Source organism: Cuculus canorus, chromosome 5 (assembly GCF_017976375.1).
Source record: "Cuculus canorus isolate bCucCan1 chromosome 5, bCucCan1.pri, whole genome shotgun sequence".
NCBI classification, from domain to species: Eukaryota; Metazoa; Chordata; class Aves; order Cuculiformes; family Cuculidae; genus Cuculus; species Cuculus canorus.
The window spans coordinates 44,809,243-44,881,162 of record NC_071405.1 but is presented as its reverse complement, the minus strand read 5'-3'; the positions used below and the strand labels follow the sequence as shown (position 1 = coordinate 44,881,162).

Here is a 71,920-nt window from a genome sequence, read left to right as displayed (position 1 = left end):
GGAGCCTGAAACACTGGCCACAGCCACAGCAGCAGAGATGGCAGTCTCTAGATGAAAGGAGCAGTTTGTTTGAGTGCTTGGGAATAGGGCTGCTTGGTTGCTTTGGTTAGGGAAGGCTGCAATGGGTATTATTTTTTATGGTTGCAATGGGTATTTTTTTATGGTCTTGAACTTTTCCACTTTATATTTATTACTTCTCCTGTACATGTGTGTCCTTCACACTTGTCTTACACGTCACTGAAGCATTTGAAGCCTGGCTCCTGATGTGTGTCCTGTCTGTAAAATAGGGAAGATACTACCTGTCACCTAACAAAGCTATAAGCCTAAGAAAGCCTGTAAGTCTAATAAAACTATAAACTCCTCAGGACAAGGACAAGGACTTTTCCTAGTTATGCAAACTTTTATGTATGCAATATGAGTCTTCAATTAGATAGCCTTAACTCCCATAGTTAGAACAGTAAAATAATTAGAAAGCAGGCATGGAGGGCTGCTGCACTTGACAGCAAAATGGCATAAGAAGGAGTCTTGGCTCTGGAATGTGGCTGCAAAGCCCAAAGGAATGACTTTGTGTCTCGTGACCTTTGCTGATTGCGTACCCAACGTGGTATCATATGATGACTCTCATAGACTATTAAGAACCAAGTGAGGCTTGTTTTTTTCATCCTTGCATCATCAGGATGAAAGTTTCCACAAAGCTGGCATAAGCACATGCAACTAGACAAGGTGGATAACTTTGATCAAACTTCAGGAATGTGGAAAGCATTAGGTATTTTTCACTGCCCTGCCACTGCTTCCTGCTTACAGGCAAACCTGCCCTCTTTTTCCCTTCTGTAAAATGGAAATAATTATCCTCTCATATTGTGTGTGTTACAACTTTTCTGCAACAGAGATCAGCAACTAGGTGAGAATTCAGAAGAAAGAGGCTAAAGAGACATTAGTCGTACACTGGTATCAGCCAGTGTGGTATATGCTCATGAGCTGTTAAACTCAGGAGAGCCTTTCACCTCTTCAGGGCTGCTTCATATGGATATTTACTGGCTGCTGTAACCTGCCATTTTTTGACAGCTGGTTTTAATCTTATTGCAAGATCTTCTAAGCTAGCTTCTTTGCAAAGATTTTAACTGGACTTTGGAATCCTAAAGGAGTAAAAAGTAGGTAGGTTGTGAATATTTCTCATGACAAGAGTACGTTTCAAGATCATCCTTCCTCCTCCTTGCTCACAGACCCTGTAATTTATTTCTATGGCTAAAAATGTCAGTCCTTACCAGCAGTCATGACTGGAACTGTCCAGTTCCCAGAAAAGAGGCATTTTTGCTCCAGCATTCATTCTGAAAAGTGCTTGCAAGCACTGTTTCCTGGATCCTAGCCTGTTGCGCCACTGGGCAACTTCACTGTCTTGAGAGTGGAGGATGGTCTGAGTGGTGCTTGGCAGCAGTACCTTGGCTGTTGTCTGTGCAGGCTGGAACAGTGCATTGGAGTCTGGAGGTTACAGCTTGCTTGATCACCCTGAGCTCCTCTAGCTGTGACAGAGCTACACATTGGGAAGGGTAGCATGGGGGTCTTGCACCCTGCCGTCTCCAGCCTGAACTTGCAAGCACAGAGACTGTCTGCCTGTAAGCTCTGTGGGTTCATTGTCTGCTTGAAAAAACGGTGTGGGCTTTGGGTTTGGGTTTTTTTGGCAAGATTTTCCCAGGAGAGGGAGCCGTCCACACAAATGATGTCAAAGGAAATGAATCAGCTTATTCCAGTTACAGCTAAACTGCTTTTGCTGCTTGTTGTGAATCCCTTCTTCCCTTCAAGCTCCTCATTTTCAACTCCTCTTCCTTCACCTCTTGACTCCTCTCATAACACTACCTTTGTCTGTGCTAGCCCTTTGAGGCTGGTATTCATGCAGATGCTTGCACCTCTTCTCTTTCTAAACCGCCTTTCCCACAAATGTGCATCCCAAGGCTGCTTCAAACGCCCCATCCCACAGCCCACATCTCCATCACTGGCCCCTGAGTTCAAGTCATTTCCTTCCCAGTGCTGCATCCCTTTCATCCTTGACCCAAGCCACACAGCCTCGTGCAGTCACTATAGTGATAATGATCATGCAAAACAGGGCATTGGCTAACTCGGGAATTTGGGGGTGATTTGGTGAAAATCTTCTTTTGATTCTAGCAACTTCCAGAGGCTTGCTGCCGCTTAGATATCTACTTGGAGGTTGACTTTTTCCTCTAGCAGTCAATTATATTTCCAGTGATGCATAGAAAACCAGAGGAAAATCAGAGGTTGTGGAATTCAAAACCACTGCTGCCAAAGTTCCTGTCTTCATGGTATCTTTTGTTATATCAGGAAAATTCCCAAAAAAACAGTATCCTGGCTGCAGTTAAGGAAGGGTTTGCAGTTTCTTGCTGATTTCTTCTTTCTTTTTTTTCTTTCTTTTTTTTTTTTTTTTTTCTTTTTTTATTCCTTTTTTTTTTTAAATAGCCAAGAGAGAATGTAACAGAACTAACCTTGTGATAATTAAGCCTCTGATTCATTGTATCTCCATACATCTGATACAAAAACATCACTGACAATAGCTGCGTTTCTTACGGCTGCTGTAATCTGAACCTCTCTGGGAAAATTTCCAAGAAATAATGTGCAGGATTCTCAAGGACAAGACAAGGAGGAGAGTGCAAGGTATGTGTTCAGTACCAGTCCTGGGAAAACTCATCTGGCAGACAGGCTCTTGTAGGGTGACTGGCATTAATAATAGTGTTACTTTTTATTTTGATGTTCCAGCAGAAAGATTTAGGAGGTTTTGTGGCTGGATGACCCTCAAATGAAGGGCAAAACTCCAGCAGTAGATTTTGTAGCAAAGACTTGAAGTTACACAGCTGTTCAGGGGAATGAACTGTTTTCAATGGAGTGAGATCTGCAGCTGTCTGCTTGGAGGTGGTCATCTGTGGTAAGGACATACTCTGAGTCAGAATCTGTCTTTTAAGAGCATAGTGGCGACAACTACATCTCTGCTGTGTACTAGCTCTGATCATTTGATACAAAGAAGTATACAGACACGTGGTGTGATTTTTAATGTTATTGTCAGCTGAACCACTATGGGAAATTTTCCAGGGAGCATCGGGCAGAGTTCTGAAGGACAGACTGAGAGCAGTGCAAGTTATCAGTGTTAACAAGAGTCCTAGGAGACTATTGTTCTGGACACATAGCTTGAAATGGGGTAAAGTTTTAACTGCGTAGCTTCTTTCGCGTTAGTCCAAGCAGGCATGATCAAGTGCTTGCAAACAGCTTGTGTTACTAGCTTGCGTACTAGTGAAGTATGATTTCAGTTGTAAAGCTGTGTGTGTCCTTTCTTTGGGTAGAGGAGTGTACTGCACCTGAATGGTGTTGCAATTCACAAAGCAGCAGATGGAGTATAGTTTACTTCTTTAGCATTGCTCTCTCTGCTGTTAGTGAATGTTATCTAAGCTCATCAGATCGTGTAGTTCATGTTGATTTTGGAGCTTGGTGGGCGATACTACTCAATGGCTAGGGTAAACAGTTCACATTGCAGCCAAAGTTCAGTCTAGCAGATCTGAGTTGTCATATCTGCTTCCAGTTTGCATTGACAAAATGGTATCAAACAAGGAGGGGGGTAGTGGAAGTGGGTGAGGCAGTTTAACATTGTTGATGTGTCAATTCAAAGGGCAACATCAGAGTCAGCTGAGCATGAGTAAAATCCCATTTATGAGGGCCTGGCCTTAGACTCTGGACCTCCACAGTTGAAGTGATCACTAAAGGGGCACCAGAATTACGTCCACTGACACAAGGATGACTTGAACTTCAATATAAATTCGATTTCAGCTTTGTAACATGCTCTAAGATAATGGCACACATAACTTCAGAGGAATGAATTTTGACGTCTCACCATAGAACTGTTGGCTGGTACCATCGAAGGGCCAATGCTCTTACAGAGCTTATCATCTTCAGAACTTTTTGTTCAGAATATACTTCTAGACAAGAAATTCCTGCTTCCTGTTAAGGCTGGGTGTGCAGCGGATTTTGTATATTGACATTAGCAAGTCTCTTCAGGCTTCATTTTAGTGGCTTTCTAGCTCTTTGCTCGGGTGTTTCATTACTGCAATTTTGTGTCTTAAGTTTTAAGATTCTTTTTAGATGGCCTTTCTACCTGCTGGCACTGCACTGCCTAGATATGACTGTACCTGAAATCACAACAGCAATGCTTAAACTGTGATAATCATACATAGTAGGTCTCCCAGGGTTTTGATTTCATCACATTTTGCTTGAATCTGGGCACCTGTTTAAACAAGAAGAAAAACTACAAAACAGAATGAGCTGTTGAAAGAAGCTAAGTTGAAGCTAAGTTGTTGAAAAGATTTAAAAATCTGATATTCTAGACAGAGTACTTTTGATGCTGGTTTATTTTACCTTATTAGAAAGATCCTTTCCCCTAAAAAGTTTTGGATGGTTTCTGACAACTAGTAGGCTCTCTGACTTCTACTTGCATGCAAATACAAGAGAAAAAGTTTCTATTTAAAGGGTTGTGATATTGTCCCTTTGTGGAGGAGTCTGGTTAGAGGGCAGATCTCGAAGTGCTGATAGAAAGAAAAAGATGTTTGTCTGGATAGTACTATTCCACTGCCCATCCTCTCCACTGGGCTGTGGATGAAAGTAGTTTTCAATTCTGCTGTGGGAGAGACAAAGCAGCCCAAGTTAACAGAGCCCAGGGATGGCATTTTTTGATAGTACCAGCTGCTACATAAGCCAATGGCAGATTGATCCCTGACATCCATGGTAGTGGCATGAAGACATCATTGTATGCTCCAGCAAATCATTCCCTCAGGCTCTGTAAATACTGTGCTGTTGTCCTGCTTCAGGGGCAGTAAAAGAACACTCTGTGACACTCGTGCTCTGAGAGCAAACTGTGCAGCAAAGGTGGCGATAGTGCTTTAAGCTGCTGAACTCACTGTGCAAGGATGGAGCTGAATACCTAATCGAGAAATATCAATGGATAGACCACTGCCAGTGAGGGAGCGCCACTTGTTCATTTTGGTATTTGCAGAAATGGGTGCACTCTAGCTGCAGAACACAAGGCTGTCAAGAATGGAAGTTTCTTGACTTGTTAATCAGAAGGAGAAACACAGCAGCTGACACTATGCACTACCCTTATTCTTGGTTGGAAATACCACTGGCTGCGGTTCAAGCTGAACACAGACTCCCAGTCCTTCCTGCTCTGTTTCTCATCTGCTATTCTATTCAGTGTGCACAAGCCTTTTTGTTATGAACTGAGACACTATGTGAGAAACCAACTTATTCATACAGAGCAGAAAGGTAACAAGTCTCATTGCAATTACTTCTGCTTATGAGGGACAGCAAATACATTGGTCCTGTAGCCAGGCTTCGATTTCTCTGCATTCTACCAATTTCCTCTCTTTCAGATGCCCTGGAAATGGATCAAGACTGGATGAGTTAGCAAGTGAGACAACAGAGAAGCTGAGTGGCATTTGCATGCAAGATGGCAACAGGAGAAGGGGGGGATGCAGAAAGAACAGGATGAGAATAGAGGTAAAAGTGACCTTGACAGGAGAGAATAACAGGCAGTGATGGTCCAGAAAATGGAACTGCAGTAGGCAGTGGAAGGGGAGACCTTGGAAAGATTAACAACAACAACAAACTGTACTGAGGAGGAGGGACCTTGCACTGAGATTTCCAGGCAGCTCTGTAACCATTTCCTCATGCAATGAAGGAGAGAAACATACACGCTGTGTGATAAAAAGCAGAAATACAAGAGTAAGGGATTTTTCTGTTTCATTCCCCAGTTTTGTGAAAAATTTGCCCTTTCTCTAGAGTTGCTGACTTTTCTTCTACAAGCTACTTCTTCAAAAGGCATGGTCAATTTTGTTGTTCCCCAAAGTGTGGCTTTTAATTACAGGTGTCAGTATAATGCCTTTATTTGAAGAAGAGTTGTGCAAAATGGAAATCTGAGTTTTTACAGCGAGTGGAGCAATAATGATATAAAGGAAATTCCTCTCTGTACAGGTCAAGGTATGCTACATTCACCTGAAGCTTGTGTTTTCATCTATGCAAGCAAGGCAACCAGTCAGAGCAGGTGACATTTCTGATCTGTTTTGAAGTTCCAGTCAGTGGCAGATCAGAACCACTGAGAGACTGAGTGAAACCTGTCCTGCCACCTCTACCACTTGCTTAGAAAGCCACAGAAGACTGTAGCGTGGATGTCACTGCACTGTTGAGTTAGTAAAACCTTGAAACTGTCCTAGTTTTGCTGATTTCATTCTGTCTTAGGCCCTATAAATGGCATGCAAGAGCTCAGGTGGCTGTTCTTACCTTTTTCCTTAAGTTCATGCTGGTGCATATAGAGGACTGGCCTTACTTTCTCTTTGGCAATCTAAGAAATGCCCCATTACTCAGCATCGCTTTAGGGAAGAGTTGAGGATGGTTTCTTGCACCTGAAGGAGCATAAAAGGAACATGAAGCACCTGATTTGGATGCTGCCAACCCTCCATATCCAATACCATCTTCCTTGGTATTTCCAGACAGTCTCTATATAGAGGAAGCTTTGGGGTAGGTTGATACAGCCAGAAGAAAGGTGGGGCTCATTCTAGCCAGTACTGACAGGCAATGCTTTCCTACAGAATGTGTCCTATGTGAGTAATGGCAGCAGCTCTCAGCTTGCTCTGGTCTTTATGACAGCTGGCACAAGTTCAATCCAAGAACTGAAGCTTTTGGGCTGCCTTTAGCCAGATGCTTCTCAAAAACAAGATTCTGAGGCTTTAGTTGGACCAGTGACCTCAATGAAGGCCTCTTAGCATTCAGAACAGACGGTCCCATTGGCTTAAAAGCTTTGGCAGATGTTCCTGCTTTCATGTTCACTTGCTTGCATAATAGGGTTGTTGAAAAGATTTAAAAATCTGACATTCTAGACAGAGTACTTTTGATGCTGGTTTATTTTACCTTATTAGAAAGATCCTTTCCCCTAAATCATACAGGACTACCCCTCACTTTTTAATCCACTTTGCTGAGATTTTTGGGGTTACTTCCAAACTTGGAAGTCAATGGGAAGACTCCTGACAATTTGAATGATTGCTAGCTCAGGGCTTTTGCTACTACAACTTAATCTACCAAAAGAGAACCACTGGTGGAGGAAGAACCTGATCCAAGAGGGCTGAAGATCTGGAGCCTAGGCCTTACCAATCACCGTTTGCTCCAAGAGAATTTGGGTGTGAATTGTCAAGGGTTTTGCACAAGTTGTGAGCATGAAAGAATAACATTGGCCTTATCTGCTAAATAAAAACCTTGGTCAAGTATTATAGAGACACCCAGGACCTGATAAGACCCTGAGCAGAGCATTGGCTGTAGGTAAAACAGTAATGCACAGCATGACTGAGGTGCAGATAGGAGTTCTTATGCTGAATTGCACAAGAGTAAGTTGGCTCGTTGGTACAAGATGTAAGAGCCCTGGGATACTTAGGGAAATAGCAAAGGAAAGGATGGACTTAAATAGTCTTCAAAGAGAATATAAAATATCGAAGGGGCAGACCTGCTCTAAGGTACAGAGAGATCTGTAAGGTGTCTGCTGATAGCAATAGACAAGCTATGCTGTTTTGGGTGAGAGGAATTGCCTCACTGGTCTCAGCTGAGACCATGGAAGTAAAACAGCAACAGAGCTGAGTGAAGAATGGGACACTATGAGACAAGAAAGTAGGGAAGCAATGGAATTACTATAGGGCTGTGTCATAGAGTCAAGTGGGATATAGTAGCAGTGTATGGTCACAGCTAAGCTGCTTTCATCAAGCAGATCATCTGTCTTCAGCCCGCTTTTGTTTTTCATCTCACTAATTTCCTCCTCCTCCAGCTCTTCTCCTGGAGTCATGAAGTGGAGTTACTGTTTACAGAAGTGGACATTTCCTCAATATAAAGTGCTAAAGCTGCACATCACTTCTCCTGGGTGCCCCCCTCTCCTTGTGTGTTTGTTTAACAGCAGCAAACACTAGTCAGCTAGAGATGCTGCTGTAGTTCAGAGTTTCTCTGGATGTGTCCTGGGCAGGTGGATTCCCCATTTGCTCAGGACTTCTGTATGACATTGGGCCCCAGAGGAATAGCTACCACACAACTGTAGTCTTGTGCATGCCTCTGTGCAGGGCATGGTCTATCTCTGAGTATGCAGCATTCGAGAAACCTGGCCAAGGTATCTTGGCTGGCACAGTACAGTCCTAGATTTTCCAGTCCATTGCTGGGTCTGCAGCCTTGGTATGCAGATTCTTAGGCTGAGGACTCGAGCTTTTTCTGTGTAACTAACACTGCCACTCTTGAAGACCTTTGATCCAATTTCTTTGTCAAAGCCCCTTTCCTTCTGAGCTCCAAGCAGTAGCAGCTTGTCTCAGAATGTGTTTCATCATACTGAAATGGAGGTATCCTATCCAAATAGCCTTCCTGTGCTCCACACACCTGGGATTGATTGAGCTGCCATCTGTCAGTGCCACAGACTGATGGTGAAGATGAATGAGTTGAACATTGGAGGAATCTCTCCTTTGGACATCGAGATGACTAGCTTTTAGTAGATTCCCAACACAGAGAAATCCTGCATTAAGTAAATCTATTTCTTCCTTCCTTTCATATTTATGTATTGAATTCATATTTTCTATTCAACAAGTCAATCAGCTATGTCTGCCACTGTACGAGAAACACTAGAGTTTAGCTTAATTCTTCTTTAAGAAAGTTCTGCTTATCCTGCCTGTACTCAAGATATCTGCCTACAGCTCACTTAGGAGACCTCTATTTGCATCCAGTGACTACAGTGTATTTTGAAATACCTAACTTGATCATCCCTGGTAGTGTGTTCCTAACACAAACTTCATGAATGGGGCAGACAGTGGGCATAAAAACTCACACAGAACTTGCAAATGTGTGGATTGGTTGATAGCATTTTGTCTTACGTGATACAGGTGAACTTGAGACAAGAAAGGAGATGTTATTGACTAGTGTGTTTCCAGAGGTTTATACTGCTGAGTTGGCAATTAGCGCTGCTTTTACTTCCCCCTCAACTGACACATCTACATATCATGTCAAATTTAGTGCTAGCTACAGTGATTTACAATTTTCCCTGCAACAAATGAAGTTTCTTAAGCAATTATAAATAAGCAAAAGATATTTCTTGCCAGTCATTTTATCTGTCCAGAAGGGATAAGCATTAATCCAATGGACAGAGGTATTTCACACTCAGAACAGTTTAGGAATCTTGCAAGGAGGTGTTTTCTGAAGAAAATATATGTCTTTAGGATATGATAACAAAAAGAGCTCCATACTGTATCTTCTTTTCCAGAATAGTCCTAGACACTGGAGTGCAAGTACTTGCTATTCTTGGTGGTGCTGGTAGTGAGCGCAGGGCTCGTGGTTGGTGTGGTAGGGACAAACATCTTTTACCAAGCATTGCTTTGTAAAGGTGGTAATTTTAAAAGACATGGAAAACTGGAAAAGGACTTCTCAAAAAATTTTACTTACAACATCTCCAAGGTGTTTCAGTGTTGGAGAGGCAGAGGAAGATGAGGACAGCACAGGAAAGATTATTACAAAAGCAGAGATGGTCTTCTTTAAAACTATGGTAGCTATGCCTGTCTCAAACAGGCAGATCAGCAACTTCTTTTTCAGGCTATTGGAAACTGTTGAATTGATGAGCTGGAGGAGACCATTCTCTAAAAGCACCCTGCCTTCCATGTCCATATCCAGACCCACAGCATGTTTGGAAAAGCACCGGTATGTTGCTGGTTTGTGGGATTTGCATTTCCCATGACGATTTTGCCTCAGAAAGGGGAGCTGAGGTTAAGAGTGGAGCTGGAGAGGTTTTGATTCTTTTGGGGCTTGGAAGGGAGAAGAGAGAGGCCACTGTTACTGTGGGGCAATGGGCAGGGGGACCCTTTCTGTGAGAAGTGCAGACATCTCCTAGAGCGGGATCTCTGAAGTACCGGCTGGCTGAAGCATTCCAGTCATTCCTGCACTGTGCTGCTAAGCTCACACAGCAGCAGCTAATATCACCCAGGCAGCAGCTAATATCACCCAGGCTGCAGCAGCTTGGCCTTGGCAAGTGGCTCTTAGTCACAGACTCTCAGATCCACCACTCTAATTAGTAAATTTGCTACGTAGAGTAGCACTGCAAGCTGTGAATTTGCAGCTGAAACTGCAAGAGAAGAAAGATTTGATTTTAGTGTGTTGCTGTCCTGAACAGACCTGCCAGAAGCCAGTGGAAGGACTTGCAGTGGGCTATCCACCACACTGTTTCCTTCTAAGGCTTCCTGGGTGCACTGTCCAGAGACTGTAGTTTTCTGTAGCCTTTACCCCTCCCATAGCTGCTGTGCAAAGTTGTGCTTACACCTACTGGAAGAGGCAGAGATCCACACATCTCAGTGTTAACAAACTTGTAAATCATCTAGTTAATAGTCACAGGTAAGATAACATACTAAAGGCACTAAGAAATCCTTCCTCCCTTGCTCCCCGACCCCACCAAGTACTGAATCTTGTCCAAAGCTGCACAAACAGGATTCTAAGATAAAGACCTTGGGTAAGAGTTACTAAAACAAACAGAGCATGGAGTGATTTGTTAAGAGGCTGGCCTTCTCAAGGCCAAAGGGTGGGTGTGGAAGAGCACATCTTACTGAAAGGAAAAAAAAAAATACATATTGGAACAAAGCCCTGCCCAGAAGTCTGTAATACTGTCATCACATTGATGTAGCGTGGGAGGAGAATCATACAAGTACTGTGTGCTCTGTGCAAAGTATATTGCTTGGTATTTCAGTAACTGGTAGCATAAAAACTTCCTAGAGGCGGAGGGGTCCTATTCTGCATAGCATGATGCAGCACAGCAGAATTATCCAGAGTTGATGCAGCTCTAACAAGGAATGCTACATTTCCATCTTTCCTTTTTTTTCCTTTTAAATGCTGTAAGAGAATTTATCAGTCATCTGCAAACTGCCTAACTGTCAACACAGAGAAAAGAGCAGGAATTTCCCAGTCTAATTAGCTCTTCCCTTCTTTGCCATATGCAACAAACCCTTCTGTATAGTTCCTGGGGTCACATTAGTTCAGTCATCATGTGGTGCCTGTCTGTTGTTGATTGGCTTGATGTTGGGGGAGGGAGGGTGTCCTATTTTTTTTGTCACATGGATGAAATTCACTCTTACAGCATTATCTGCTATTGATGGGGGGGTACATTCCAAATAAAGTTAAAAAAACTCCAAATCTGTGATTCGCTAGCCTGAGATCAGGACCTGGGGGAGATGTCTGTAGGTGAACATGATGGAGTACAGAACTATAGTTTTAGGTCAGTAACACCTCAAATACTGTTCCCTTTACAGATTTTTCTCCAGAAGAGTATGTTATCTATAGCTTTAGTCAATGCATAGGATTGCAATGACAGCTACATCTACTTAGGGCTTGTTTAACTTTCCATGCTGCTGCAGAGCTATTGTTAGTTTGCAGATAAGGCATGTGTTATCATTTTAGCACAGTCTAAAAGAAAAGGATCGAAAGGAGCTATTAGATTCTCCTCTGTGTTACTCTCTACCTGGTGGCAGGGTTTGTCCCTTCACGCTGGCCTCAAATGAGGTAATAAACAGTTGAAGTTTTGATTTTTACTGATTATCAGCCAAAAGCACCAGCTAGGCCGATAACCAGAAAATAGTATCCCTTCTGCCTTTGCAGCATGTGTGTTAGAAACTGTGCTGCTGCTTTGCTACTTCTCTAGGTCTTTACTGAGGAGACAAGAGGACACAGAGACCTAACAGAGACTGTCTCACCCAAGGTGTTGAGGACTATACTGAATTTAAGAGGATTCTAATCTCATTTGTTTACAGTGTGCATTTAAGGAAAAAGATCTTGCTGAAAAGGTTACAAATCAAAAGGAAGTCTGCCCCTCCTGCTGAAGACAAGAGTATGCTCCTGGCATGTTGACACTGCATAGCTTAGCTTTCCCTTCACTCCTGTGAACAGTGGGAAAATAATCAGGAGGTAAATCCTATTCAGACAGAATTCGGAGTCACTTTGAATGGTGTTCATCTTCATTCTAGATATCTGCAAGGTAGATATGTACACCCAAGCTACCTGGTCTGGTTGCCTTTAATAGCCAAAGGAAAGAAATAGCCACTAGTTTGAAATTTTCAGGGGTAAGTGAACTTTGCCCTTGGGCTGTTGACTGTACACAAGAGTCTGGGCTGAGATGCAGGTGTCTGTGGTGAAATCCCACCCTCATTGTAATAAAATCTTGGAGGAGATCCTGGGTCCCGAGTTGTGCTGCACTGTAAAATGAAGATGTGGAGTACAGGAAAACTGTGAATGAACAGTCTGTTAAGAACACGAAATGTCCAATTAAGGGTTGTGACACCAAGTTTACAGGGGGAGGGATGAGTTTTGAATATGGAAAAATAGATGTAAAAGACAATGGTTAGAACTTCAATATGGGGGACAAAACACTGCAGACAGCTCATCATTCATTTCAGGGCTAGCTTGGTTGACTGTTTAGCCTTGAGACACTGATAGAAAGACCCTGTAGGGCTTGCCAGTAGCTGCAAATGATGGAAATAGGATTTTCTAGGAAGGCAGGTGGTGATTGAGTAGCACTTTTTTTTTTTTTTTTTTGAGGTCACTCTATTTGTTTTGAAGTCATTCTAATTCAGAGCTGGAAGGAACAGGAGTGGATTTTGGGCTACAACTTGGTTTGAACTTTAATTGAGCACCGTCTTTCTGTGGCAATTAGCCATGCAGTCACGAGTAAGGATTTCACAGAGCAGGAAGAGGACAGCATTGGCAATGTCCCTCAGACTACACTGACAGACCGGTCATGCACAAGTTACCAGAATGGGCTGACCCAGGCCAGGGCCACCAGTTGCTGGGCCTCCGCCTCTGACCTCCTCGGGACAACAAGACTGCCGGGGCTGTGCCAGGAAACACAAACTGCCAGGCAGGTACAGGGACACTGGTTGTGCTCTAAGGGCAAATATGCGAAGTTCCAAGCCAAAGAGGTAATGGCAAGCAAGAGATGGCCTGGCTCTGCTCTTCTGTTAACATGCTATGGAGGCTATGCTCTTGTCTGTCAGGTCATTGATAGTGGACCTCCAGGAGGAGAGGAATGGTAAGCCACAAGAAAAGAGGACAGCTGCACGCTACAAAACATCTGAGTGTAGAGCATTTTACCAAGATCTGCACACTCTGTTTGTCAGTGTGCTAAGCAAGTTTATCCACTCTTGAGTCAAAACCTTTTTTTTCAGCACTGGCCTTGGCAGCTGTAGCCTTGGCAGGCACAAGTGAAAGAACCGCTTACAAAGGGTTAACTAGGCTTTTACATCCATTCCCAAAGAAAAAATTCTGTCCACTAGCTCCTTGCTTGGCAGAATGCTTTTTTTCAAAAAGCCTCACAAAACAATGTTCTGGCAAAATCTGCAACACAGGAGTAAGAAAACAAATTAACTACTTATGTTTGGAAGAACATATTCTTGTTTGAAAGCTTGTTTGAATGTCTTACAGAAAGACAATCCCCTGAAGACCTCAGAGTGACAGTAATCTTACAGATACTATACTTGGCATCAGAATTAAGTAAGATTTTTTAATGTTAATATGGAGGCCTCTAATCACAATAGTTTTTGTTTTACATCGTTGATGAGCTAGAATTATTTCTTGTAGCAGAGCCAATTGCTGAGATAGGGATTATTTTTGATAATCTTACATCTCAAGCATGTCCAGAAACCATGTCTTAACTCTTATACGTTGTTTAGAAGCTGGAAGAAAATCTTCTAAACGTAGTAATACTATGTTACCACTACAAAAGTGCCCCCTTTCCCTGAAGCCAGCACAAGAGAAGGGCTGAGAGGGAATTACACAGTAATTGACCAAACCTTCCTTACTCTCTCTGCTCCAGTGCTGCAGATTTTTCTTTCTGAGCAGGAAAGGTTGCACATCGCTTCCAGAGCAGCACTTGTTGAAGTTAGTTTCTAAATTAGTCAGTTCATCCTATGTCTGATATAGCTGTTGTTCTGCTGGGTCCCACACAGCTCTGGTTTGTCAAGCTGATGTTAACTGCTGCTGAATTTGCTGCTGGTATTTTTCCAAATGGCAGTACAAGCTTTCCTGAGCAACCAGGGTGCAAATCTTATAGTAATATGCAGAGGAATAATGTTACTGTGGTCAATCTCATCCCCATGCCCAGATGTAGCAAGGAATTACTGTGTGCATTATATGGTGACTAACTATGAGGCGTGCCATGCTTTGGTGAGGTGGATAGCTGAGATCACTCACATCTGACTGGAAGCCACATCAGAGAGGTCCTATATGCTGCCGGAGGTCCTACGCTCTTTCAAGGCGGGTAGATTTGCCAGGCGCATGTCAGGCAGAAGCTGAGGCAGACCTCCATCTGGCCAAATCCTGTCCAAAAAGGAGGCTCATTTTGAAGAGGACTGGCAACTGAATTCTTGTGGCAGATAAGGCAGCTTCTGCAGGACAAAAAAAATACGGCTAGAGACCTGTATGGGAACCAACAGAGTTTGTTTTCAGCTGCATCAACTAGATTGTAATAGCAAAAAGGTCGTGAAATACTAACTAGATTGTCAACAAGTGGACAAAAGGATTTCTTACTCAATACAGAGCAATATGCTTACTAAACTACATAGTAAGGGAAAGGGTATAAAATTGCACAATGTGCTGAGGAATGATACAAGTGGGGATTTTGTCTCACATCTACTGGAAATCAGAAGAAACAGAGAGAGAACTGGATTCACTCTGCTCTTCGTTCTATGGAGCAAGATAGGCTCAACCACAGCAGACACTGCAGGCCAGAAGTGTCAGTTGTGCATGCATAGAATGTGTCCGTGGCAAGGAGAGTGTGTGCAGAGAGCAGTTCAAAGAATGGTGATTTTCTGCATGTGATGTAGCACAGTGGAAAGCATATCATAGCAAAGGTGTCACTTGGAGAATATTTTGTTGAGCTAATCAAATATTAGGAAAAAGTTCTTCACTGAGGGGGTGGTCAAGCACCAGAACAAGCTCTCTGGGGAAGTGGTTACGGTACCAAGCCTGTCAGCATTCAAGAAGCATCTGGATAATGCTCTTAGACGTATGGTTTAATTTTGAGGTTGCCCTGTGTGCAGTCGTAAGTTGGACTCTGTGATCCTCGTGGATCCCTTCCAACTGAGGATATTCTATGATTCTAATTACTCTGAACTTCAGTGATAGTTAGGTATTGGTTATTTACTTCCAAACTATCGTGATTTATAGTTGTGTCCTCATTCGATGTGATGCCCTAAGCTTTGATTCCAACCACTCCTCTTACAAATATTAAGAAAACAGTGTTACTGTGAAAGCTAAGATAATGCAAAGGTTCTATTTTCCCATGCCTTAAAAGAAAAGCAATGAAGTAATCTAACAGATAAAGGCATGCCAGACTTCCTACATTTAAAAGTTGAGCTCTTTTGATGTAAACATACTTATCTTTGGTTGCTCAAAACAGGAACTTCATTTCTGTGATATGTAAACTCTTTCTTAAAAATTTGTTAGTGAATACAGCATTACAGAGCCACTCTTAAAAGGGAATATCCACAAGACTTAGAGTTAGAGCAGCTGAGTTGTCTTGTTCACAGTCCACTTATTCAGACTGGTTTGGAATGGAGCATACGTGCTCTTTTCTTTAGTTGCTAGCTTTAGGATTTGCTAAGATAGAAGTGCCCAGGAGATGGGGAAACTCATCCTTGGAACATTTTGCAGTTTAGAGATCTAAACAAAAGGATCTGTGTTCATCCTGCTCAGAAGAACAATTAGGATTCAAGGCTAAGCAAAGGATATCTCTATATTGCACAGAAAAGAGATTGCTAATTGCAGATTGTGCCTTACAACACCTTTTGTTAGCGTAAAAACAAATGGGATGGGGCACTTATTTGCCCCTTGAGCTTCCTCCAACTGATGAGAAACTCCTCCTATTTTCTGAAGTGTGGAAGATATTTGTCTTCAGATGTTTCCTTCACCTCAAATTCCTTCTTCTGGATTTTTTTGGGCAGCAGTTATTATAGCACCTATATGTCAGGAAGAAACTGTGTCCCCCCCTCTCCTGCTTCAGTGCCACACAAAAAATAACTTCTTGTGTCTCACTTCTCTCTTCCAGATGTAACATTATCTGGAGCATAAATAACTGAATAACTTAGTACTTGCATGTGATATGATACCCTGTGATTTTAGAGCATCAAAAATAGGTTCTGACAAAGAGTGGTCAATATCAAAAGTGAAGGAATGCTCTGCTGCCATGAATTTCAAAGTGAAGTAAGCATTTTTCCATGAATCCTCAACTGAACGTGGAGGGTGTGGTCCTCTTTGAAGCAGTCAGCTGGCAGCCATAACGTCTTAAAACAGCAGTCATATCTCTCATGTGAATCAATATTTAACCAATATTATTTAAGACTCAATTTATATGGGAGTCTTGGTATTGCCACAACTTCTACGTTACTCAATTGGGTTCCCAGATGACTGGTTAATACATAACAAGCCAGATTTGTAAATTCAGTTGGCACAAGTTGTCATCCATATGGAAGGGAGAAATTCATTATATCATATCTTATTTAATTCATAAATCTATTAAATACCTTTAATAGGGTATAACTTGCTCTGGTTAAAGAGGCAATGGGTTTCATTATGTTTTCAGAGAGGTTTCTAATCTGGATTAATTGCTTAGTAAAGATTTTCTAGTTGTCATGAGTAATTGTACTATTCCTCTGTGTCAAAATGAAAACAAAGTAAGATTAAATTAGCTAATTACAAAATGCCACAGTAAAAAACTTCTATAGACTGCAACACTATTCCAGTAACAAATAATAGTGACCTTAATTCTGGGGTCAAAAAACAGTCCACACACCTTTGTAGTTTAGGTATATCACAAAATCACTTTGGCTGTATATAAAACTACCTTCACCTACCAGGCATTATCAGTCACTGTTTCTTAATGATTGGCTATTGTCTGGATGATTGTGGAGCATTTCGTAGAAAAACTTCCACTCCACTCATTTCTACACCACATGCATATAAAAAGATTACTGAAATTCTAAGACCTGTACAGTAACTAGATATTGCTAGTCAAAAAGACTAGGGCAAAGGACTGACTTTGTAAATGCTGTTTGATCTTTTGGAAAAGAGATTTAAAACAAACAAAAAGTCAGTCAGTACAAGAAATTTAGAGTTATTTATTTCCTCCTGTAAATGGAAATATTGGGTTAAAACTTCAGACAGGCTAAGAAATCCTCAGTGTCTGTGTAAAACAGACAAGACCTATTGGTTTCAATGTTTCAGGCCAGAACACTTGAAAACCAATGTCTGTGTGTGTGTGTGTGTGTGACAGAGAGAGAGAGAGAGAGAGAGAGAGAGAGAGAGAGAGAGAGAACACAGCCAGCTCCCTGAAATGGTTTAACTTTGCTCTGCTGATCTTCCAGTATTTACACTGTCTGCTCTTCAGCACATGTATGCCTTAAGTCCCCTGAACACTTCTTTGGCAGGCAGTTCCCCATAAACAAGCATACTGCTGCATATTTGGAAACATTTTCTAACTCAATGACCTTTCTTTAACCTCAGACTGCTAGTTGTTGTCACTGTGAAGGAACAAACGTGTCTGAGGTGGATGGCTGAAGCTATTGGTGAGAACGTGTATTTTGCCCTGGGCTCTGCCAGCAGAGTCCCATTGCTGCCATTGCTGCAGGCTCAAACTGCCATTGCTGCTTCTCAAACTTCACTCTGCCACAAACTCTTCTTTGGCTTAGATGATAAACTGTGCCAGGATGCCATAAAAACTGTGTCAATTACTTAAGTACAATCAGTGCCCGAGTTGAAACCAAAGTTTCTGGAATCCACCCTTTTATATCCTAACACAGGAAAAAAAGCCCTGCAGCATGCTTTATTCTACCAGCAGTACTGGAGCTGCAAGTTCCATCACAAATCAGTTTTTTCAGCTTAGTCCATTGCTATGCATGCTTAACATAGCAAATTGTTGTGTAATGAGCAAAAGGGGAGGCAAAAAAATATGGTATTTTAGAAGTCCAAGTCATTTTAATATTAGTCTGTGATCTATCTCATTATTTGGGTCAATAATAGATTTTTAAATGTTTTTGAAATGTATGCATATTTTCATATTACTACTGGCTGTTGTTCAAGCAACATATTGATGTGGCTGTGCTCTTGGATCTTTTTAATGTGTTGTATTTAAATATTCTATATTTACTATCAGTTTAATGGCAGCTACATGAACATAAGAAGGAAGTCTTCTAATTGGCTTTGTTCCCGCTCTGTTCATGCAAGCATCCAGTGAATGCTCTCAGATTCTTCACAGCACACAGGCTCTGAACATTGAAACAAGCTGCAAGAGTGCCTGATGCTTCGTTATAGTGCATCTTTCTCCTCTGTGAATCTCTGCAGTCTTTTATCAGTGGCCATTATTGCATCCATGGTAATTAATTCTGTGACTTTTTTCTCCCACTCCTTAGTCACTATATCATACCCACCTAACACTAGTCCACTTGCTGTGAGGGGAACATGCTCCAGCTTGTGCAGGTGATTTGCCTGTGTTGCACACCTGAAACAGCTAGAAGTGGATCTGGCACATTCCTCCTTAGAGCAGGTTTCTTTGGCTCCCAGCTAAACGCTTCCATGCTGACTTCATAATCCAGAAAACTATTAGTCCAAGGCCTGGCCGCAGTAGACATATTGAAAAATTGCAGTTAAGCACAGTTTAGAGCTTTCTGGGTATTTTTCAGTTAATTACCTCTGGTCACCTGTAACCCTAGAAAGAGTTGCAAATATGTGCTATCATACAAAGAGACTGTATACAGTTTCTTTTTCCACTACCACGCTGAAAACTATATCAGTGAGGCTGAAAAGGCTCTGTGAAAGCATCCTATGGACCCATGATGGCAAGTCTGTTCTCAGACAACATATTGGTAGGGCTCCACCACAAGCCAGGGACAAGAAGGGGAAGCAAAATGTCTGTTTCTCCATGGCTTGGGTGGCTCTGTCACAAAATGACAGTGGTGGCAACCCTTACACAGGACATCCTCTAGCAGGTGAGGCAAGCAAGCAAGGACCACCCAATGGGTCAGGTGCCTCAGAGCCTTCCACATGCTCCTCCATCCCTCAGAACCAAGTACAACCCTTGCCTGAGGAGCTGCTTCTCACTCAGAACTAATAGAACCAGAGGAGATTAAGAGGGGAGACAGAGCCGATTCAGAGCAGGTAGAGAACTAGTTACTATAGCAACTGCTTTCTTCTTTGAGCATAGCTTGGGGGTACTCCTTTGCAAAGGCTGCCTGGCTACACTCTTGAACTCTAGTGGGCATGGAGAGGAGGAGGGAACAGAGCTGTGATAGGTTTGCAGAAGGGTTTGACATTTGTACAAAAGTAAAACAGGTGTTGAAGTGTCTGAACTAATGGGAGAGACTACTAAACTGGGACTGTGTTAACAGTGATACTCACCTCATGGTGTATTTTCTGAGGGTTGAAGTTACGTCTGAAGCTGTTACTGTACCACAATACCCTGCTGAACCAGGAGTTTCAAAGATGGAGTTTTTAAAAGAAGGAAGAGAATATCTGGCTAATTTTTACTGGATTTTTAAATCTCTCTTGGGTTCTGAGAAAGTTCCCCAGGTGGGGTTCTTCAATGAGATGAAATTGGTACAGAGTAAGAGATTAAGTAACTTGTAATATAATAAAGGCTTGGTCAATCTGACTCCAGAAAAGTCATTCTCTGGGACTTGAGCCAGGTAATGTTATCTCAGCATACTGCTTGGAGTACCTGGCACTATACAAGCTCTATGCCTTTGTGATTATCTTAGACCAACATAGCAAATGAATGAGCATATTATCCTTTCAGTAGGGCTCCTTTCTGGAGTAACACTTCCCTTGCATTCAAAGGAGACATACAAAAACCAAGTCAGTGCCTAGGGCAAATTCCTCATCTTTTTAGCCCTTGTTAACCCTGTGTGCTCTAGCAGGTATATTTAAGGGGTCGAAGTTTTACCTTGGTTTTTTTTTGCTGGTATTTTGTGCTGGAAACTAAAGAGATGCAGAAGGAAAATAAAACAACCTATAATAATTTCAGATTTAGTCCTGAAATTCTCTCTCTCTCTCAGTGCCAAAACACAGAAGATGTTGTAAATTCTCTTGATAAAGAATTAACAAAGCGGGCTTTGGCTCACCTGTTCTCTCTACGCTGCTATCTATTTTTCCATGTAATATTTATTGCTGCTGGAGACACGAATCCAGGGGAATGCTGTCTGCCATGATCCCACTACCCTCCCTGTCACTGAGGAAGGGGAGGATAGCTGTACAGCCTCTCTCTTGCAGCTGCATCTTTTCTAGATGGCTAATGCAACTTCAAATCTCCATAATCCCTGGCTTTCAGAGTAGCATGTTTTGGCCATTGGTGCAGAAAATAAGAAACAGCAGCCTTAATATCTGTCTAAAATTCAACAAAGGTCTTACCAGACATAGAACCAAAGAGTCAAAATATGAAAGCAGACTCCCTGCTCGAAGTACAACCTGAAACACAGACATGGGCTGATAGTATTTTGCTATCACGTTTTGCTATCACAAAGTGCTCCTCTGTGAGCAGCACACTGAGGAGGCGACACAAGAGGCTGAGGGACTCAAGGCCAGCCCTGAACTCTCACCCGCACTTGCAATGGCTGCACAAGTTCCCATGACAAAATCCCTAGCCCCAGCTTAGTTTCAGAAATTAGAGTCACAAACTCAATAGCAATCTGCTACTGGTCCATAAAGAAAGTTTGTCGGCAAGTGTTATTAGGAAGTCTGCAAGGTATTCAGCTGAATTAAGTATCTGCATCCTTCTACAAAAGTGTCATTCTCTCTGTGCCATGTGGTAGATCTGGCCTCAGCTGGTGTTTGATCTTGCCAGTAAAATCTGTTGCTGCTTGGTATAATAGCAAGAAAGATTTCTGAGAGAAAATTAGGTGCGTTATGAGTCAGAATTCTAGACTTAGCTCTTTTGTGAGCAATAAGAAATTTCTATTGCACCAATGCAAATGGGGTATATAAAACCTTGCATCAATGCAGCTGCAATTCCCTTTTCTGTAGATATCCAAGTGTTACAGAAAAATTGGAAAAATACTCTTAATAAGCTTTAGTAAATCAAACAAATTAATAAAACACATGGTTCACGTTATACTGTCATTCATATGAGGCCTGACATGAACAAAAATTAGACTTACCCTACAGCTCAGGAACCAGGAGTGGGAGGGGAGACAGATGATTATAGAAGATGTTCTAACCTGTCACAGTGAGACAAGACTCAGCTTGATTACTTCACTCATACTGAGTGAATGTGTGTCAAATACAGATGTTTTCTTACCCTCGGTTGGGAAATGCTGGTGTGTGCCAGCCCACGATGCTTTTTCTGTGAAGCAGTTTTAGCTGATACCACCACCACTGTGCTTGAGCATCCATCCTGTTTGCCAAACCTGGCTCCCTGCAGTTTCTGCCTTTTCCCAAAGATCAACTCGGTGCTCAAAGGAACCATTTTTTGTCCATAAAAGCTGTGAAAGCAAAAGCAATGGAGATCCTCAACAGCCTTTCAGAAACTGATGAGTGGAATTGCTTTGAATGTTGGTAGCAACGTATGCAGCTGTGTGTCAACTCAGAAGGGAACTATTTTGAAGTAAATTTTCTTAATTTGTTAAATAAAAAGAGTTATAGGCACAGTCTTGAGTTTTTGTGTGTCAGAACTCGTATGCCCTCTTCTGATTGAAAATGTGATTAAGACTGCATTCAGAATGCGTGGAAAGTATAAATTTTTAATCACGATTCAGTGAAGAAGTGTCCCCACTACTTCAAAGGAAGTAGTGGACTTGCTGACCATTATATTGTGTTCAGCCATTGAAGTAACAGGTTACACGGTCATAGTATGGTGTTGAAGGAAATGTAAATTACAGAGAACAAGTTGGTTTTTTTTTTTACTGGCTGATGGGGAAGAGATTTGTGCAATGAGTAGTTTTGTCCTCCTCTATGCTGACAGCAGAGATCGTACAAACTCTCAAGCCCTCTGCTCACCCCAGAGGAGGGGATTGTAGTCCAGATTGCACTTTGCTTACAGCATAATTAGTCACTGTGTGTTTTATCTGTGCCCTAACCTGACTTATCTCACCATTACTTCCTTCACAGGCTTTAAATCTGTACCAAGGTGATATAGGCAGCTAAGAATTATTCTCTTAATGAGTCTCACTTATTAGATGCTACACTAGATTAACCTGTTAGATGGAACCAGAAATTGAATGTAGATATAGAACCCTGTCTGCTATCTACAAAAAAGTGTGCTAATGCAGCTTGGTTGCTATGGTCTAAAATCTGACATCAGAAACATTAAGACATGTTTCCCTTTTTCTGTTATTTAAGAACATGGCTGGTTGGTTGACTAACCAATTGATAGATATTGCAATTTAACTAACAACAAGGTGCTTTGAGTGCACAAAAATTGAAACAGGGTTCGCGTTTGCTGCTGAGAACATGATCAGGTTTCTCGAGTCTGAGTCAGTATTTCAAGCATTCAGTCTTGGACAATTTGAGATAATAAGTCTAGTACCTAATTCCCCTCTGAGGTTTTTTTCTGATGCCTTTTAGGTTTTCTATATGTTCTGATGTTAGCAGAAGCCTAGTATTTTGTTGAATTTGACTATACACCTTAACCAAGTATAACAGATTCCTCCTTGGGAGCAGAAGCAAAAAATCACATGTACAAGTAGAAGCAAATAGGTTTGTTTTTTTCTGATTGTATTTATTTGAATGCAGACTTCAAATTATTAAAAGTACCACCTTAGTAGCTCTGGAACAAGAACCTCTCTCTGTTTATCCACTTAAAATATAGCGTGTGAACAAGAGCAGTACAAACTTCTCATAGGCTGTTCCTTGTGCGCACTTTGAGCCAAACCTGGAAGTTCTTGGGTTAGAGCAAAAACTATTTATTTTCATGTTTAGTGAAACCAGTACCTGTCTTTCACATACTCTACTGGGGTTTGCATCAAGCCTTTTAAACATCTTAGCATTGCTGCCTAGGCTTTCAGTAAAACCAAGTTCAACCCACTGCTAACACGTCGGCTTCCTGCCCATTCAAATCAACTGCATTGAAATGCACAGCAGGGGGATAAACATGGCTGAAAGAACTATTACCCACAATTCAAAAATCAAACTCATCCCTAACCAATAATGAAATCCCCTAATCCAACATTTGCTTTCTGAGAATAAGGAACGAAAAATTAATTTTGGCAAGTAACATATCGATATGCCTCCATATCAACTAAACCTACACGCCCTTACAGTTACTCACCTTTATTTCTACCATGAGTAGAAATTCCTACCACTTATTGTTTGTCCTCACTTTTATTGCACTGTACACACTTGTGTCTCCCTAGAAGATAGACACGTTTGTTGTAAAACACTCTGAACAGTTTCCAGGTGACTTACACCCTTTCTGTAAACTCAAAAATAAATTACAATGAGTTAAATTGTTAAAACAATAAATGAAGTAGTGAGCTGAACAAATGTCTAAAGAAAATGTGTGGGGGCGTCGTAATGATCCAGGACACTTATCAAAATGGAATTCACTACAGAACTGAAATCCAAGCTAGACTGACACTAAGAAAGGGTGTGTTGTAATCAAAAGGATGTAAAACAAGTAGAGCCATAGGCCATAGATTTCCTATCTCCTTTTAAATTCTTTGAGGCTTTGGAAGAGATTACTTGAGATTTTGAAGCAAAGCTTATGACTTGGTATGAACAAATATCGATGAAATGGTGAGTATCAACAAGTTGAGGTTTTCTTGTCTAGTAAAGGGGGATAGAATTCTCTCTACCCAGGAAAACCAAATCTTTTATTCCTCTGACTTTCCACACTAATAGCAATCTAGGAAAAAAAATGAATCAAATAAGTCTAACTAGAAAAAAAGAAAGTCCCGTTACCCTTGCTATGACAGAGTAGAGTTGAATCTTGAGCACTTGAAAACAGAAGGGCCACTTTGAAAGGCAGTTTTTTCTGGTATTTTCACCACTTTTTCCCACAGGTAGAAGCATCACCAGTGTTTGTTGCAAAATTAGGCTTCCATCTGTAAGCCGTTTTTCAGTATTGAGCTATGTAACATCAGTGAGGTCATCAGGTACTTCAGCAGGGACCTGCAAAAAAACCCCAATTCTTTCCCACAGCCCCACGCCGCTACTCTGGCAGCGAATGCATGTCCCCTCTCCATCATTCTAATCTATGCTCGGATTAAGTAATTTTATTTTGTATGTGAAGAGCTGAGGAACAAAGAGAATCCATGTCCCTTCTGTTCCAGTTTGGCATCCCTAACCTATACATCACCCTTCCTTTAAACCAGGGTCTGGTATGCCTCAGCTATGACAGTATTGTTCGTGCTGAAGCTCCTTTGCCAACACAAAAACAGTCTAAAAAAGCCAGTTCTGGAGATTTCCTGCCACTTTTCAGAAAATCCCCGGGCTACCTGGGTGTCTTCAGCACCACAGTGCCAACGTGTGCATACAAGTGAGGGAACAGCCCCATGTGGTGAAATAGTCTGGGAAGGGATGAGGGAAGGAGTTCCCTCAAGACTAAGCATCCCCAGGTTTAACATCGACCTTCACAACAATGGCAATTATTATTAAGACCACACACCTCCATATCAGTAAAAAACCATCAAAGGAGAATAGCCAAAGGGAGAAAAAAAAATATCAGGGAAGTACAAAATCAGTTTCAAAGCGATTATCACAGCTTTACCGCTCATTTATGACAAGGCAATAGTAACGTGTTAGGCAACATTCTCATCCCATCAGCTGCGTGAGGGCCGGGAAAGCTGCAGCTCCTATCCAGCTCGCTGTGACATCAGCGTTCCAACACTCTCCTGGTGCTGCGAGGGCCGGGAAGCGGGTGCTGACGTTTCCCCTAGCAGGAGAACATCTTTCCACTGCCAAAACTAACAAAGAAACTCAGCTTTGAGGCACCGCGCGCGGAAATAACTTTTCCTGCCGCAGCTCACCTTCCCCACGACTGCGGGAAGCTGCCCCCTTAGCGGCTGCAAGCGCCGACAGCCACTCGGAGCGCGGCTGGGCTCCCGGCCGTGCGGGGAGGGGCCGCGAGGCGCGCCGGTCGCCGCGGCAACGGCTGGAGCGGCCAATGGGCGCGCGCCGTGCCCGCCCCCCGCGCGCCAATCGCCGGGCGCTCTCCGCCAGCTGCGGGAAGGCGCGCGCGTCCCTGGCGCTCGCGCACGGCTGCCCCCTCCCTTCCCCCCCCATCTCCGCGCCGCACCCGGCAGCCAATCGGAACGGAGGGGAAGCGCGTGAGGCGCGCGGGCCCGCGTGCCGAGCCGCCTATAAAGGGGAAGGGGGGGGCAGGAGCGCGGCTCACTCGCCCCCGGCGCAGAGAAGACGTTGGAGCTTCGTTACGCCATGAAGACCAAGTTCTGTAACGGCGAGAGCGACCCCTCCCCGCTCGGGCTCCTCCTGGGCTGCGGCCCCGGCCCCGCCGCCGGGCAGCCGCCCTCGCCGCTGCCCCACGCCGACCCCGAGGGGAAGGGCCCCGTGCCGCCGCCGCCCGCCGAGGAGCCGCCGCTCGACCCCCGCACGCGGCGCAGGGCGTATCTGTGGTGCAAGGAGTTCCTGCCCGGCGCCTGGCGCGGGCTGCGGGAGGAACAGCTGCGCATCAGCCCCATCAGGTCAGCGCGGCAGCGGGGATGGGGGCCTTACCGTGTGTGTGTTCCTTTATTTTTAAAATCACTCCCGGAGTCGGTTTTCTGGGCGTCGAGGAGCAGCCTTGCTGCCGTGTGCGAAACGACTGCGCATCCGCCTCCCCTTCTCTGGGCGGCCTCCTCCCCATCTCCATCCCCGGGGTCCCGCCCTGAGCCAGGGGAGCCGGGCACACCGAGACCCCCCAGGAAAGCGTGTCCCGTTTAGCGTGGCCCCGGCTGTTCTGAAACCCAGCAGCTGGCAGGTGAACTCAGTGTATCGGTGATGTGAATCATCCTCTGGCATTTATAGTAACGAGGACTTGTGACTCAGCGCGTCGGCAGCTTTCAGGAGACGGGGTTTTTGGCAGCAGAAAAATGTAAATTGGGGATGTTCTAGGAGCCATACGTAATGTGATTGAGATCCTTTACGGAATTAAACAGTCCCTTTTTTGTATCGATCCTGTATGCTAGTTAAACCGGTATTAGTTCAGCTATATTTGTAGAGGCTACTTGTCGAGTGTCCTAGTGCTTGATCATTCTACCTCATCGTGTGGAGGCACATATGGTTTCAAAGGATGTGGTTGCCGGCTTCTCCAATCGTGTCCTGAGTTTCTCTTTCTATTGAGATACAAAATACATGTAAATCTACCCACATTTAGCTAAGGAAGCATGAACTGTTGGCAAAGCTCTTATATGTGAAAGTGCAGTGAAAACCTGTCATGCTCATTCTAAACGTATTTTAAAAGCCTTATTAAAAACTAGCAACTCATTGAAAGCCAGTGCAAATTTGTCTTTTTAGGTAATTTCTCCTCCCTTTGTGTGATCGTAGTAAGTTTATAATGGGAGCAAATTTTTAAAAGACTGATGCTGTTCCTAGATGGTAGACTAGTCCAATAATATGTCTACAGTCTGACTTGCTTAGTTCTGTTTTCATCTTTATTAGTGTGTACGGCTGCCTTTAGTACTTATTTTCTAAGGCCTTATGTTTTAGTGCAGTTATTCTTGCATTTCTTGGAAATGTCCACTTCTGAGACACCACTTCAAAATGACTCGATGGCTTCTGGATTTGAAGGAAGAGAGGATGGCCTGAAATTTAAAAATGTGTAAAACTATGCTAGTTGGCAGTCTTTTCACCAGTTTTCTATGAGAAATGCAGCATTACACTGTTTTGCTGATTGTAGTTCCACAAAAGCCAAGTACTTGGTGTGCATTGTCAAATGTGTTTGTTGGTATTGCCATTTTGACTGCATTAGTGCAAATCACATTCATGACCAGTAGTAGTTAGGTACTTGATATCATAGGATCAAGAGATTAGTCCTTGTTGGAAAGCAAATAAATAGATTAGTGTTAAATCAGAATGCAAGTTTATAAGCACATCTAACGACAGTGGCTGCGATTTAGGAAAGGCTATGGAAAGCTTTGAAAATAGGTGACCAGAAGGTCACCTATTTGCAGCAGTAGACTAACTGGAAGCCTTATCTGTATAAGGGTGAGATAGGCCCTTCTGACCCTGAGACAAGCTACTGAGTCTGGTGACCTTTCAGGAGAAAAATACCTTTTATTAGACTCTTATATGGATCTCTTTGATTAGAGGTAACTTTTGAAGCCTTAAACACGTGAAACTAATGTTTAGTGGAGTCCAGTCTCAATAAGACAATTCTGTTTGGATGGAGGGGTCTAAAAAAGGTATCTCTGCGTTCATCCACTGTATGCGGGCCAATGATGTGTTTAAGTAATTTGACTGCCTGTACAGGATTTTGAGCCCTAGTCTAGTATTTTTTGTCAAGTGCACTTCAGTGTGTGCAGTTCTTTTTCGAAGTGTCCATATTTTCAATGAAGTCTACATCAGGGGCTTATAAAAGGTAACAAATTTTTTTTCAAAAACTGCCTCACACAGTTTAAATGAAGCCAGAAATGTAGTTAGTGTAACTAACCAATGTTCTGATTGTATCTGAATAGTCTGGCTTTGCTCTTCATTTGCTATCTTTTCTATCAATCTGGTGTTTTTTACCTGTTAACCTTCATGGTTCAAAGTTACTTCTGATCTGTTCTCCCTAAATTCTTTTCTTAATGCCTGCCAAGCCACCTTGTTCTCTTGTCATCTTTCTTAAGCATATTGTGCAGCTGCTGGTTTACCCTATTTCCTTGAGATTTGGGGTTTTTTTTTCCCCTTCTCAGTCGTAGATTTCGGTTAACCCTTCTCTGTATTATCTCCCACTAAATACAGTATGTCAACTTCATGGTAGCCTTTTTTCCCAGAAAGTCTTTACTACTTTCCTTTTGCATTGTAAGAGAATCCCCAAAGTATTAGAAAAAGCGTTGAGAGAAGTGTTGAGTTAGGACCAGGAGCTGCATTTTAGTCACTGCATTTTTGATCTGCTGTGGATTCCTGGAATTGGCTCACTGTAAGACAGTATTAAATACTTTGGTTTGGGTGTTATGAAAAACTGCATTACTTTGTGAAGGAAATTGCAACATGACAAGTACTAATTCAAATTCTAGAGTTAATGCAATATGCTATGTAGCGTGCTACAAGTAAAACTATTGCTGCTTAAATCTGTGCTGCCTCATCTCTGTTGCTAGCTACTGTATTTGGGTTGTATCTGGTTTTGAAAGTTCTTTTAACAGTGAGTGGGAGAAGTTTTTTTAGTAGAGCTGATTTGCATTTCTGTTTTGCAAGTAAACTAGAATTTTCGGTACTTTTTCCTCTTGTAGTAGAGGAAGAATAGGGAAAATCTGTTGCAGAGTGGAGAGTTGAAACTTATAATGAAAATACTGACAACGAAGAGGATGCAGAAAGACCATGTAGTAAAGCAAATGTCTGAGTAGACTGATGTTCTTAGTGGGCTACCAGAAATGAAATAACTTAGTTTCTCTAATTTAGTATCTGTCTAGCTTGATAAACCTGTAGAAAACAAATGCTGTCATTTTTTCCTGTAAGAGCACTTGTAAAACAGTAATATGAAAAGTCAGCATGTTTTTATAACCCCTGAATGACTGAAGCATGGAACTCTGTAGTTAGTCTTACCTGGTAAGATTCTGAGGGTGACTTTAGTTTTGCCAAATAAATGAGCAATTTCTTTAAAATAAAGAACTGCTTTAATTAAAAGTTTCAGAACTAGCACGAATTCCATTAGCAATGCTGTAACACAGGTATTCAGGTAAAATCTTTTTATCTAATCTTTGTAACTGCCATCTCAGTGGTACCAACTCTTAACTAAAACTTAAGTGTTACTATTTAGTGCATGGTTTTAAGCTTTTTCTGCTATCTTCTTGCTTGGTCACACAAACAAGCGTACCTGACAAGACTCCAGCATCTCTTTCAAGAAGTCCTGAGAATGAATAAGTTAACAGAAGTCTACCTCATCTTAATTGCTGTTGGATTTGAACATCAGTTTGTTCATAGTTTGAGCTGTAATTGGATTGATAGATCTTATGTGAATTATAGATAAGAAGCATAAAGTTGCCAGGTGTTTTTATATGTTATGTGCCTTATATGTTATGAGGTGTTGGTACTGTTGGAAATTGTTTCTAATGTTGCAGTAGATCAGTTAATCATACTGAAGGATGATTGCCCTTGCCTCTAATTTGTAGAAAATGAAACATGTATGCTTATCCAAGTCAGCTGATAAGTTTACTTCTCTCTTGTTAGAGGTGGCCTTAGCAACATGCTGTTTCAGTGCTCACTGCCTGATACCATTGAGATTGTTGCAGATGAACCACGGAAAGTTCTCCTGCGCTTATATGGTGCATCCTGCAGATGGTGAGTTTGTAGAATGCTTTGGGAGTGGGAGGGTTACTGTAGCTTGGAGATATTAATGTGTGACACACTGCGTGTGATGATGTATTGTTTACAGAACATGTTTTATTGGTAGTGGGGTAAATTGCTAGCTTAAAGCAGTTTTCATTATAGTTTATTGCCTACAACTTACACTACTTTCCATACAGATCCTGACTGGTGTGTATCTGCTGAAGGGTCGTTTGCTGTCTGTTTAATTGTTGATGTTTTGGTTATAAGTGTTAAGTTTGGGACTGGGGTGTTTCAGAAAAGTTATAGTTTGCTTCTGTACAGTATGTAGGACCTTTTGGTGTAACTAGCAAGACTGTAAGAGGCTAAACTGCTTAATTTTAATCTCGATAGCATTTACAAATATCTGAGATTGAAGTTGAGGTTTTGTGAAACTTGTTCACTACTCAAGCATTTTACTAGAGCTCATGGGTAATTGTGTTGCTGGCAAATTTAGAGTAAAAATGAAGTACAAATGTCAATACCATACAGCTGTCTCATGGTAAAACATGTTTCCGAAATGTGTGATATGCCTCCTAGCTGGCATAGACGCTTAACAAGATGTTTGTCAAACTCTTCTAATGTTACTTTAGTTTAATTTGGTTAGCAAAATGTAAATAGCATTGAAATTTGTCAAAGCTTAAGAGAAGTGCTTGGCAAATCTGTTTCAAATTGTAAGGCCTAAAATCTTTGTAAAGGTGATATTCTATGGCTTACAGGCTATTACTGTAGGACTGGACAGCAGATCTTCCCTTACCCATCTCTGCTAGACACTTGATTATATTGTAAAAAAATAATCATGTGTTTAACCTTAAGTAGAATTGCAGCTTCATAAAATTACATTTGGATATTGGCGATTGTTTCTATTTGACTTAGATGTTCTGGTTTTGTTATCCATTAGTTTGATATTTTCCAGTAATTAGTCACTTGCTTTGAATGACTGATGAAGTATCTACAGGAGGTTGACAGTTCCTGAAATTTCAGCCCCATTCTTCCTGCTGCTGCTGCCTTGGACCAAATTTACTATTAAAAATCTCGTTGTATGCTCTGTCATTTAACTGGCTTTAAAATGTTCTTTTATTATACTGTGTGGACGTATTAACTTTCCCATGGTATCAAATTTTGTCAGACATATGTGAAAGATTCCAGTGATTTTGAAATAGCATTAAGTGCTTGGCTACACCACTGTATGTGTGTTGCGAAAGTTAACTGTTAAACAAGAAAAGCGTTAGAAGTTGATTAATTCAAGCTTAATAGTCTTTCCTCTTTATTTTAAGAGAAACCAAAAGCAAAGTGAAAATAATGGTGATGAGACATATTGTTTTCTAATTAACTCCTAGGGTTGATGCTAATTTTTTTCAGAATTATTAATGGCTTTAATGACTTAATATGTGGAAGGCTTGAGTAGGAATATGGGCTGCCAAAACTTTTGTAGTGCTAGAACTTCTGCTGCCCAAGAGCTGTGAAGAAATGTCCTTCTTTTTAAAGAAATTATAGACTCCAGAATTTGGTTGCTCTCTTTCCTCAGTGTTTTTTTTTTTTTAACTTGCCTTTTTGGTGCTCCTGTCCACTGAAGAAATCAAGATAAAATTTTGGGCTCTAAAATCAAAACTAATTTGATTTGAAAATTGGAAGAGTGTTCATGACTTTCTAACCTTTCTGCTTCTTGGTGTTGAAGGATCTTTTGAGATGTCTAATTTCCTTTATTTCCGTAGTGGCAGTGAAATGACTGCTCTGTTGGTGCAGTTCACTAAAGGTTAAGTAAGCAGAGAAAAGTCCTAAGGTAAACTTCCAGATTGCATCGAGGTTCACAATTTCTGTTGACAAACATTTGTCTCTTCCAGCCCTCTACCTTAAATGCAAGTTAAAATATAAGCAAACTGTTTTATTTGGCTATTTTGAAAACCTCACTTGAGATTCTTTTGAATTTCTGGTGGCATAACCAGAATCTTGTGAGAAGCCTGTATTTGATTTTTTTAAGTAACGTTTCTTACATTTAAAGACTAGAGAAATTAAGTGACTGCTTAAGTAAGTTGAGTTTTTGAGACCTTATGCTAAAAGCATGATTGAGTTTTGAGATGTTATGTTAAAAAGCATGTTTCATTCTCTTAACTTAATTGTAACGGCCACTGGGTATTAGTAGTTACCACTTGTTTGTTTAAACCTTTATAGCATGTTTTAACTCTTGTCCATTTTAATTTGTTGAAATTGGAGCACAAAACAGATGATAACAGCTGCTTTTATTCCTTTATTGTAAATACTGTAGATCTATAGCAATCTGCAACAAATTTTTTGTACAGAAGACAAGATTAAAATCTTGAAAAGAAATGAAAAAATAGATGCCCTCTTACTAACTTAAGAATGAACAACACTGGCACATAATTAGTTGAGCCACCCTTTCAACAGAAATTTTTTTGCAGTTTGAAAATAACCCCAGTTTGCTTATTATGAATCTTGGAAGACACAAATGTCAGTACATGAACTCATCCAATATACACCATGCCAGTTGGCTAAAGGCTGCCACACAGGGAAGGCTTTGTGCATTCCTCTGTCATAGCTGATATGTTTTAAGCAGATTTTTTGTGTGCATGACTGTTTTGGGGGGAGCTGGGTGGAGAGTGGACTGAACTGGCTTGGCCATCGTTATGAATGGTCGCACTGGCATGGATTGTTAAAAAATCAAGGACTTTTCATGAGTATATTCTTGAGCAGAACTTTTAAGACAAGTATTTGTGCTTGTGAAATTAGAGTACTAATCACACTAAATCTCAAATGCCTGAGGCACAATGCAGATATGTTCTACCTTGAAAAAAGGGAGATGTCTTACTCTGCTTCACTTATTCTTGCTCCAGCTTAGTTGCTAAGTTTAAAGGGGAGTAACACTTCCTCATGACAAATGTCTTTACACTGTTGGCTATATAAGTGTTAAAACAACTGGTTCTCCAACAATATACCATTTAATGTTCAATTGTTTTGAGATTGGATTTCATATGCAGATATCAAGTGTTTCTACTTAAATTCAGAACAACCCAAAACTTCCAACACTTTACAAATGCTGATAAGATTTCAACATAAGCATCAACAAAAAGCAGCTCAGATCAAGGTGGATTTCTTTGAAGTTCATCTTTCAAAAGATAATCTGGGGATTGATTCCCATTCTTTTACACATGTCAAAAGAACCTTGAACTCTGATGCACTGGGGCTTTGATTCTGATTCACTGTTACTTTACAACAGCCAAACCAAAATTTTATGTATAAAGGTAGGAAAACCAAACCCATTTATACCTAATGTTCTTCTGTGGTCTTTCAATTTTCTATGTGAGCAGACACAATGAAGTAAAATGGTTGCCACAGTTCTGTGGTAAATCTTTTTCCATACCTGCCTTGCTGCCTTTTATTTTTTGTAACTAAATAAAATGCAGACTGGCTGTGTAACTGTAATATCAATGTCTTCTGTGGTTGTTGGTGTCCATGTCTGTTTGTAGCATGGAGTAACTACAAATCCCTGGCCACTGGCAGACGGCTTGAAAGAAACCAAGCACCCTCTTATGGGATGTATTTGTGGTTGGTGGAGTTAAGGGTATTCTGGGGGTAATGTACCACTTAGTTGTTATATGCATGTGTTCTCTGCTGCAGGCTGCCCATGCGATCGTGCCTAGAGCACTCTTGGTTTCCAGGTGACAGACACGATTCACGGTATAGTATGAGATCTCTGAAGTGGAGCATTCTCTACAGCTTAATTTTCTTTAGTACCGAAATTTCATTTTTTTAAAAATAAGGCTTAAGTAGCACCAACTACTGTCTGTGGGTTCAATGTTCACAGCAGGTAACAAACATATCAAAGTACTTGCCCTTCCTTTCCTCTGCTCCCTCATAAGAGGAATGGTAACTTGAAATGAAGAGGATTAGAGATGTCTTTGTGGCTTTTGTAGGGCTTGAATTGGAAATTCTTCAGGTGCCTAGATTCTAGAACTCTGGCAAGTCCCTTCAGGTCTAGCAGGGATCAGTGATCAACAGCAGATTCTTAGAAGCAGAAACACTGCGAATCTAAAACTGTTTGTGTTCCCATACCTAGAATTTCAAATTGATGTCTTAATTCTAGGAGCTCTTAGAGAAGTTTCCCCTGCATAGGTTGCCTCTAACCTCTCAGACAGTTCATTGTAATGGTGCAATTCCTTGGGATTTTAATTCCTAGGGCTTTGTTAATCAAGTATTGCAGTGTTTTGAAATTCTGAAAACCAGTAAAGCTGAGTAAACTCAGAAGAATTGAGTTATAATGTAAGATTTAATTTGTGGGCAGAGCTAAGGGTTGTTTTGGGGTGAAAATGTTGTATAAGACCCTTCTTTAGACAGAATTCTGCTGTCAAACATTTGGTATTTGATATGGAACTTATCTTCCAGCTACAAGAAAAAATTGGGGCACTAGAGAGGCAATGATGAACTAAATTTTGTGTCAAACCGCCAGATGTAAAATGCTGTCTGGTCATCTTCTGATCACAGATCAGATAATATACAATGTCTCCCATTCTAGGACTTTCATCTTATACCTGAAGCTTCTTGCCTTAAAATAATGATCCCAAAGAAGACTATAACAATTTCTGTTGTCTCTGTGCATATAGCAGTCCTCATTTACTAAAATTGTAGTGAGCTTTCTTAATCTGCTTTGGGAATAAACCTTCTCACAATAAAAGAAGTGCTGAGAAAATATTTAAAGTCTTAAAGGTGTAGAACACATCTGTTTCTAGTTAATAATTCCATATAGAGCGAGTGGTTAAATCTCCAGGAGTTATGCAATTATTCTTATTTGTGTAATTAAAATATCATTGCTCTTGAAGTAAATAGCTTCCAGAACTGGACGTAAGTTGGAGTGAGCTATTAGTTTATGGAAGAAATAAGGTCTTGTTTGGTTTAGCAAAGAACATCTCATGGTATGAGATGTTTTACTTTGAACCAATGTTCTCCTGAATGATTGTACCTTCAGAAAACAATCAAATCCTACCACTTTAGTATTTGAAACTCTTAAACTGTTAAGCTTTTGTTACATAAAGTTCTATCCTGCTTGCTTCATTCTACTTGACTACACGTACTGGAGACTGTCCTAATTCTGGGCTGAATACATGGCCACTTGTGAAGACCGATCCTCTCCAAGCTCCCATTCATATTTACAAGTTATTTACAAAATTACTTTGTATTTGTGCTCTGCCAGACACTAATGCTTCTTGCTGAGGGAACAGAAAAGAGGAAGGGATGCTGCAGAAGTTTCCTTTTCTGATGATGCTGCAGTATACATCCCTAACTGTCCCTTTCTAATGGCATAGTAGATGCCGTTAGGCTATCTCCAATATTAATTTGAGGTGGACTCTTGGAACTGGCTAGGTCCTTGAACAGTATGACTTCTGGAAAGTGGATGCCAGTTCAGGTTCTAGGGAACAGACTAATCTCCTTACCTTCTGATGAACTGAACCATTGTGAGAGCACCATTAATCAGGAAAGACTCATGGATGGTGAGTAACTTTCTGACTGTTCAAGAAAAAGAGTGGTATTGATGTAGGGCATGCTTGTTCAGAGAAGCCTTCTGCAAATGAGTAGTTACATGTTAAGATTTAGTGAATGTTTTGACTTCATTAATTTCCTTGAAAAGAATGTAAAATAACAGTAGTTTTCATATTGTCATGTTTTAAACTTATGCTAGTGGAGTGGGAATTATGTGCTGAAAGACGGTTGATTCATGTTAACTATACTTCTTCTATAGCTTCTGAATTACTGTAACTGCATAGCTTGTGTAAATAATTAGCTTGTATTGTACTTAAGGCAGCTGGTGTTGCTTAACTGTAATCCATTAAGTTCCTATTTCCACCTTTGTTTTGGACACATTAGAGCTTTGGAACAGAAAGGTATGCACACAGTTCTATGAATCAAATGTTTTTGTTCAGAAGGTGGAGATGCAGGCTACCTTTACGGGCCTTTAAAGCTAGTGTGGTTTAAAAAGTCAGCTGTGGAATTGCAGTATAAATAGCAGCCACAAACTTGGTAACTCTAAGCAAATATTTGCTTTCTCTTCTTCTTACCTTCAATCCCTTTTAAAGGACAAGGTGTTGATTACATCTTGAATTTTAAACGTGCAGCTCTGTTAAAAGCATGTGCCATTGAGGATTCAATTGCTGAAGGGATGGCTTGATACCCTGAAACTGCTTTATGGTGACGATACATTATGCATGGAATACGTTCAAGTTCTGCTAGTGTATTACAGCTCTCACTGAGACACCTTTAGCTTAGATGGGCAGTTCGTTTTGATGAAAATCTCAGATTTGCATGGCCAGTGGTACATTGCATATATATAGCCTAGGCTGCATACTGTAAATAAGGAGATTCTAGTCAAGAAATTTGTAATATAAGGTAACAGAGAAAAGCGGGTGCTTCGCAAGCTTCATAACGTGTCTCTTCTGATAGTCCTTCTAAGGCTTTTATGTAATCTCTGTAATGTCTCAAGTGCTTTGGCTGCAAGAAGAACATCATCCCAGATGTCATGCAGAGGGGCTTAATCTTCTCTTAATTAAAAATGTTCCTCTAAGCCCATACACTGAAATCTTGTTTTGAAATACTGGGAAACAGTAAAAACATACCTGAAAATCAGCTCTCAGGCCATCTACAGGAGTGGCTCGGTCTCATTGGCACATGCTTTTGAAAGATTTTGGAGTTGTTGAAATAGTGTGGTGATCAGAGGTCATATGGGTGCTAGTGCTGTGGCTGTCACAGGTCAGGCAGTGTTGAGACATCTAGTTAATTGTAGCTGGCAATTCCACTCCCTTTGTTCTGGTGGTTGCAGTTTAATCATGTTAAATTTCATCTTCTCATTGTCTTTGCTTTTTCTCATTCATAGAGATCCTGTAATAAGGGAGAGTCTGTACAGTCTAAGAATGAAAATGACTTGCAAGTGAGTAACTAAATTTGCTTCTTTCACAGAATTTTATAGACAGTAGAGAAATGGGTTGATCCTGGTGGTTCTGCATCTGTAGTTAGTCCACCCTGGTGTCTGGGCTACGTTTCTAGAAATCATGAACAGTAATGAAGAAATCTAGTTGCTCATAGAAGTAACATTATGATGTAAGTGTACATAGTTTGGGAAGGTTTAAGCATTCCACAGTAACAAGAAACACTCCCTCCCCCGCAGTTCTACCCTAAATGGTTTCTTACCATTTCTAGCATTGTTATCAGTACTGCTATTTCTAATACTTGGCTCCTCTTTCTTTAGTAGAGGAAAGTCTGCACTCTGTTTTATCCAATTGCTATTTTATAATACATTGATGAATTCTTCTGAGGAAAGTATATGGTGCTGGAGAGAACTTCCTCTTGAGCATGAAGTTTTTCTGATTACATTGCAGAACACATGATCTAAGCACAAACTCTAAAGTTCTTGCATTTGGAAGCATTTCTGCTTGTGCAGCATAATGTTTGCTCTGAACAGTAATTTCTCAAAGTCATCTGAATGGAATGTAATGATTTAGATTTCTATCCTGACAGTGTTTTTTCAGTAAGGGATAGATAACATTGCAGCATGTTAGCCAGATGCTTTGTGTGTTATGTACTATCATTTTTCAGTTATAGTTGTTTCGGTAGTGATTAGGGAGAAGTACATTTTACTCATTTGATAAGTGCTGCTTTTCTCCTCTTGTATTTTCCACCTTCTGGGAATGCTATCTGAAACAGTTCAAGCATTTGGGATTTTTTTTTTCTAGTGGGTTGCAACTGGTTTTAAAACTGTTGTTGTAAAATGCCTGCATTTTAACATTTGTTAAACTGTCAGTTAAGTTTAATGGAACAACTTCAAGCAGCTGAATCAAGACTGACCTGAAAAACTTACTGGCTTGATTTTTCACTTTTCCTCAGAGATGAAAAATGGAGGGGGCTCTATTTCTCCCTCACCCCAATACATAAAAAAATTTCCTAAAGTTATAAAAGAAACCAGAAATCTAAACAAGCCTCGGCTTGGTTCCAGCAGCTTAGTAGAAGCTTTGTGCTACAGGAAGCAAGGCTTTGAACTTCAGAACTGTCTTTGTTGCCTGAAAATAGTAATTCTGTCCTAGGGGGTTACTGTTTTCTGCTGTTAATCTCATAGTGCTGTAACTTCACTGTTAATTCAGTATACTCACAAATTCCTGTCAGGATGGATTTGTTAATTTTCTTAATTCTAGGTAAAAACTGTAGGTAGGCTTTATCAGAAGTGTTCATGTCTTCCTTTGGAGAAAAGAAAAGAAAAACCTCTGGGTAGTCCCAGAATGTTCTGGATCACTAACAAAAGCATTGTGGCTGTTCAGAGCTGCCTGGTGTTTGACTGGTGTGACTAGAGAACGGGTAGTCTTCTGTTGCCTCATAAGGCCTTTTAAGAGGGTTTGACTGTTTCACCTTTGTTTTGGTGTGGTTAGGATAATTTTCCTAAAAATATTATTGTTCTTGTGTGTTTTTTGTTCAAGCAAGAATCATAGAGTGATTTGGGTTGGAAGGGACCTTTAAAGATAATCTACTTCCAACCCCCCTGCCATGGACAGGGACACCTCCCACTAGATCAAGCTGCTCAAGACCCCATCCAACCTGGCCTGGAATGCTTCCAGGGAGGGAGGGATCCACAACTTCCTTGGGCGGCCTGTTCCAGTGCCTCCCCGCCCTCACCGTGAAGAATTTCTTCCTAGTGTCTAATCTAAGTCTTCCTCTTTCCAGTTTAAAGCCATTCCTCCTTGTCCTGTCACTACATGCCCTTGTAAAAAGTCCCTTCCTGGCTTTCTTGTAGGCCCCCTTTCAGGGACTGAAATGCTGCTATAAGGTGTCCCTGAAGCCTTCTCTTCTCCAGGCTGAAAAAACACAGTTCTCTCAGCCTGTCCTCGTAGCAGAGGTGCTCCAGCTCTGTGATCATCTTTGTAGCAGAAGCTCCAGTTCCATCCGGGTTATAGAAAGGCTTTTGATCTCTTCCTTGCCTCAGTGGGAATTGCATACTGGAAAAGTCTTGTAAAGAGTGTTTATAATGCTTAGGTTTGAAATGCAGCTTTTGTCTCTGAGTGGTCAAATCTTCTCCGGAACCTTGGTATAAGTACAAGTTCTAATGGTTCCACCAGTTTGAAACGGAATTAAAATTGAGACCTTCAGAGCATAAAATAGTCTGTTGTCTTAGCACTAAGTATAGTGCAAAGAATTTGAAGGCTCTGAGATACACTACTGTCAAGTATGGGTGTGCAAATAAACTACTAAAAGATATTAGAAAGTTATATAGCATACTTCACAGATACCTAACTTTGTTCAGTGTCCCTAACTTTTCAGTTAAATGTTGAGTTGATGTCTTATTTGAAGGACCAAGCATTGTAGCTAAGTAAATTGTGTATCGATCAGAGACTTGGTAAGTCAGATGTTAGGAATGAAAAGCCTTTGTGTCTGAGATATATAGATGGAATTATTCCAGAGTTGTCATGGGACTTGTTCTCAAGTTATCATTCTGTTACAGTAGAGGAAGTTCTTTTGGTGCTCTCAACTTTAGTCTTTTGAGAGAGATGCTCCAGAGCATTCAAACTTGGGTGTTCTTATAATGCTGCTTTTGGGTAATATTTCCCTATTCTTTTTTAATCTTGAAGCAGATCTTTCATGGAGGCATGTATCCATCCTTGTTAACACTGACTCAGAAGTTTTTACAAACTTGCAGTTGTGTACTTGTGCATTACCTGAAGGTTCTAAATTTTTAAACATTTCTTAAAGGACTAGGGATAGGCAGATGTGGGCAGAAGTAACACAGAAGTACACTGAGCAATTGGAAACTTCACTATTTCTGGTTGTCATTTCTGATGCGTTAAGCAACATTTTAATGAAGAAGAGGCACATATGTGGAAAAAAGCTGCTTTAAGCTCTGCTAATAAAACATAACTTCAAGTTTTCATCTCTAAGTGAAAGACTGCAGAAAAAAAAAGCTGTGATTGTAAACTGTTCTAGAGGCTATTTTTTTGTTAATGGATCCTAAATTTTCTTTGAAATTTCTTAGGATAAAGTTATCAAGCTAGATCGGATCAAGGAATCTTAAGATGGTGACATTGTGGGGAAACCATGCAGATTTCTTCTTCTTGTCTTGGGGTAAATGGATCACATTTTAGGATATTTTTGGAGATTAAGAACAATTAAGTAATTTTGCTTACATGTAGGATATTCTTTCTTTTTGTTGGCACTTGCTGATATCTATGCATCACGTACTATTTTTTCAGCAAGATGTAAAAAGGAGGAACTGACATTTTAATGGGAACAGCCAGAAGGATTGTTGTACTTGGACTTTTTTTTAAAGCACTCTGGTGGTGTACCAGGCACAGACAAATTGAGTGTTGGCTAATAATGGAGTAGACAGAGTAACCTGTATCTGATTTGCTATTTGGTGCTTGGTCTTAGACTTCAGAACTGAACTGAAAAGTTCAGATCTATGGTGGTGAGGGCATGTGATATGTTTAGAGGTACATATTTTTGTGCATTGGTTCTGCTTCGAAAAGTTGAGATGGAAAAACAGTGGAGGGAATGGATGTAATACAAGTGCCACTTGTCCTAAACTCTTGATTTATGCTCTTGATTACTCTTTTACTTTTTAGTGAAGTAGTGCTTCAGAGTATACTTATGAGTCTTTTTTGCACTTGAATATGAAATGCTAGAATTTCTTGAGAGGATGCCAGAATAATATATGGGCCAGTGATAAAAATAATTTGTCGACAGAACTGTCTGGACTGTAAGAAGAGTGGAACTTGTATAGAAGAAGTTATTTATTGTCTGAGATTGAAGTGACTAAGGTAACACAAAAGGCTCCGTGGTCTAAACTATCTGAGAGCTTTCTCAATTTTGTGCTCTGAATTCTTATACTTTTAAGTGTCATGTTTCAAACTTTGAGAGGAGTTGCTCAAAAGTAAGCAGAAGCTTAGCTACCTCTAGGATTTGAGTACGGCTGGATTCTGCTTGACATAATTGCTAGTAGTGATTTATCTTGTGGCTTCTGTGTTTACTTAAAGCTAATCTTATGCATCAATAAAGCTATACTTCAGTGATTTTTATCTGTATTTTTGAGACACTTCATATTTCTATTATTTTTTAAACATGCATTAAAAAGCTGTTTGCTTGTTGTTTGACTGAGTTTATTGATGGAAGGAAAAACTTGAGGAAGTTATGAAGCTTGAGATACGTTTGCAGATACAAAGGAAAGAATGCATATTCATACACGCATGCTCCTTAGCGGGAGTTTATATTATTTTCTCTCTCAAGAAAAAAACAAGAAGGAAGACCTAAAATGTGCTTAATGTAAACAAATCCTAAGATGAAAATCCGAAATGAAAAACTGGTTAGTTCAGTCATTCATTTAATACACTAGCATAGTTAAAATGTCTTTTTGAGGCATTATTCCAAAGTGTATTAAAATAGCCAAGGATAATATTTATAATTCCAGTGCTGTGCTTCAGTAGGTTGAACTCCTTCAGGAAATGAATTTGCAGAGTTCCCACAGGTAAGGGAGGAGGGGGTGTTTTGGTTTTTGCATAGTTTTCCTTTGACTTGGCCCAAGAACAGTACCTGTTAAGTAATACAGATTTTCCTCCCTAGCTTTAAACTTGAATGCCAAATGTTTGTATTGCTCCCATGCTAACTAAGAGTTGTTATTAGTCAAGAAACTTTGTTCAGTAAAATGTGGAGTCTTTTTACTGCAGTTTTTTAGCTCTAAAGTTTCTTGCTTTGTAGCAGCTTAGCTATTGTGTACACATTAAGCTAATTTCTGTGAAAACACCAACTAATGCCTTTTTTTTTTTTTGCCAGGGGGCAGAAGCCATGGTTCTGGAAAGTGTTATGTTTGCCATTCTTGCAGAGAGAGCTCTTGGCCCAAAGCTGTATGGTATCTTTCCACAAGGGCGATTGGAGGAATTCATTCCTGTAAGTGGTATTCATGATTAGTTAGTGGGCTGATAGCAGTTTTAATTAATGACAAGAAAGTCTCTGGGCTGCCCACAAAAGCAAGAATAAGTGAATGAAATACCTAGCAACCTGTAGTAATTGCTGGCTGTAATTTGATACAGTTTATAGTGGGTGTTGAAAAGCCCAATTATAGCTCTTGCCAGGGAGGGAGATCTAAAGTCTTCAGCTGTGGCAGATACTAATAAATGAAGATAAAAAGCCTGTTAGATACCAAACATAACACTAGAAGCTGTGGAGTAACACTTTCCTTTAACAGTGAGAGCAGATGCTTTTGATGTTCTTAAATATTTTTATCAAACCTGCTTTGAAGCTACTCTTAGTATGATATGTGATATTCCCCAGGTCTTGAACTAGAAGAAAATGGACTTAAGTATAAATAAGCTAGGCTGGCTAATTTAGCTTTTCCAAATTTACAAAACTCAGTTTCCAAACTTAGAAAATTTAGCAATTTTGTAAGTTCATTTGGGATGAAAAGTGTATTGCTTGAGTACTATGCTAGTGTGTTATACTATGTTATATAGAGACTAATGTGACTGTTTGTAGTAAATTGCACTTCTGTAATAAATCATTAAACTGTATTTAAAGAATACTGCGTTTTATTTCAGAGCAGGAAACTAAGTACTGAAGAACTAAGCTTCCCTGATATATCTGCTGAAATAGCTGAGAAGATGGCTAGATTTCATGGCATGAAAATGCCATTTAATAAAGAACCTAAGTGGCTTTTTGGAACAATGGAAAAGTAAGTTATACTACTTCGAAGTATGGAAAAAGGGTGACCTGTTCTAATTCTGATAAGCAGACTATTCTTCCTGAATGTCTGAGAGCACAAGCTCTTAAATCTACCTAGAAACTGTTTCATAGTTACTTCAGGAACTTATATCACCTTGAATAGTAACATTTTCTTTAGTAGCTCTTCTTCTAAAACTAGCTTTATTTTGCTATAAATGGTATCTTAGTGTGGGAAGACTAATATACTTATTGTCACAAATGCTGTACTGTTGCCTCCCTGTTTAATAGATACCTAAATCAAGTGCTGAGGATTAAATTTACCAGAGAATCCAAAACTAGAAGACTGAACCAACTCCTCAGTTACAATCTCCCCCAGGAAATGAAAAATCTAAGGTAAGCTTATTTTGTCTACCACTGTCTCCCGTTTCGCACAGTTTCCGTATGGATTTGTATGCTTGTTCAAACACTATAGAGTATAGTACCCTATATTAATTTACATTACACGTTGTGGGTTGGTTTTGGTTCTGGAATCAACCCAGGTCTTGAATGACTACAAATTGATATGATAAATTGCTGATCTGACTTGCTGATGACTGGAGTCCAACTTCATTGTCTTGATCTTGGGTTCCTAATTGAGGAAATAGGGTCTTTGCTAGAAGTGAATTGCACTTCAACTTCTTAATCCATTCTTTACTTGGAAGTGGAAAGGAACTTAGTGATTTGTTACTTACAAGATCCTCGGTTGCTTTTTTCTAGAGCTATGCTTGAAGCTACTCCATCACCGGTTGTATTTTGCCACAATGACTGTCAAGAAGGTAAGCCATAGATACTTCATGACCTTGCTTGGTGATGCAGTATTAAGCCTCTTCTGGTCACTTGTTTGCTTTATGAGTGATAGTCACGTTAGGGAGAGGTACTGCTCTTGCTGCTGACCTTAAACGGCAGCCTGTGCACTCTGTGCAACAGTTGCAAAAATTGGCTTTAGCAAGCCTTCTGCTAATGAAGAGAACCAGATTAGGTCAGGCATGTACACATACTCTGTTAGTACAGGTCACTTGGGGGTGGGAACCTTGGGTATGGTCTTAACAGAAAGTGCCCTTCTCAGCTGTCTGCAATATGCATGATCAGGGTAGGAGATACTTTAGTCCCGTTAGTGGAAAGAAATGAAAAGCATACAGTGAAGGGTGAAAATAGAGACCAGGGTGGTTTGACTCAGCAGTTCTGAGCTTATACTTCTAAGAAACATTACGAAGACCTTATCCATCTTCCTAAGTGCTCTCCCTCTGGCAGTCACGGAAGGAATAAGAATTTTTCTGAGCCATTTATCTGGAGAGATGAAAGTGTTGGGTATGCTGTGTTTGTTCTCACTGTCACCTGTAGAGTCGGTAGGCTGGGCTGAGCTGAAAGGGTGTTATACTGGGACCATCTGAAGGGCTGTTGTGTTCTTAGGAGTCCCAACCCTGTTAGCTAAGGCTAAGGAGTTGGCCTGAAAGAGGATTCCCCTAGAGGATAGGTGCATAAGGATAGACAGCACAAGGGCGGGGAAGACTCTGATCTTAGGTCTGAAGAGCTAGCTCAGCGGTGGAGTTAAAGGTCTCACTGCTGCTGTGGCAAGGTGCATTACCACAAAGACAGAGCATCATAGGGCTGGGGTGAACTTTAGAACCTACGCTTCCAACACAAGGGGTTGAGAGGTGGTATTTGGTGCAAGAGTATGGCATAGAGATTATATGTACCTGTGGAAAGGGGGAAATATTGCAAAAACTGAAATGACTCTAAATTTATTTACTAGTTGGGACTTGACAGAGGCCTGTCCCAAGTGTTATGTGATAAATGATAATGCTATTCACGTATGAGAGGGTGTGTGATTTACATCTCAAGCTGTGGAAAGAAGCTGTTCAGCAGAGGCTGCTAAGGCTGAAGCTGTCACACAAGCTAGCAGCTAGCTAGGCACTGGAGAACTAATCAGCCTGACTGTACAGAAGAAAAATTTCTTGCTTTTAGCTTTACAAGGTTTATAGTTCATATCTGAATTTCAGTCAGCTGGTATGCAGCCAGTGCAGCTTGGCTTTTCCTATCCTTCTTCTATGCAGATGGAAGGGATAATTGGGGTTATCTGAAAAATGTTTCTTAGAGTATTGCTGTTCTGCAATTTTCCTGGGACTGCATTGAATATGCTGTACTATCTTAATTTTCAGGTAATATCTTGCTTTTGGAAGGCAGAGAGAATTCGGAAAACCAAAAGCTGATGCTCATTGACTTTGAATACAGCAGCTATAATTATCGGTAAATCACTTTGTTTTCTGTTTAGCAGGAATGTGTATTACGTTCTGCATGCTACAATGAGAGCAAGTACTGCACTGCTCATCATCTGTCTATTCTAGTCAGTTGTGTTCTGCTTTATTAGTGGTAGACAGCAAATATATCCACTCAAAACAGCTCTGGCCCTGATGGTGTTGAGTATAGGCATACAGCAGAGTTGGAGTTGTTGGAGTGTCTTGGTTGTCCAGACTAGAGGGCTTGTTTATGTACAAAAGATAAATTTCAAAATTTGTCTAGTGAAGGATGAGGAGAATGGTAGATTGGTATGCGTACATATCTGTGCAGAGCAAGTTTTGCTTTTTCTTCAGTCCTTTCAAAAGGCTTTTTCATCTGTGCAGATGCTAGTAACTGTAGGGGATTTGCTGCATGGGTACACAATGTAGTGTCATATAGTACATGTGTTTAAGGATGATTTAAATGTGTGGAGCCATTTGGATCATTAAACATTAGCATAGCTGGAACAATACAGACCCCTGAATTCCAATAATGTAAAAGTGGAATATGTTAAGTACTCAAGTGTGACCTCTTTGCCTGCAATAATTGTGACATTAGAGGTGCATCTGGCCATACTGAAATATAGTGCATACTCCTATTTTAACTGTCTCCCTTGGTATAAAACTTGGTAGCCAAGTCCAGTATTGTCGTGTAGCTGGTAGCTTTTATTCTTAACTGCCCATTTTTACTAACTGATTTTAATAACATGCAAAAAAAGTTGTTTTCTAGTCATCAATTCTCAACTTCGTTTGAAACTGCAGTAAGTTCTAAGTAGTGTTGTGCTTTTACACTTGATTTTAGGTTTACTTAAGCAAAAACAGATTGCTAGTATAGAAGTATTGAGATACTCGATCTTTATCTCTTTTTCAGAGGATTTGACATTGGAAATCACTTCTGTGAATGGATGTATGATTATACTTATGAGAAGTACCCATTCTTCAAAGCTAGTGTTCTTAAATATCCTTCAAAGAAGCAACAGGTAGGCACATAAGACATAATGAAATGCCAGTGTCCACAGTCTTCAAACCTTAATTCTTTTCCCATTATGTTATTGGCTTAGTCTGTTCCAAGACCTTTCCTCCATGACTTCCTTAAATATTACACTTGCCGTAACATCAACTATTATTGCTCTAAAAATCATAGAAACTTGATAATGGCTATACAGGACAGAATATTTTCTATGTCCAGTGTAGCTACTGACCACAAAGTCCAGTAGCTGTGGGCCGCAGCTCTGGAATTAGTTGTCAGCAGCAAAATGTCATCTGTTGTAGTCATATTATGGCTTTTCTTAAACCAGACTTCCAAGTAATTAGTAGAACCACCATTAATCATGAAGCTATCTCCAGCACTGTTGTTTGGAAAAAGTGACAACCTATTAGAAGTTCTGCCTAGTTCTGAAAGAAGCAAATATGTCTTGAGATGAAGAGTTGTGACTATTTACTTGCCTTCCAGCTTCATTTTATCTCCAGTTACCTGTCTGCATTCCATGAGGGCTATGAAAAACTAAGCAATGAAGAGAAGTCCAAACTAGAAGAAGAAGTGTTGCTAGAAGTTAACAGGTAACTTCTTTCACAACTGTATCTTGAAACTTCATCTTCTACTTCTATAACTCACTGGGTGGTGAAACTTCTCCCAAGAGAGTTTCTGAGCTATTTATATGTAGTTAAGAAAAGTCCATTGTAGCCTTTAGATGTGTGGTATACACTGTCAGTGGAGTAAACAAAATACTGCTTCATGGGGAAGCTAATGGGACTATTTTTATAGTGTCACACTTCATGAAAAGGTGTGGGTATATTATCCTAACAGGATATTGAAATAAGGTGCTGTGGCTTAGCAGGGTATTTCAATAAATATTGCCTTGTAATTTCAGGTTCGCCCTTGCATCACACTTCTTCTGGGGTCTGTGGTCTATTATACAAGCAAAAATCTCATCCATTGAGTTTGGCTACCTGGTAAGTTATTTAATCAAAGCTGCAGGTAATTAAAAATGTATACTCTAACCTGTGGTACATTATCAGACAGTAAATGAAATGGCCTCTCACAGTAGTGGAGTAGAATTTATTAAAATCAATTTGTTAGTAGTTTGTTCTTTACTTAATGTAAAGAACACTTAAGATCATAAAAAGTACAGAAATTCTTCCCATTTTTGTGTAGAGAGTTTATGGCCTTATGTGTCAGGCCTTGCAGTGAGATGATGCCTTTGCAGTGCTTCTGCAATAAGAGATCCTGCACAAGAGGGAAGCCAGGAAATTTGAGTAGCAAAAGTGCACGTGTAACAACGTATTGATATTCAGTGCACAACAATATCAACGCCAGGTAGCCTGCTGTACTTGAGTGGATCATTCTAATTCTTTTACATGTTTAGCGTACTGGAAAGTGATGTAACTTTCAAGTACACTGAATATCCTGCAGGAAGAGTTGAGGACGCTGTCCTTTTTATTGAAATGCTGACCTTTTTAGTTCCTGTTTTTTCTGACATCCTGGCAGCAGTTGTTACAGTAGTGTTAGAGTTGAAATAAGGCTGAAGGGAACTTTAAGGGGTCAGAACACCTCTGGAGACATTCTTCCCAAATAGACCTAATTAATGCATTGATGTGATAGATTAGGAAGGCAACATGGTTCATATTTTTATTGTGCTTCCCCATCCCAAATAAGCAAAATCGGTTCTGTTTACTGTATTGAGTACTGAATATCCCTTATTTCTCCAGGAATATGCATTATCCAGATTTGATGCGTACTTTGATCAGAAGAGGAAACTGAAGGTGTGAATGTGAGATGTCACCTGTTGGTTACTGTACAAAGAGGGCAGCTGGACAGATTTTACACTGTGCTTAGTCTACTGTATCTCTAATGAAGTTGTCACTGAATTCCAGTTCCTTGGAACACTGGTGGTACTAAATGACTTGTTTACAGTTTCATAAATACTTGGAATGTGATTGGGAGGCAAAAATAAAATACAGCAGTGCAATATCTTTATCTAATATCAAAATCTTCTTTATCTAGAAGGTATTTTGTCTTATTGGAGAAGCTTACAACATGTCAGTACCGCATGCATCAGTGCAAACAGTGTTACTGTGATTACGTTTTCTAGGGAGATGTTTGCATTATGGTTTATATTGTAAGCGAAACAGTTATAAAAGATGTTTTGTTGTAAAAATTGCCTCTGAATGAAAAAGAAAAGCAAAGCGGGCAACTGTTAAACTGAAATAGGCTTAAAATCTTACTGTGAGATTAGGTTCAATGTGCCCCATAAACACTATCTTCAAAGCTCCTGATATGTTACACCACTTTAACCATAAAGCAACTAAACACACTGAAGTCCTATGCTTTAAAGTGTTATCTACATGTACAGGAATGTTTCTCTTAAGCTGGTGTGCCTGTGAAGTGAAGTACAAATGAACTTTGAACTGGATGTTCTGAAGGAGTTTGTCTTGAACTGTTTATTCCACATCCTTCAAGAACATGCTTTAGCCCAGCCTGATTGTCTGTTAAAATAACTGCATCCTGCACAGGGGGGTTCTGTGGGCTGGCAGCACTGGAAAGAGTGCCTTGAATTACTCTAGCAACTCACTGGATAACTGGATTGACGTTGACAATACTTGTAATTGAAGCTCATCTCTCTCCTTGTGTTGCCACAGTGTATGGCTGTAAGAAATAGTAGAGTGAAAGACTGTGGAGAACACTTCAGGAAATTGCTGTTCTGCCCATCCAATGCTTATGTGGCTTGCAAGATGCTTTTCTTGCACCTTCAGTTTTCATCATGTTCCAACAATCCAGTAAAGTGGAATGTCTCATGGGGAACAATAACATGTATATTGAAATTTGAGTATAGTCTGTGTACATGTCATTTAAAGATTTTTGGGAACTTGTTTATTTTGAATGTTACTTGTTTGTGCTTTCTAACACATTGTATTATAAATAATAAACTTCTAAATCTACCCTTTTTTACTTGTATAGCAAATACTGTTTCAAGCAGCTGAAAAAATGTGCAGCATTTCATGTACTGTATGGCATAATTTGTAAAAGCTGACATTTTATTCTCTAGTATAGAGAATTGTTTCCCATATACAATTATTAATACTTTATAATAAATATAAAGCACTTAAGAATATCTGCTATGGTGTTTTTACGTCTTTGTATCTGCAGGATGAAATAGGTGCTGTTTCTGGCCTGAATCTATATGCTGGAAATACTACTTTGCTTACCTTGAAAGGCAGACTATTTTAAGCTTTAGGCTCAATGCTGTGGGATATACTTTCTACTTAAAATGCGTCTTTAGCATTTATTGTATAACTGAATGGAAAATGTGAGGAAGAAAGGCAATTAAAGCGAGTGATGAAAAGTAGACTGAAGATCAGTTTATAAAGTCTGTAGGCTTAGAGGTGGGAAAAGCTTTAGGTTTTAAATGGTCTACTGTATCTGTCCTGTTAATTACCCTAAAAACTGAAGTGAAAACTGCCAGCGTATATTGAGTTTTACTGGCACATCACATAACGCATTTGTAGTATGAATAGCCAGGTAGTTCTGAAGGCCTCATTTAATAGGTACTATTGTGCATAGTAGACCCAGTGGGAGTGGCAGTGGTAATGAAAGTGGAAATGCGTAGAATGCTGGAGCTAGCTGAACAGGATTGATATGTAGTAGGTGTCTTGATTCTGTAGGAAGCCTTATTTTGTATTCCAAGGGTAAGCTGAAGTTCTCAAGAAAACCATGGAAGATGTCATGTGACATTCATTGCATTTTGTGCTTCTCTAAACTGTAAAGGGATGGAGTCTTGAGATGGCTTTTCTTAAACAAATTCTGATAGGAAACTAAACTGAAGCTCCCTGGCAAGACTACTTTAAGTCCCAGAACTGTAGTTGTGCTCCAACACTACTACTGTGATTTCTGGGTGTGAAGGGAAGAAAAGGCCCTGAAGGAAAGCAAAGCGTGCTCCATCTTGTGCACCCTATAATGTCAATTTATTTTAAAGAAGATGTGATTCCCCATGGGGGTTCGGTGGTAGGCGTAGTGGGGCACAGGTAAGTCAACTAATGATCAGAGAGCAATGCTTAGCCTCTTCTGGTATGATTTTTTTTTTGTAGGTTTGCGTATTATGGGCAAGTTCTTTAAGTTTTCTTTGAGAACTTGAAGTAGACAAAGAGAAACTGGGGCAGTCTTCTCTTAATCATAGTCACTGAATGTTAAAGTTGACTTAAGTTGGCACTTCCGTAATGGGGTATTGTCTTACGAAGCAAAATTCCTAAGGCTTAGTATACATGTAGTTAAATAATTTAGTTCTTTGACTGTAACTGTTTTGAATTCTAATCCAATTTGATTTTCATAAAGGCAGTTTAAAATCACTGATTAATCCTCCTTTTAGTTGATTTGTAAACACAACTTCTGCTTGAGCTCTTTTTTGAAACTTCACTGGATTTTGTTTTGTCTTTGAATTCCAGTTTTGGTGTCCAACTTGCCTCACCAGTAACTGGTGAAAAGACCAGGTGAAAATGTGACTTTTGGTAGGAGTTTAAAAGAAACAGAAAATACCCCAAACCACAACAAAACCCACCTTTTACTTCTCTTAAAAGAAACTATGGCTTGTCTATTCTGACAGCTAGTCTCAGCTCCCCCTCCAAGGTGATTCACTGGGTGATGAGCATAGTCTAGAGTGTATTCCTATCACTCCTACAATCATTGATATAAATTGAAAATCTGACTGTTCAGCCATAGGGAAAAATGTTCCACTACAGCTTATTAAGGATCTAGCCCTGCAAAATTCAGTCTTGGGGCCATATCTGATATGCGTTCTCTTAAAACTGAAAAAAGTTTCTGATTGGAACTGCATGCAGTCTGTTCATAAATTAAACATCTTTGATAGTGGTGATGCCACTAAATAGAAAAATACTACTATATTTCTGGAGTTGCTGTTCTTTTGATTAACAGAAAGTTTGTTCCCAGCCCTGCCCTCTGCACTACAGAGGAGAAGCTATGACATAGCAACTCCTCGGCCTCAGGAAGAAACCCACCAAGAAAAAGCAGAGGCACAGCTACACCTCAATACACAGGTTAGGATGGAGCATCAAATTTGCATGGCTACAATGCCTGTATTAATGGTCTACTAATTTGGCATTGCTTGCACAGAGTTGCAATATTCATGTTACCCAGAACTGTATGCTAATTACTAATTCAATGGAGTGGTCCATTAGGGATTGTGTATATATTTCTTATCTAGTGAGATATATATATATATGCTTGTATATAGAAGTTAAAAGCTTTAGCAGCAGTTTCTGTAGTGCTGTAACAGGCTTTGTGCTGGTGTCTGGTGCAGAGGATATGGAGCCAGATAAACCCAGTGCTTCTGTACTAAGGTGTTTATGGTTGAGTACTTCTTATTGTTAAATAACATGCTAGGAGGAAGGTAGATTTTAATACTTGGGGGGAGGTGGTTTTAGGGATTTGATTCTGGTGCATGAGATTGAACATTAAATGCTTCCCTTCCTGTGAAACTCTTCAGGCCACAATCTTCAGAGACATCAGATTGTCTGCTGGGACAGACCAATTCTATATGTCAAGGAAAAGAAGAGAACCTGGCATCTCAGTCCTTATGTATACTTGGCTAATACCCAAAGGATGGGCAGGGTGCAAGCACAGTTACTGTCTCTGCCAGAGCAAAACCTTTCCCCTGCCTGCATGTGCTTGGTGCTAATTGGGTGAATTGTGTGTCAGGGAACGCACTTTGCAAGGACCAATAATGATGAAAAGCAAGAGCAGCCTTTGCTTTCGGTGTGTTGTGACTCTTGTTTGTTCCACCAAATGGAGTTATTAGCCATACTGGGAAGAAGCTGAGATTACCAGTATTGTCACCGGTTTTCTTGATAATTGTGTTGGTTTTCCATTGCTAGGCTTTTTCACTTCAGGGTCTGAAGCTACGTTAGAAAACCCCTGTTCCCTAGCACTGGCAATGCTAACAGGAAAAATTCACCGTGGCTGTTCAGCATTCCTCTTCAAAACAGTTTTGAGGTGTGATAGCATGCCTGAAAATGTTACTTTGCAGATCCACTCCAGCCCTTTGTCTGTGTGTCTCAATCTGTTAATATCAATAAGAACAGGGAGAAAAAAGCAGAAGTTACCTTGGTTGAGATGGTACTACAGCTTTAAGGGAATGAGCTGGATTTCACTCCTTCAGATGTAATTATTTATCCTACCTGATAATGGCTGTGGAACACCCCCCTCCTCGCCTCTGCCAAGGGCACTGGGACTTGCACCAGTGTTGTCCGGGGACCTAAATTGTCCTGCAGGTCACTTACTGGACATGATGATGGGAAGGAAAGAACCTAGCTTAATTCTGCAGGAGTCTATAACTAGGAACTAAAGAAAGCAGCCTCTGACTTCCTAATAGAGGAGAAAGTACATAAATTAATTTCCAGAGTGAAGAAAATTGACTGTCATTGGTCCAAGTGCCATCAACTCTGGGCTTGTCTATTCTGCTTTACAACTGCATAGCTGTGGGATCCTGTGCTTCAGCTGATGAGTGATGCTGTGTTAAATCACAGGGACTGAATCTGCTGATGCCTTAAAATACCAGTTTGTCTCCTCTGCAGACTGCATCTTCAGCAAGTCATCGTAGCTTTTCAGGGTTAGTAAAATCACAAGTCCAACAGCCAGAAGTCAACAGATCCTGCTGCTTTTCTCTACCACAATTCAGCTATCCCAGTGGCATACAGCCAGTGCAGAGAGCTGCCAGCAGCTGCCAGGCAGCACAGCAAAGCCCTGCATTGTTTCAGTGGCTTACAGAAAAGCAGGTAGGAAGAAGAAGCACTGTTTGCTGTGTCTTAGGAAGACAATAAGGCTTTTAAGAATTCAAATCCTCCCTTAAAAGATCCTCGAGAAAGCCTTGGGTGAGCTCCCTCAGCATGCAGGCAGGATTGTCTTTGATGCCAGCCTGGATTCGTGTGAAAGAGCAAATGGATCATTTCACTGGAGATGAATAAATAGCTGTAATCATTCTGGACTGAAATAAAATGCAGCATGCACTTACAGGGCCCTGGCAGGGAGCAAAAGTGAGCTACTGTACTTGGTACCCAGGCAACAAAGCTGATCATGGGCAAACAGGGTACTTGTTATTTCCAATGTGAAATTAACTCTTTGTGGCTTTCATTTTTAAGTATGCAAAGCTCCTGGTGAATCACCGTTTTGTGCAATTGTATTATAACGTGTAAACAAAGCCTTGTCTCTCTGTGTACGTGTATATATATATGAGATTTGTATTTACCATTTTCATTAAAGAGGGATCTGGTAATAAATTCTGCATGCAGTCCAGTTTGCTTTTTATGAATACATTGAACTCTGCCTTAGGAGAAAGCATCCTGACCAGGAGTTGGCTTGAGTCTTGCAGTGGTGTAGCACTTGTCTGAGGAATGATGCTGGAAAAGGCAAGAGGGTAAGCAGAGTTGATGGGTTTTGTTACAGGCCACAGGCGATCCCTGGCAGAGTCTGCAACAGCACAGAGCAGTTGAGTTCCAGGCTGTTGTGCTGTGTGCTGGAAAATATCATCTCCTAAAGCCTTACAGATGCTGCTTCTGCTGCCAATTCTAAGGAATGTTACTTTTCATCAGTTTCCTTATAATGGAAATAAAATATGACTTGCGAATCGACCATCCTTCCTAATTTTCAAAGCCCATAACTTATAAGGTGCTGTAAAGTAGGGTAGTCAATTGCTGTCTAAAATGGCCCAGTGGCAGAATTTAAATGGCTCACAGCAATGCTCAGCAGCTCTGCCATCCTGTGAGGACATTCACGAGAAGCAACCCGGTCCCAAGGGTTGAAGACAGGAAAACAGCAGAGCCAAAAGGTACAGCCTTGAAAATGGTTGAAACATTACCAGTTGCCTGTGTCCTGCCTCAGAGGCAGAGATCTCCCCACCTAGCAGGACACTTAACCCGTCTGAACTTAACCCGTCTGAGTAAGGAAAAAGCACTGCCTGCAACCACTGCAGACATTTGCTGGTGTTTGCTGCCTGGAAACTCTGCTTACTCTACATGTGGGTTTTAGTCCCTGCCATTGCACTGCCTTCTACAGGCTGTAGGGGAGTTACTGTGCTGTAATTTTCTTGCCTGTGTATACTGAAGGAAAGGGCATTGTAGCTTCTGTGTTAACAACCCAAACCTTCCATGCTGAATAATCGTACTGACCCCATCTCTTCTTGCTGCATCTCTCTAAACACCGATGCACTAGAAGCCAGCAGAGACTTTGGCTGTATGAGCCAACTGCAGATGTAAATAAAGAGAACAAGGGATGGAAAGGAGGAAGGAAGCCTGCTGTAATTACCCAACATAAAGACTATTAAATAATACAATAATTTCCTCAGGAAGGGATTATAGAGGATCGTGTGTAAGGTCTCAGGTCTGAAGGGCTTAAAAATTCACCTTAGAATGGAAGTCTAATTAGAAATAGTTATTTTATCAATCCCTTGGTACAGTTGTTTGGAAAAGTACTGGTTTCTCTTTAGGAATAAAACAAATCAAACCATTCATTTAATTGAATCGTATTTTGGATGAAGACTCAATACGCACACTTCAGGTTTTTTGAATTCACTTTGAAGTCTTTTGACTCCGGTTTGAAAGTGTGAACAACCTAAAGTAAAAAGAAAGTTTTCCATAACACCTTCAACAGTTTTTCTTCCTGACACCACCCAAATAGTTTTGATTTTTAATTGTTTTTTGCTGTTTATTTTTAAAGCTTTTATAACATTTTTATATAAATGGGTATTTACACACCTATAAAAGTACTGACTAGCTGTCAAGTGATGTTGTCTCCTGAGGAGCAGGTGGATCTCATGGTTATGGTCCTTTCTACTGTTCAGTTTAATCAAAAGAAGACAAAATAATAAATATTGTCTTACCTAGGCAGCAGTTTCCATGGCTGCATGCTCCAACTGCACTATATGTGAAACCACCATTTGTGTCACAGTATGTGTTCTCACTTCCCAAGAAAGTAAAGAAGACCCAAAAGGAGGAAGGGATGGAAAAGGAAGATGTAACAGGAGACACTGTAAATAGCAGTCATACAAATAGCTCTGTTGCACAAGTCACTGGTTCTCACTGGTCATCCTCAGAGCCCTGCTTTACTGTGGCCCCTCCAGGCTACCATGGGCTGACGCTTAGTGCCAGAAAGAGGTGGCAACGTGGCAGTGTGGACCTTCCAGGGAAGAGGTTCCCCTTATGGGAGACAGTCCTTCAGGGCAAGGGAGCCAAAGAGGGCTGGGTGCTCTTAAAAAATGAAATCCTAGCAGCTCAGGAGCAAGCCATCCCCATGTTCCAGAAAAGGAACTGGCGGGGGAAAAAGCCAGCTTGGTTGAGCAGGGAGATTTTGGGATGCATCAAAAAGAAGAAGAAGGTCTATGTGCTTTGGAGAAAAGGGCAGGTGTCTTGGGTGGACCACAGGGAGGAAGTGAGATTGTGCAGGGAAAAAATCAGGAGGGCCAAGGCCCAACTAGAAATCAAATTGGCTAAGTCTGTGAAAGATAATAAAAAATCTTTCTACAAATACATCAACAAGAAAAGGAGGACTAGGGAGAATATTCAGTCCCTATTGGATGCAGAAGGAACGACAGTAACAGGGGATAAGGACAAGGCTGATGTACATAATGCCTTCTTTGCCTCAGTCTTTAATAGCAAGGAAAGTTGTTCCCTCTGTGTACAAACCCAGGAGTTAGAGGAGCAGAATGAGGTTCCCATGATCCAAGAGGAGGAGGTTAGAGACTTGCTTGCCCAGCTAGACACCCACAAGTCTATGGGACCGGATGGGATCCACCCAAGAGTACTGAAGGAGCTGGAAGATGTCCTTTCCAAACCCCTTTCCATCATCTTCCAGCAACCCTGGCTGACTGGGGAAGTTCCACTGCACTGGAGGCTGGCTGATGTTGTGCCCATCTACAAGAAGGGTTGCAGGGAGGATCCGGGGAACTACAGACCTGTCAGTCTGACCTCAGTGCCAGGGAAAGTCATGGAACAGGTAATCTTGAGGGCTATCATGAAGCACATGCAAGAGAACTGGGTGATCAGGCGCAGTCAACATGGGTTTACAAAAGGCAGGTCTTGCCAAACTAACCTGATCGCCTTCTATGACAAAATGACTCGACTACTGGATGGGGGAAAGGCTGTGGATGTAGTCTTCTTGGACTTCAGTAAAGCCTTTGACACAGTTTCTCACAGTATTCTGCTTCAGAGACTGTCAGCCTCTGGCCTGGACAGGTGTACACTCTCCTGGGTTGAAAACTGGTTGGATGGCCGGGCCCAGAGAGTGGTGGTAAATGGAGTTAACTCCAGCTGGAGGCCAGTCACAAGTGGGGTTCCCCAGGGCTTGGTACTGGGTCCAGCCCTGTTCAATGTCTTTATCAATGACCTGGATGAAGGCATTGAGTGCACCCTCAGCAAGTTTGCGGATGACACTAAGCTGGGTGGAATTGTGGATCTGCTGGAGGGTAGGGAGGCTCTGCAAAGGGATCTGAACAGGCTGGACCGCTGGGCTGAGGCCAATGGCATGAGGTTCAACAAGGCCAAATGCCGGGTCCTGCACTTGGGGCACAACAACCCTATGCAGTGCTACAGACTGGGGGAAGAGTGGCTGGAGAGCTGCCTGGAGGAGAAGGACCTGGGGGTGCTGATCGACAGCCGACTGAACATGAGCCAGCAGTGTGCCCAGGTGGCCAAGAAGGCCAATGGCATCTTGGCTTGTATCAGAAACGGTGTGACCACCAGGTCCAGAGAGGTTATTCTCCCTCTGTACTCGGCACTGGTGAGACCGCATCTTGAGTACTGTGTTCAGTTCTGGGTCCCTCACCACAAGAAGGATGTTGAGGCTCTGCAGCATGTCCAGAGAAGAGGTAAGGGGGCTGGAGAACAAATCTTACAAGGAGTGGCTGAGAGAGCTGGGGTTGTTTAGCCTGGAGAAGAGGAGGCTGAGGGGAGACCTTATTGCTCTCTACAACTACCTGAAAGGAGGTTGTGGAGAGGAGGGAGCTGGCCTCTTCTCCCAAGTGACTGAGGACAGGACAAGAGGGAATGGCCTGAAGCTCTGCCAGGGGAGGTTCAGGCTGGATATCAGAAAAAAAATTCTTCACAGAAAGAAGGGCACTGGAACAGGCTGCCCAGGGAGGTGGTCGAGTCATCTTCCCTGGAGGTGTTTAAGGAACGGGTTGATGAAGTGCTTAGGGACATGGTTTAAGGGAGTGTTAGGAATGGTTGGACTCCATGATCCAGTGGGTCCTTTCCAACCTGGTGATTCTATGATTCTATGATCTCCAGCTCAAGCCGCTTCTGCCTTTGCCTAGCTGATTCACGGCTTGCAACCTCACAGCCTTCGAGCTTTGCACTGTGCAAGAGCTGGTAGCATAAGAAAGCGGTTTCAAATGAACCTGTGTTGCTGGAGTTGGGATCTCAAGCAAAGATCCTCTAGGCATGAATGCCCTGTGGAAGGGGACGCCAGCATCCTTGCTGTCTTCAGACAGTTGCTTTCACTTGCTGCTAGATGTTATAATGCATGATCCAGAGGAACTAACAAAAATAGAGTCTTTGACTGAAATGTTTAATAGTTGCAAAGTGCATATAGCAGATCTCAGACTTCCTGGTAATGTTCCATTTTTATCTTCACATGTGCGAGAGACTTGACCTTTCAGAATTCAGCTATAAGTTAAAGTCTCTGGATACAGCTTTTTCAGTCAGACTCGTCTACGCTTACTTCCAGTACAGGTTTGTATGTGGCAGCACACACATGTTAGGACCTCTGCCTTCAGTAGAACAAGTAGGTTCGCTCTGCATTGAGGACCTTACAGTCTTCTCATGTCAGGTCTAAGTCATCTCTGAACTGTGCAGCATGTCAGAAATCTGTCCAAGTCTGTAAGGTAATTACTTTCTGTTCTCACTGAATATTTTGCTCTAGGAGTAACCTTAGCTCCACTGTACTTGTGCATCATGAATTCCTTCGACAGCAGAACAGCATAAACCTGGCAATGCACACACATCAAATTAACTTTATTGTGGAAAGCTGCTAATATTGCATCATTGTGTAGTCTCTGGCAAAGTTGAATGATCTGCGGTACAGATTTGCTGACCACTGGGACATGTGATGTGTTGATGTGTTGGACTCAAGATACATGTGCAAAGTTGCAAAGGCACTGGGCAGGAGATGTAGGAAGTGTGGGCTTTAAAAGCCTTTCTCCAGTGAGTCAATGGAGCCTACTAAAGATGATCCTGTAGAAACTTGGTATGCTTCCAGTTGAAGCTGCAGTGGATGATGATGCTTAAAGGGGCTAGTTTAATAGCTGTAACTGGTGCTCAACAAAACCTGACCTCAGAGAGCAGGACTCAGGAAGACTGAGGTCCACTAGATCCCACTTGGTTTATCCTCTTGCTGTAGATGGAGTCCAGAGGGTCAGTAGTGTATATTACACTTTTTTTGTCCCAGAAATTGCAATATAGCTTTCCTCATCCTGACTCTTCTCCTTCCCCTGGGGAACATTGGGACTTAAGCTCTCCCTACAGTTCCTGGCTGCTTTGGGGTCACTGGGAGTGAATTCGGTGGTTTTCCCTGGATCCTCCCTGTAGAGCGAAGGGCCAGGCTACAGGAGCAGGCAGTTTGTGTAAAGGGCAGCTGCCTTTTCAGTAGGATTTCTAACCCTACCACAGAAGATCAGGATGTCACTTAGAAGGGGAAAAGTTATTTTTGCAGTGCTGACTCCTCAAACCCTACCTAAATAACAGATTTCTTGGCTTAACCTTTACCTCACACCAATACAGAGCAGAATACAATTTCCTCATCACTGTCCTTTTGAATAACAAATTCATAGTTTTATTACATCAGGGTTTCTATGAAGGCTGCAGGCACTGACTAGTTACTGAGAAACCATTCTGCCCTGCCTCCTATTTCTAGGAGAAAATTATATGGTTTCTGTGTTAAGGTGCAGGGAAAGGATTGCTCAAGATTTGCAAACAGATGAGAAAAGACAGACAACATTTTTGGCCCAGTAACCCTAATCTGGTCTTCATTCAGCTTCTCTGTCCCTGGCAATAGCTGCAGACTTTGCTTTTGTTCACTGCCAGTTTTCCCCTCCTACTGCTGGAAACCCTGGGTACTTTCAGTTGATGGCACCAGTTTGTTTGCAGAGGCGGCTCGATGTGTCCTGTGTACACACATACATACACATTAGGAAAAAACCTTCCTTTCCAGGCCATTCAGGTCCTGAATATCCTTTTCAGCAACTAATTTTGGCTTCAGTGTTTGAAAGCAAATATTGTGTGTGCAGCCAGAGTGACCCATCAGCTGTTTGTGTGGCATCTGATAAAGATGCTGAGCTGATGATAGGAGATGATCAGATCCAGGGACAGTGTCCTTGCAAAGGCAAACCACTGACGCGTGGTGCTTCCAGCTTTTACTGGCTCTGTTCTCTTCAGCCTTAAGAAAATCAAAGCAAGCGCTGCCTTCCAAGGTCATATATTTCGTTTAACAAAATGTAGCTAGTTGGCACTTCCACAAGGCCATCTGAACCTTTGAAGATCTAAAAATTAGAAACAAATTAGCTTGGGGATACCTTGATTAAAAACTTCAGATGCCTAGCTGCTCATTTCAGAGGTGACCTGAACCCTCCCTCCTTAGTGTAAAACCATGGTGAGGGCAGATCTGAAAAACACCTGAACTTGGGACCTACTCAGCAATCTCTGGACACTGTTGCTTAAAATAGGGTGGTAAAAGGAATCCAAATGAGAAACCCTTTTCTTTGGTAGTAAAGAGGTCAAACCATAGTCCTTATGGGATGGACACAGTGAGAGTCCAGTCCTATCCTCATTACAGACCAGTATCTGGAGGGAGAAAAACGCCTTCAGGTGATAAAAGCAATACACTGATGGGCTGTGTGTGGTCCCTTCTCACTGCTCTCCGAGGCATGCTGGCACTGTGCACGTATCCTTATGGCCTTTAACGTTATCTTCATCTAAATCCCTGCTTTCTAACTGCAGGGACAATGGTTATTTTGTGGTTAATGATTAAGACTAAGACGTTCTTCTGGGACCCATGACTTTGCTCGGAGGCATTGGCTTGTTCATTAACACACATTTAAAACCAGATATCAAGGGCATTCTGTGGAAGGCAGTTGAGTATGGGTTTGACCCAAAACAATGTCTCTTTTTCTCTGTAGGAGGGAATTAGTTCAATTCCCACAAGTGAGAATAGCAAGTTTGCAGACTGCATGCTGAGGGCATTTTCTCAAAATCCTCCAGTCTGCATCACTTACGAAAATGCATGCATTAGGGACAGGGTGGTACAATACAGGGCTCTGAAAGAGATTGGGATGGTGAGAGGGACCACCTCTGAGGTGTCAGTCAGACTAGAGCACTGCAAAGCCCCATGCAAAGCCTTAAAAAGAAAAATAGGCAAAAAGGTAACATTTCCCCTTTAAACAACCTGGAGAACAGGATGAAAGAGCCTAATCTTAAGTAAACAAAGCAAAACTATTACCTGAACTGGGTAGCAACCCGGGGCACCAATAGCAGAAGTTAATTCTAAAAAGTAAAGATCTTTATATAGCTGGGAGCATGAGGCTGACTTTGATGCTGCGGGAGCTTGTTTTTCCACTGCAAACAAGTTTAACCTGTGTCCCCCTTACGGAGCCTCTTGAGCAATAGGGGAGTGTGAAACATGTGGCAGATTAGCTCCAGTCTAAGCCGAATTTCGGAACTTGTCTGAAACAGGTCTAAAACCACCAAGTTATGGAGCAGAGACTTCCAGCTGTGTGATAGTGAGCACCTAGTGTTTCTACAGAGTAAGACATATTTTACAAAAACATATTTTACCAGAACGTTATACAACTAGTGGTGATTTGGGGAGATTACTAGATCATCTGAATTTAGTATCTGGGCAGCTGTATTTTATTTCATTTTGTGTTTTAGAAACTCCTTAGGCATGGAAGCCCTTTTAAAACATTTCTCCATTACCCAAATGCTTCAGGAAAACAGTTTTTCTCTGTTTTGATGATATCTTCTGGGGAGCATGTTTTCCTGTTTCATTCCTGGTTGGGGTGGAAAGTGAGTCCTTTCTCCTTGTTTTTAAAAAATGGAGGTTGTGGTGATAGGAAAGATGACCTTACTTTATAAAATACTGTAGAGGGAGCTAAATCTCAGGGAGATGTAGCATTTCCATAAAGAAGTCCAGCTCTGACCAGAAGAGAGCCAAAGTCATCACCTAATGAGTTTCCTTGGCTGCTCATGTGAAATTAGAGGTGAATTTAGAAAGAATCTTGGAGCAACATTGTAAAAATGGATGTGGTGAAGGTCAGAAAGGAGTTAGAGAACAAGATCTCACTTTCCCAGGGGGATTTTCCTAGAGAGGATTTGTTGGAAGGGGAAATCCAAAAGAAATGACACTGCTCTGCCTCCTTGAAGGCATTCTGCTGCCAAAGATCTGGATGGTTGCTGTACTGCTAAATAGTGATACAAAACCAAAACCACTGTGGTATTATTTTCATTTACAAGTAAAGATTTATTCTAGTTAAAAAGTCCTATTAAGCAAATGCTCTGGAATATGTCTCTCTGACTAGTAGGTCTTTGAGCCTCTGGGACTGGGTTTTTGAACTAGCTGGTCTCTCAAGGTATTTGACACTCTGGGACTGGAGGAATTTCTTCCCATCCACAGCTGCTCATATAGCATGAACCCTGTGTACAGCCAGGACAGGCTGTGGTCTGCACCAGCTGAACGCATTCCAAGACTCTTCTTATCAGTGCCTCTTTAATGCTCCCCTAAATGTATTTTTCCAGTTGTCTCTCTTGCTTAACTGAAAAAAAAGTTTTAGATTGATGCCGTTCAAGATAAGGCTCCAAGAAACATTTGCAGGCTTCTTCTGATTGAGAATAAGAAAAACTCAACATGATTTAGGGTTTCTGAGCTGCTAGGGCAGGGGTGGGGGAGACTGAATCCAGAGGGAGCCCACTGCCTAGCAGCATACACTGAGTGCAGAGAAGGTACAAGCTACACCACAGAGCTCTGCCCACATAAACCAAACCTGTCCCACATGTGAGAAACTCGGTTGTCATTCAGTTCACAAAACAGGCTAAAATTGATGCTTTTCCCCACCATACCTGCCCATGGGTTTGCTGTGGTGAGGGCAGAGCTGCTATATTTGGCTCATAGTGCTATAATTGTCTGGAGATCACAAAGGGCTGTCTGCAAGCCAACACTCTGCTTTGAAGCTAGATGCTGGGTTATCTTCCCTGTGCGTCAGAGTGAAAGCCCCAGCCAGCTCTGTGATGTCTCTGCAAGCCTTCCGTTATGGACTAGAAAGTTTCTGTACTACTGGAAAGACATTACAAAAATAGGAATCCTGGACCACAGATGTCTTCTGTGTCTGTGTCAGATGCTTAAAAATGAGAGTTCCGGGGTTCAGTGATGCTTGAGTTTTCCAGGATACAGTCAGGCTTTGAGGGAAATCAGATGCTTTTAAGATACCAGACTGGGTCTTCAACTGCTGGGGCACGAAAAAGCATGCAGCAAGTTTAATTTTGTCTCTCACTTTTGCCCAGCTGTGTTTGGATAACAAAACCATCTCTGCAGGACCAGGACTAGCTCCAGGAGGGGAAACAGAATGTTCATTCCCAAGGCACTGTGGGCAATGGGCTGAGTGAACTAGTGTCTTTCTTGTCAAGGAACAAATTGAAGTCTATGCTTAGCAGGACCACTGGTGCCTGAAGGAGACTTCTCCCTAAAGCCTCGTTTGGCTCACCATGAAATTCTTCCTTTTGCTTAAACCACTTCTTCCTCTCCCCACTTCATCCCACACACACGCGTTTCTCATTTCTAGTGTAGCTATGTCCTTATCCTCATCATGACCACTGCGAGATATTGCTTGAGCCAGAAGTTGGGTGGCACGTGCATTCCGGTCAGGAATTCCTCCCCTCTAGCTGGAGTATATGTCGTATTTGTTGTCCAACCTCCACTGCGCTCCCTGCAGCCAGAAAGTGACAAGCAGAGGAGGGTGGAGAGGTGCCAGCAGTCACAAGGTGCTGGGCTTCCCCTGCGTCAGCCAGAAAAGGAAGCTGCTGGTGAGCACGAGATCCTTGTGCCTGCTGGGACTGAAAGCCAGGCCCAGCTCACACAGAGATGCTCATGAGGAGCCTGCAGATTCTCAGCAGGGAAAAGCTGAGCCTCAGCTCTCATCAGCTTTCATGCTGGAGGGCATGCGGGGAGACAGGACTACAGATAAAGCAAGGCGGATCACATACATTTCCTTTGGCCCCTGTGCAGAATCCCAGAGACAGTTTCTCCAATGGATGCAATTGTACCCTTCACTTACTCAAAGGGCCCATGTGAGGTGTGAACTGTATGGTCAGGAATGCCTTTGGAGTCTTGGTGGAACAGCATGGGAGGTCTGGCAAAGGTCCAGCAGTGTGGGGAGCATGAGAATGGCAAGGGAGATGCCTTGGCTTGATGCACAACGCATGTTCAGGGCAGCTCCTTTTTGGCTTTCCTCTCAACTGGGGAAACATGTCTGGGGAGCAGGACTTGCACTGCATGAAGAATGGGCAGGCAGGGAAGGGGAGAGTCCAGGTGCCTGCTCCCTTCCTTGCTGCAGAAAGCAGGTGCTTAGAGAGGGGGAGGGAAGGAAAGGTGGCTGTGGGAGGTTTGCCAGGCACCAAAGCAGATGGGAGCTCCTGGAGAGGAGACACAGTGGCACGTTTGGGCAGATTAACCAGCTGAGCCAATCAGAGGCCACTCAGCCCTGCACACAAGTGCCTGGGGCTGGCTGCCAGCACATCTGAAATGACTTCTGCTTGGCCAGCAGCTGAAAGAAGGTGCTGTTCAATGGCGGCAAATTTGTGATCATCTGAATTTTTGCTCCCACCAGCCAAGTCTTGATTGCAGACTATCCTGGATGAAACCAAGACTAGGATGCCAGAGCCCTCAAAGCATTCAGTGGTACAGCCTAACTGCCTTCACAGTCCTTCCCTCCAGGTGAATGGCAGCATAGGACTGGAAACTGTGGCTTAGGGAACATGAAACTAAATGTTAAACTCGTTAGGCCCTGAAATTCAGCTCCAGAGTTGAATCTGAGATCTGACATAGTCTGGGGAGGTCTAACAGTTCTGGAATCCTCAAAGTAAGAAGGATATGGAACTGTTGGAATGGGTCCAGAAGAGGCTACAAAGATGATAGGAGGGCTGGAGCACCTTCCCTAAGAGGACAGGCTGAGAGAGCTGGGCTTGTTCGTCTGCCCCCTCCCACTCCACCATGCAATGTGACTGAGCTTCAGGTCTGTGCCTGTAACCACATGCCTGATGTAGCTGTCCTCAAGTGCAAATCCCTCTGAGCTCAAAGCAAGAAACTCGCCTTTTTCAGAATGCCCTCCATACCACCTATAGGGGAGATCTTGTCTTTGTTGTAGCCTGTGGTTGATGATGCCTACATGGAGAAACCCTTGTGATGCTTAGGGCTGTTGCTGGTCCCAAGCTGAACTTGCACTGGGCCCTCTAGGCTGGACCCTGTGCTGCACTAAAAGTGACTGGCTCCAGCAAAGCAACTGTGCGCTGATTTGATGCAAATCTGCTGATACCTGCATGACAGCCTGGCACTTCAAAGCTGGAAGAGGAGCTTGGAAGTACAAACCCCGCAAAAAATGAACAATCCCAGGTAATTAAGACCTGTCACTAAAGCCACCCAAACCAAATGCAAGAGCCTTCACATTTCTATTCTGTAATGGTGCTGCCTTTGGGCTCTTCCAAGTCACTGCATCTTTTCTCTCTGGTGGGTCACAGAAACTTTTCCTGCTACTTCTAGTAGGGCATTCTGCTTTATGGTCCAAAGAAGAGTATCTCATGTAGTTACTAGAGGTAGGCAGGAGAATCTGTGTAAGGGGTTGAGCCTGTGGTTAACATTCAGAACACACCCAGACCAGCTGAACATGGCCCACAGCCAGGACAAGCAATTGCACGGAAATGAATCTCCAATTCATGTTAGTAGCTTGAAACCTCAAGTTGCCAGCGGCTAATTAGAGAAGATTTGAGAACTTAAGGGGTAAAATTATCTTAACAGTTTAACGGTATAAACACACTAACTCATTATATGGAGGGTGGAATTACTGCGTCCTGAGCAGCATGTTCACCTGTAGGCCAGTGGCTGGTTTCTTCTTCACAGATTTGCCTTGAGATGGGGAAATCTGCATGAGCAGGAAGTGAAGGTTATGGCTCTGTGGTCTGAGGGCACTTTGCTGTAGAATTGTTCTTCTGGTAGGATTTACATAGCTATTTGCCCATCCGTCTGCACTCCTGTACATATTTATTTATTTAAATATTTTATACTATTTTATTTATTTATATCCTAATATATCTTTATATATAAATACTATGTATTTATTTATAAGCCACTTTTGCTTCCTCAATTCAGCATTGCTTGGTTCCACCTGGAGTTAGACATGTTGCCGGTGTGCTCTTCATGTGAAGGCAGCACAGCAAAGGGTGTGATGAGCTTCCATATACTGTGTTTGGGAGAGGTAAATTGTGCACTGAGGAGACATGAGTAGGTGGCACATCCTCAAAGAGGGCAGAGAAAGCCTCTTCTCCAGGGTCAGTAGCAGTCAGTGCGACAGACATCCTGTGACTGGAAAGGGATGCTGCTGCTGCTGCTGTGTCTGGACAGCTTTGGAGATTAAAGCCTGGAATATGGTCATGGACGAAAGGAAGGAAACCCCAAAGCCAACCAAGCCACATGTGGCCTCTGCAGGGAGGAGAGGACAGAGAATCAGAGAATCAGAGAATGGCTTGGGTTGGAAGAAACCTTAAAGACTGTCCAGTTCCAACGCCTCTGCCATGGGCAGGAATACCTCCCACTAGATCAAGCTGCTCAAGGACCTATCCAATCTGGCCTTGAACACCTCCAGCGAGGGGGGATCCACAACTTCCCTGGGCAACCTGTTCCAGTGCCTCCCCACCCTCACCATGAAGAATTTCTTCCCAATGTCTAATCTAAGTCTTCCCCTTCCAGTTTAAAGCCATTCCTCCTTGTCCTGTCTCTACACGCCCTTGTAAAAAGTCCTTGCCCGGCTTTCGTGTAGGCCCCCTTTCAGGTACTGGAAGAACACTACAAGGTGTCCCCAGAGCCTTCTCTTCTCCATATTGAACAACCCCAGCTCTCTCAGCCTGTCCTCATAGCAGAGGTGCTCCAGTCCTCTGATCATCCTCGTAGCAGTCCTCTGGGTCTGTTCCAACAGTTCCATCTCCTTTTTGTGTTGGGGATTCCAGAACTGGACACAATACTCTAGGTGAGGTCTCACAAGAACAGAGAGGCAGAATCCCCTCCCTCGACCTGCTGGCCACACTTCTTTTGATGCAGCCCATGATATGGTTGACCACCTGGGCTGCAAGTGTGCATTGTCAGCTCGGATTAAGCTTCTCATCAATGAACGCCCCAACATCGTTCTCTGCAGGGCTGCTCTCAGTCAAGTCATCCCCCATCCTGTATTGAAACCATGGATTGCCCCGTCCCGGGTGTAAGACCTTGCACTTGGCCTTGTCGTACCTCATGAGGTTCACACAAGCCCACATGTCCAGCTTGTCCAGGTCCCTCTGGATGACATCCCGTCCTTCTGGTGTGTCAACTGCACCACTCAGCTGGATGTCATCTGCAAACTGGCTGAGGGTGCACTCGATCTTGCTGTCTATATCAACAACAAAAACATTAAACAGCACTGGTCCCAGTATGGACCCCTGAGGGACACCACACAAATTCCTTTCTGTTATGTCCTTGCAGTCTGCGATTCTGTTTACCTGGAGATCTTCCACCACCTAAGAGCCACACTCCTGTCCACCTCCTGCAATCATGCACTCCCACTGCTTTGCCTGGGCTTTGCACCCCAGGTGGTTGAGTACTGCCTTCTCTGGGACACCTCATTAAAACTTGAACATCACTGCCAGCCTGCAGTGCATTGCAGCCTTCCTCCGGCCCTCATCCTCCAAGAGTCATCATTTCTTCCTTCACGGGAACAGGGAGTCAGATCTGTGTTTCAACCCAATACATTTTGTAGAACAAGCAGACATGAGAGGAGCACACATTTCAACACTAGCTCTACCCCCTCTCTCTCCTTTTCTGCTGGCCTTCTTTCACTTGCTTCACACACCAGTATAAGCCATTATGACCTAAGTCTTTCCATGTTTTTCACTTGTAATCTATGCAAACCCCATCCACACATTTAACAGACTCCTCAGAAGGTGAGATCTTGTATGTCTTGTGACTGGGGTAAAGAAGTAGGATTTTTAATCAATGCCACTAAATTAAAAATGTAAAATAAAGGAAAACTGGAGTTCCAACCCACACCTACCTGCAGGCAAGGCAGAAAAAGGCTCTTAAATGAGGGAATTTGCCACTTTGTAAGCCTGGGAAATCAGTCAGAAGACATGCTGGGAGTATAGAAAAGACAAATGGGTCTTTCTTATCAGACCAGGACAGGGAGACAGGTGAAAAGAAATTCTAATCTGAAAAAAGTTGGGGTTTTTTTTTTTGATTTATTTACCCCTACGACATGCAGCGAAACATGCCCCAGAATTCCCCAAAGCCAAAATACATCAGAATTCACAAAAAGACTGAATGGATGTGTATAGCAAGAATAATACAAAATAATTTACATTTATTATATAAATTATACAATATTATTATATTATCTATAAAATATATATTAATTTATTATATATCATATCTCCTTCCCTGGAGATCTTACATTTAAGATGCAATTTCAGACCCCACCCCTATAATGCCCTATCTGAAAAGTGTGCTGGGAGCAGAAGAGATCTGCTATCATCAATATCACACAGATGGTCCCTGAGGATGCAGGGTGGTGATTTTTCGTTAATGAAATTAGGGATGCCTGTATTGACAAGCAGCTCTTTGACCACTGTGTGCACACACAGGGCAAGGCTGTGTGATAGAATCATTGCCTTTGCAGTATTCTGCAGCTCTTCACATAAAACCGAGCTTTGGGAGGCCTTTGAGCTCTCTCAGGGTGACCCTGACTTCCCTAAGCACAATGTTTCTGGAGTATTTGTCAAACCATTGAACCTGTGGGAGGGAGGGAAAAAGTGCGTCCATGGAGGTGAGTTGCAGGTTGGAGCTGTGCCACAAGCACATCCACATGGACCACAGCTGAACCTCATTCAAGGGGGGCTACCTGCCTTTAGGGCCTGTTTTCATGCCTCCACCTCACCCTTGGGCTTCTGTAGGAGTCAAGATTAGGTTATCATGGTAGCAAAGAAGACCCATGGCGAGGACTAAAATTCAGGTGCCTTCTTTCAGTGGTATCACCTAAAAAAAAAGCTTCTGCTATGTTTCCACCTCTGCAAATGCCTACTGCTCTTGGACATCTGCCTACTGGAACATCAAGCGGCATTACCTTGCCCTGTCCCCTTTCCTAGACCAGCTGGAACAGTCTGTGTGAAGCCCGTGGCACTCCTGATCTTGCTGAGTCCTGCCCTTTCTCCATGCAAAGTTTGTGCCCTGACAGGGCTTGACAGAGGAGTGGACAGGTGCTAGAATCCCCTTGCACAAGGGCATGTCCTCTGCCACCTGCCCATACTTACTTCATGGCAGCTCGGAGTTCTCATTGCATGTGCTCACATATGGCTTCATTCCCCTTTTTGCATCCCTTCTCTACAGCTGTTTCTCCAGCATGTGGCCATTTCTCACATCTGGTCTTAGATTCCCTGGCTTTGCTGTTTGCTACCAAAAGAAAACTTAATGGCTTGATGGCCAAGTCAAAGGGGCTTTGAAGTTATGTGTAACTGGACACTTGTTACGGAATATGAGATCTGTAGCAACACATGGAAATCACCATTCAGGTTCAGACTTAGAAACCATCTAGTCCACAGATATCTTTTGAAATAGCAGTTGCTGGGAGGAAGAAAAACATGCCTGAGACCATTAAAGGATTATGGGCACCCAGGAAAGCCATCTGTCCCTGGCTGATTACACATCTTGCTAACCTCTCAGGACTTGTGAGCTTGTACTAGTTCTGCAGTACCAGTTTGTCTTTATCCTGCTGTTAGTGCAACTCCAGATTTCTGGGTGATCCACTTCCCTCTGCCTCCAGCTGAATTCCTGGGCACTATGGTGTAGTTTGGCAAGGGCTTCGAAGTATGAAGGCTTCAGCTTCATGCTGTCTCTTCCTGCTGGCTATGGTGTCTGCAGAACAGTCACTGCAAATAGTTGGTTGGAAAATGACCTGCCTGTTGTGGCTTTCACCAGTAACGTCTTCATTGCTGTCCCTTCAACACACATTTCAAATCAGTCCCCAGATTTGAAATCTGACCAGAGGATGTCTCTCAGCTCTCTGTTGCCAAGGCACAGTGTATATTTAAAATCCCTGGACATTTAGAGGTACATTTGCAGCTAGGCCCAAAGCAGCTTTAGATGAGGCAAGTCAGAAACAACCAGGCGACAGTAACAAAGAGTTAGGGAAGATAAGCTGATGGTAGTTGTGGCCTGGACTGCTCACCATGTTATTGCCGTTAGAGCTAGCTCTGCTTTCCCTGCACTGAATGCTATCCCTCAGCTCACCCACTCCAGTGCCATGCATTTTTAATCCAGGCCTCCATTTCTGTGCCTCATCCTGCCGCAAGACTGAGCAGCCAAGCACATTCCTGCAGAGAATGCCTGTGGTAGAGGATGGGAGAACACAAGGCACAGGGGAACACAGATTTCAGGGAAATCAAAAGCCCCTTTGCACAAATACTGCAGAGCCCAAAACCAAAATGCCAGAGAAATTAGTGGGACACCCCTTGGAAAGCTAAAGTGTTTTAGGGATTCTAAGCTTTCTGACCCTTACGGCTGCTGCTGATGGTGATTGGTAATCTTGGTCTTATTCATGTTGTCAAAGGGCCAGACTCCCAGTTGGCTGTACTCTGAGATGACTAACCACCCCTGTGTTCCTCAGAGGAGTAAGAGAAGACGTCTCCAGAAGCCATTACACAATTCTTCTCTGGTCAAGACACCCTTCTTTATGTATGCTGAGCTAGCACCCTGCCTCATCAGCTTCAGGGTGCTCTTCTCCACCTCACCATCCCACAGGGAACAGACAAATTTGGCCCCAAAGTCTGTCCTGCTGCAGTTCTTCACTACCTGGCTTTGCCACCTCTGGACCATGCATTGAAGCCCGAGGATGTGGGACAGGACCTGCCTCATCAGTCAGACCTGGACATTGGACTGAGCACACCCATGGCTCTGGCCTCTGGGCCTCCAGGCCAGTCAAAAGCAGCTCACATCACTCTCTGCAGTAAAGCAGGGAAAACTTCATTGTGCCCAGAGAGTGGGGCAGGAGCCTCAAACCACTGCTCCTGCTGCTGGAGGAGGAGACTAGGCAGGTGCATGTCCAGTTTGTCCAGCTCAGTTCACAACACCTCCACCTAAGGAAAATGAGTACAAGAGGAAAAGAGAGATATGCCTCTTTTACAGCCTGGTACTGTTGAACTTCCCTTCTATTCCTACAATGGTAGGAAAAGAAGAAGGTGTGTTTAAACTTGGTGCCTTTGTAGTAGCACCAGGGAACCCATGAGGACTTATGTGGTACCACTAGTGCACCACATGCTCCCCTCTCCTGGCAGGTCAGCTCTGTGGCATAGCACAAACGTCTAGTCCTGGTTCAGACCATGGGGAAGAAAGAGCTGGAAAGAGCCTGGCTTCACTCAGGAATGACATGTAAGTTCAGGCTGGACAGTGAGTGAAATGGACAGCAAAGCCCAACAGCTGTGCTGCAACAGGGAGAGCAAGCAAAGCAGCTGCTTTCTTTACCCGCAGTCATGCAGGACAGTTTCTCTTTCAGCTTTTTTTTACCCTCTTACCATGCTTTTCTTTCTGGTGTTTGTTCTACTCTTAATTAGAGAGGAGCAGCTGCAACCCTCTAAGTACATAGCGGCTGCCAGTGGTATTTTGGTGCTGTCCCCTCTCTCCTGCTGCAGAGCCACATCTCCCACCACCAACATGCTGTGCAGAAGGACTGCATGCCTGGGCCTCCTCTTCTCCCAGTGTGCCCTGGCCAGCTGTGGGAAAGTCATCAGGAACTTGAGGAATTTGTTTTATTGGAAACCACATCCAGTAACACAGACACAGGCTAAAGGTGGAAAAGAAACTGAGTCTCTTCAGCCATTGGAGAGGGAGGTTTGTAATTGCTTCTTTTTCTGTAAAAATTTAAGAGGTGAATAAAGGTGAAGCGAATAGAAGGCAAACTTTTGATCAAATGAGAGGAAGAGGTTTTTGCAGCAGTATCCCCAGGAATTGCTCTGCCAGTGTTTTCACTTCCATCAGCAATGGACTTCATAAGTTCTGCAACTATCCTTAACACCCTTAGCATTAAGTTCTCTGTTGCACTGTAATATCTATCATCTGCTGTATTTTGCTTGCATTCTGAAGAGCTGAAGCATCCCAGAACTACTTATGAGAGGTCTAAATCTGAATTTGCCCTCCAGAACTTACCCAGGCTACTTCTGGTACCCTCTGAGAGGCTGAGGAATGATGGAGGATGGGAATTGAATTCAGAAGTGCTGTGGGTGGGCTGCAACACCTGGAAATCATGGCAGTGGGGCTCGTTGCTGACCTGATGCATCAGTGCTTTGTTTCCTCCTTCCCTGTTGAGTGCCCCTGTGACTGTCTAGTCCTGTCAGGGAAACACGGATGAGTAGTTGTGTGGCCCTGGTGCGTGTGTGGCTGTGTTAACATATGTGAAGAGTTTCTGTTTCAGTGGAAGAGCAGTATTTTACATTACATAGATATTAGTGGAAGAGCAATATTCTGTTTTATATAGATTCTATTCTGTTCTGTTCTGTTCTGTTCTTCTACTTTGCTTCTATCTCCATTCCTTTCAGCCAGAGTCTCTCTCCTTGAATGGTTTCTTGCCACAGGTTTTTGGGTCTTGTTTTCTCCCAGACTGTCAGACAGTCCATTGCCTGACTTCATGGGGTTTCTGAAAATGAGGATGGCTCTTGACTTTGTCCTAACATGAGTTTACTTTCCTTGGTACCTGCATTGCTCCTCTTAGCACTGTCATACAGAAGAGGTGGCTTTTTCTTCACACAAATATAATTTTTCTGCCTTTCTCCTAACCCATCCCTCGCTGTGGCATCTCTTCCCTGTGAAAATAAAGAAAAGTTGAATAAGTGCTATCCAGCTTGGAGATTATGACATTTGGAAATAATGATGAGGGTCTTGGAGTGGGATTTTTATTTGATACTTTGTGAAAACCTTTAGAGAGCACAGAGTTTAAAAAATCCTGAGGATCCTGCCTCTGGAAAGAAGAATGTTTAGATAGGATACCCCAAAAATTAGTGCAGTAGATGAAGACATTGCCGTCACACAGTCTTATGCTTGCGCCTGTGGTAGTTCGTGCATAGTCTTG

The 71,920-nt window shown here is 42.1% G+C and overlaps 1 protein-coding gene across 1 annotated transcript; it reads left to right on the top strand.

Annotated features, from left to right (window-relative positions):
- The first annotated feature begins 25,318 nt into the window (after window positions 1–25,318).
- Window positions 25,319–48,637, top strand: CHKA (choline kinase alpha). The gene is made up of 13 exons (XM_054068125.1): window positions 25,319–25,715; window positions 29,380–29,490; window positions 29,603–29,606; window positions 36,395–36,448; window positions 41,326–41,439; window positions 42,087–42,220; window positions 42,499–42,603; window positions 42,967–43,025; window positions 44,409–44,496; window positions 45,397–45,505; window positions 45,979–46,085; window positions 46,397–46,478; window positions 47,235–48,637. Exons 1-13 carry the CDS (start codon window positions 25,450–25,452, stop codon window positions 47,292–47,294), a joined length of 1,293 nt encoding a protein of 430 aa, XP_053924100.1. The 5' UTR covers window positions 25,319–25,449; the 3' UTR covers window positions 47,295–48,637.
- Window positions 48,638–71,920: the final 23,283 nt, after the last annotated feature.

Coding starts and splice junctions, on each gene's coding strand:
- CHKA (XM_054068125.1), top strand. CDS start 25,450: ATGAAGACCAAGTTCTGTAACGGCGAGAGCGACCCCTCCCCGCTCGGG. Junction 43,026..44,408: donor CCACAATGACTGTCAAGAAG/GTAAGCCATAGA, acceptor CTTAATTTTCAG/GTAATATCTTGCTTTTGGAA. Junction 46,086..46,396: donor GTGTTGCTAGAAGTTAACAG/GTAACTTCTTTC, acceptor TTGTAATTTCAG/GTTCGCCCTTGCATCACACT.